Source organism: Salmo salar, chromosome ssa07 (assembly GCF_905237065.1).
Source record: "Salmo salar chromosome ssa07, Ssal_v3.1, whole genome shotgun sequence".
In the NCBI taxonomy this organism is placed as follows: domain Eukaryota; kingdom Metazoa; phylum Chordata; class Actinopteri; order Salmoniformes; family Salmonidae; genus Salmo; species Salmo salar.
Genome location: NC_059448.1, coordinates 64,373,250 through 64,445,338, shown reverse-complemented (window position 1 = coordinate 64,445,338; position 72,089 = coordinate 64,373,250). Strand labels below are relative to the sequence as shown.

At 44.2% G+C, this 72,089-nt stretch overlaps 4 protein-coding genes across 4 annotated transcripts in view; all 4 read left to right on the top strand.

The window, feature by feature from the left end:
- LOC106580685 (adiponectin receptor protein 2) overlaps positions 1 to 4,621 on the top strand; it is a 97,181-nt gene extending 92,560 nt beyond the window's left edge. The window contains 1 exon segment of the mRNA XM_045722463.1: positions 1,650 to 4,621. Coding sequence (XP_045578419.1) covers positions 1,650 to 1,778 — 129 coding nt within the window. The 3' untranslated portion in view covers positions 1,779 to 4,621.
- A 19,598-nt stretch (positions 4,622 to 24,219) lies between these two features.
- LOC123743811 (translation initiation factor IF-2-like) lies at positions 24,220 to 26,412 on the top strand. Its single transcript, XM_045722461.1, has 2 exons — positions 24,220 to 25,654; positions 25,827 to 26,412. The coding sequence occupies exons 1-2, from the start codon at positions 24,469 to 24,471 to the stop codon at positions 26,144 to 26,146; spliced, it is 1,506 nt and encodes a 501-aa protein (XP_045578417.1). The 5' UTR covers positions 24,220 to 24,468; the 3' UTR covers positions 26,147 to 26,412.
- Positions 26,413 to 41,248: 14,836 nt separating this feature from the next.
- Positions 41,249 to 43,846, top strand: LOC123743840 (mediator of DNA damage checkpoint protein 1-like). Its single transcript, XM_045722532.1, has 3 exons — positions 41,249 to 41,308; positions 41,565 to 43,087; positions 43,260 to 43,846. Exons 2-3 carry the CDS (start codon positions 41,650 to 41,652, stop codon positions 43,577 to 43,579), a joined length of 1,758 nt encoding a protein of 585 aa, XP_045578488.1. The 5' UTR covers positions 41,249 to 41,308; positions 41,565 to 41,649; the 3' UTR covers positions 43,580 to 43,846.
- A 14,978-nt stretch (positions 43,847 to 58,824) lies between these two features.
- LOC123743810 (translation initiation factor IF-2) lies at positions 58,825 to 60,839 on the top strand. The gene is made up of 2 exons (XM_045722460.1): positions 58,825 to 60,079; positions 60,252 to 60,839. Exons 1-2 carry the CDS (start codon positions 59,074 to 59,076, stop codon positions 60,569 to 60,571), a joined length of 1,326 nt encoding a protein of 441 aa, XP_045578416.1. The 5' UTR covers positions 58,825 to 59,073; the 3' UTR covers positions 60,572 to 60,839.
- The last annotated feature ends 11,250 nt before the right edge of the window (positions 60,840 to 72,089 follow it).

The following is a 72,089-nucleotide window of genomic DNA, read 5'->3' as shown; positions in this document are numbered from 1 at the left end:
GAACAGGGACATCAGGCTGGGCCTCGCTGCCCCTCTCCTCCCCCCTTTCTGGTCCTCAGCTGGTGGGAGGTTAATATCCTCTGTGTTACAGTACTTTAGGACAGTACTGTGTAGTGGGAGGTTAATATCCTCTGTGTTACAGTACTTTAGGACAGTACTGTGTAGTGGGAGGTTAATATCCTCTGTGTTACAGTACTTTAGGACAGTACTGTGTAGTGGGAGGTTAATATCCTCTCTGTTACAGTACTTTAGGACAGTACTGTGTAGTGGGAGGTTAATATCCTCTCTGTTACAGTACTTTAGGACAGTACTGTGTAGTGGGAGGTTAGTATCCTCTGTGTTACAGTACTTTAGGACAGTACTGTGTAGTGGGAGGTTAATATCCTCTGTGTTACAGTACTTTAGGACAGTACTGTGTAGTGGGAGGTTAATATCCTCTGTGTTACAGTACTTTAGGACAGTACTGTGTAGTGGGAGGTTAATATCCTCTGTGTTACAGTACTTTAGGACAGTACTGTGTGTGTGTGTGTCTCAGGTCAGTGTGTGGGGGAATATTCCCTCCCGTTCTCTACATCTGTCCTGGAGATGGTTGCTAGTTAGTTGACAGGTCAGTTGACCGGTCAGTTGACAGGTGAGTTGACAGTCCAGTTGACGGTCAGTTGATAGTCCAGTTGATAGTCCAGTTGATAGTCCAGTTGACAGGTCAGTTGGCAGGTCAGTTGACAGTCCAGTTGACGGTCAGTTGACGTCCAGTTGATAGTCCAGTTGATAGTCCAGTTGATAGTCCAGTTGACAGTCCAGTTGATAGTCCAGTTGATAGTCCAGTTGACAGTCCAGTTGACAGTCCAGTTGATAGTCCAGTTGATAGTCCAGTTGATAGGTCAGTTGACAGGTCAGTTGACAGGTCAGTTGACAGGTCAGTTGACGTCCAGTTGATAGTCCAGTTGATAGTCCAGTTGATAGTCCAGTTGACGGTCCAGTTGACGGTACAGTTGACGGTACAGTTGACAGTCCAGTTGACAGTCCAGTTGACAGTCCAGTTGACAGTCCAGTTGACAGTCAGCCCCAACGTGAGCCCTGTGTTACCCATGTGGAAGGGAGGAGAGGCCCGGGACAGAAGGGCATGACGATACATCGCTGAGTTAGATGGGCAATGTAGCGTGGCAGGTATTTGGTCCACACCAACTCCTCCATGACATAGTCTGGGCATGTTGTTTACACACACACACACACTGCACGTTTTGGTTTCCCCCCTGACACTACACAGCTGATTGGGGACCGAGTTTGGGGAAACCCTGGACTGAAACTTCCTGTGTCTTAGTGACACACCTGGATGTACGGCTGACTGTGGGGACCATCTTGATGTAGAAGGAGCTATGGGCTGTTTTTAGACACCATCTCTGATCCTCAGACATGATTTACTACAAACATAGAGAGTACATGAACGTTAACCTGGTCTCAGATCTGTTTGTTCTCTTGTCTGCTCCCATGTCCGTCTGTGGCAAACCAAACATGACAATGAGTGAAGTGGTTATCTTGGGGGACAGGCTAATGTAGACCTGTACGTGACCCAGCAACCATAGAGGCTAAATCAGAAGTAACTGAACTCTTCACTGATCATCCCTCTCTCCTCCTCTCTTTCCCTCCAGTTCCACTCTCATCAGCTGTTCCACGTCCTGGTGGTGGCGGGAGCGTTCGTCCATTTCCACGGCGTGTCCAACCTGCAGGCCTTCCGCTACGCTGCCGGGGCGGGCTGTGAAGAGGACAATGCCCTGTGAAGATCCTGGCCGTCACGGCAACGCACCACCAGGGGAGACGCACATATACATACATACACACACACACACACACACACACACACACACACACACACACACACACACTGACTCCCCAGTAGCGACCCGTCTCTCTGTCTACAGGAGACCCCTTAGAGGACACATGAAAAAACACACCTACGTCTCAGATGTTTTTCTTCTCCTCTCTCCATCTTGTTTTCAATAACTGCGTCTAGGGGTTCTGGACATTTGAGATTGGTCCCCCCCCATATTGAGTAATCTGTTGAAGTGGTTGTTATGATTATCATCGTTCTAAACGCTGTGCTCACGGTGCAAAGCAACAAAAAAATACAATGTGGGGGTTTCTTAATGCTATAGTGGTGGGGGTTTCTTAATGCTATAGTGGTGGGGGTTTCTTAATGCTATAGTGGTGGGGGTTTCTTAATGCTATAGTGGTGGGGGTTTCTTAATGCTATAGTGGTGGGGGTTTCTTAATGCTATAGTGGTGGAAAGAAAAGCTGTACAAAAAAAAGAAAGAAATGGAATTATGTGTGGAAAGTATTTTTTTGTTCCATGAAAAGGGTGGGTGCCGGGGGGGTCGGGCAGGCTAGCCGCTTTTCAACGTTTTTCATGTAAATAAGATTTCTAAATTCGGGTTATATAGATTTGTATTAAATATATATAATAATAAATAAAATAAAAACATTAAATACATACAAAAAAATGTTAAGATATTGAATAAAAAAAATCGACAAAGATGATGCGACAACAACCAAGAAAAGCCCATTGTGAATAAAGAAATGATTTGGCCAGAGGGGAAGTAAAGTGGGGATACAGCACAACCACACACTGTTGAAGGGGAGAGGAGATCCAACTTCATAACGAGGGAGGAGGGTCGGCAAGGGTTAAGCCCGAGGGTGGAGATGTGACCTGTGACTGGCTGAAGTTGAGCCCCAGTTGACAAATCAGGTGCTTTTCAACAGTAGTGCACTACATGAGGAATAGGGTGCCGTTATGTCTTGACGTGTAGCTACTTTATCTCATCCATTAGACTGTGACATGTAGTGTGTCACTGACTAGTGTGTCACCCCAACAGTCAACACCACCCTTCCTTCCTAACGTTAGAAACCAACGTCGGTGTGTGTACAAAATGGCACACCATTCCCTTTTTATATAGTGCACTACTTTTGACCAGAGCCCAGTGTAAGTCAAAAGTAGTACAAGGATATTTTAGGGAACATGGTGCCATTCCTGATGCGTTAGTTTCTCCAACCCCAAGTGAAACCGTCATCAGTGAAAAGTTGACGTTTCTATCTCCTTACCAAGTGAGCCTAGACTCTTTTCCTTCTGCTCTGGCATAAAGTCACTTGTACTACGTTTTGTGTGAAGTGTGTGATTCATTGACTTTAAGATTACGGCCCAAAAGGGCACCCTATTCCCTATTTAGTGCACTACTTTTGACCAGGTAGTGACCTATATAGGGAATAGTGTGCCATTTGGGACAGAAGATCAATATTTCAGAACAAAATATGCATCTCTAAATGTGTTTTATTTTTATTTAGAATGCTATTATTGTCTTATTCATTATCATCACAGGCTTTAAGTTGGGGTTTTTCTTGCTCCAATACTGTTGCGATTGTGTCTGTTTTTTTGGGAGGTTTTCTATTCTCTTTTAAAGGGTGTGTATGTGATTTGAAAAGATTGAAACATGTAATACCAGATTCACTCAGAGGGGTGTCAATCACTCTGGGGTTCTGTTTGGACCTTTGTGTATTAGGGCTTGATTCAGTCCACTGCTGAAGTTCAGCATTAATGCACCATCTGACATTTAAAAGCAATCGTCCCGCGTTTCGCGGAGAATGCTGCCGTGGTAAACGCTGCGTAAGTCGGCTCAATGGGAGGTGAGCTTCGGCGATACGGATTGAATTGAGTCCTTTAGTTATTCATGTGTATCAGATCTACTTTCTAGACGTGTAGCTACGCCACGGTGCATAGCTGTGCTGAGGCTGAGAGCCTTCTCTCTCCACTTCAGATTTATCCACCACACACCTGCTCAGTCTTACTGCTTCTGTACCTGTCGCTCCAGTTCAAACACTAACAGACATGTATTCATTGTGACGATATACTGGCGGTGCATCTGAGACCTTGATCTCAGTTCCACTAGAGAACAGTGGTCCCACCTAGCTTGGTTGCCAGGTCAGTATGTGCTTTAGCCAAATAATGCCATGACATTGAAAGTCTGACGTTTTGCTTAAGCCTGTACAGATCTGGCAACTAGGCTAGACCAGACAGTGGAGTCGGACCTTAAACCCTCCATATAACTCTGTTGTAGAGGAGTGTATTTGCTCATCGCAGTTAAAATGCTTATAAACATAATCAGGGAGGCAGTTTCCACTCTTGACTCTTAGGAGGAAGGAGTTTTTCCCTCTTCTGTCCTTCTCTTGGGTTTTGGTCCTTGATAGCCTGGTCCCAGATGTGTTTGTGCTGTCTTGCCAACTCATTGTCAGACTGTGACTGTTGGAGTTGGCTGGACGGCACGAAGAGATCTGGGACCAGGCTAGGTCCTTAATGCTCTGTGTTGAGACTATATAGATGTCTTAACTTCTCAGTCTTCAGCCCAGAGTTACAAGGCCTTTGTTTCATTCTGACATTTCAACAGAAAAAAAACATCAAAGGAAATGGATGTTTTAGTTTTATTAGTTTTTTTAAATTAATTTATTTCATTTTTGTTGTTTTTTTGGGAAGTGCATTTTGTTTGTTGAAGCACACGTCCAGTGTTGACCGTGTGATTTGCAATAGGTCTTTATATCTGCTGTATTGTTCTAATAAAAAGGGTTTGGATTGTGGGAAAGTTTGTGTTTATTGGCTTTGTGATATCTAATACTTTATGTTGATGACTTGAGGTGCATTTCAAAATGTCATTTGTGGGATTTTATTATCAGACATTCCTCTTTTTATCGTGCTCAGTTTGCTGTAGTGGCATGGATTTTATTTAATTTTTTCCTGCCCAGTTTGTGGTCCTGCATGATTTTTCATTCATCTATTTCAAATACTGTTCGTCTTTCCACAATACCTCTCGATCTCCTGGCAGCCGCCTCAACAGTACTGGAAAAGGCCAACGCTCCATCCCATTTTCCAACAGGTTTTGAGGTAAGATTGAGGAAGAGCCTGTACGTTACTGCAAGTCTAGTAGAAGGTTAGGAGGGTTCCGTAGGGAACCAGCTGAGCTCTCTGGGATGACTGACTGCAGGGTACTTAGTTCAAGCCCTGGGTGGTAAGCTTCCTGCCCACAGGGTACTGAGTTGAAGCCCTGGGTGTGGCAGGTTGTGTGTCTGAGTAGCAGCCTCTCTGGGTCAGTCTGAGACGGTTATGGAGATTATCTCCTGGACACTTAAAGACCACTTTATTCAGAGGTTTTCCTCCATAACCTCTGCTGGTTGCTCTTCTGGAGCTCCAGGATTGAACCCCCAGCTTACCATATCTCTGATCGTGTCGGTGTGGCACTCCTAGTGGCCTTGACTCTTTCTGCAGCAGAGTTCATGGTCCCAACACATCCTGATCCAGAGCTGTGACAGAACCTGCAACCCTGAACGTATGGGGTGAGATCTTTACACCAGAGCTACAGACCCCTTCTCACTCAGACTGGGGTTTGAACCTACAACCCTGAACATACAGGGTGAGATCTTTACACCAGAGCGACAGACCCCTTCTCACTCAGACTGGGGTTTGAACCTACAACCCTGAACATACAGGGTGAGATCTTTACACCAGAGCGACAGACCCCTTCTCACTCAGACTGGGGTTTGAACCTGCAACCCTGAACGTATGGGGTGAGATCTTTACACCAGAGCCACAGACCCCTTCTCACTCAGACTGGGGTTTGAACCTGCAACCCTGAACGTATGGGGTGAGATCTTTACACCAGAGCCACAGACCCCTTCTCACTCAGACTGGGGTTTGAACCTACAACCCTGAACATACAGGGTGAGATCTTTACACCAGAGCCACAGACTCCTTCACACCTCTGTTTTCTTTGTCATTTTCACATTGACAGTTGCAGAAATCCACACTGAAGTTGGAGCTTTGAACCTGCTCCCTCTAGAATGGAAGACTGAGATTTAACCCCATAACCAGACTCCATCAATATTCCACTTTTTGTATATTTGACATTAAGTTTCAGCGGTTGAACACAAAAGATACGATTTGAACCTAGTTTGGAAAGCAGGGATTTAACCCCAAAGCCACCACGTGGAAAAAGTACTGAATTGGCATACTTGAGTAAAGATACCTTAGTAGAAAATGACTCACTTAAAAGCGAAATTCACCCAGTAAAATACAAGTAGTTGGTTTTAAATATCAAAAGTAATTATTTCAAGTTACTTTTTTAAATGTACGAATAGCCAAGGTGCATTCCAACACTCAGACATCATTTTACAAATGAAGCATGTGTGTTTAGTGAGTCTGCCAGATCAGAGGCAGTAGGGATGTTCTCTTGATAAGTGTGTGAATTGGACCATTTTCCTGTCCTGCTCAGCATTCAAAATGTAACGAGTACTTTTAGGTGTCAGGGAAAATGTATGGAGTAAAAAATACATTATTTTCTTTAGAAATGTAGTGAAGTAAAAGTTGTCAAAATTATAAATAGTAAAGTAAAGATACACCCAAAAACTTTTTTTACTTAACCTCTCTGGGGTACGTGGAACGCTACCGTCCCACCCACGGTTCACACTATTCAACAGCCAATGAAATATCAGGGCGGCAAATTCAAAACAAAATCTCATAATTCAAATATCTCAAACGTACAACTATTTTACACCATTTTAAAGATGCACTTGTCCTTAATCCAACCACATTGTCCGATTTCAAAAAGGCTTTGCGGCGAAAGCATAAAATTAGATTGTTAGGACAGCGCCAACACAAGAAAAACCGCACAGCCATTTTCCAAGCAGGAGAGGGGTCACAATAACCAGAAATACAGCTAAAATTAAGCACTAACCTTTGACGATCTTCATCAGATGACACTCCTAGGACTCAATGTTACACAATACATGTATGTTTTGTTCGATAAAGTTCATATTTATATCCAAAAAACCCATTTTACATTGGCGCGTGATGTTCAGAAAATATTTTGCCTCAAACTGCCGGTGAATCAGCACAACAATTTACAAAAATACTCATCATAAACGTTGATAAAATATTAAACTGTTATTCAAAGAATTATAGATAAACATCTCCTTAACGCAACCGCTGTGACAGATTTCAAAAAAGCTTCACGGGGAAAGCACACTTTGCAATAATCTGAGTACGGCGCTCAGAAAAATACATCAGGCAATACAGATACCCGCCATTTTGGAGTCATCTAAAATCATAAATAGCATTATAAATATCTTCATTAAAAGGCACTTCCAGGAATCCCAGGTCCACAATAAATGTTGGTTTGTTCGATAAAGTCCATAATTTATGTCCAAATACCTCGTTGTTTGCGCGTTCAGTAAGCTACTCCAAATGTAGGAAGTGCGCCGAAAATTTCACGACGAAAAGTCAAAAAAAGTTATATTTACGTTCGTAGAAACATGTCAAATGGCCTTTTTAATGTAAAACTTCGATAATATTCCAACCGGACGATTCCAATGTCATGAAAAACGTTATGGAACACAGCTACCTCATCATGTGAATGCGCGCCACTAAACTCATGTCATTTTCTGAGTCACCATCTTCCCGGCCTTCTTGTTCGCTCTCTGTTCACTGCAAAAGTCTGAAACAAGGTTCTAAAGACTGTTGACATCTAGTGGAAGCCTTAGGAAGGCAAGCCAGTCACTGTGTGTTAGATAGGCAATGACTTGAAAAGACTACAAGCATCTGATTTCCCACTTCCTGGTTGGATTTTTCTCAGGTTTTCGCCTACCATATGAGTTCTGTTATATTCACAGACATCATTCAAACAGTTTTAGAAACTTCAGAGTGTTTTCTATCCAAATCTACTAATAATATGCAAATATTTGACTCTGGGCCCGAGTATTAGGCAGTTTACGCTTTTCATCCGAAATCGAAAATACTGCCCCCTATACCTTGACAGGTTAGGCACTTTACACCACTGCACATTATATACATTACCAAGTCATCTTGAGATACAATTTCAAAATACCATCATCAAAAGTACAAATACTTCTCATTGTATTTTATTTATTGCTGGTAACAGCACAGGGATCTCCGACAGTAAGAACATGGTTGTCTACACTGAGTGACAAAACATTAAGAACATGTCGTGCTCTTTTCATGACAGACTGACCAGGTTAATCCAGGTGAAATCTATGAGCTGGTCAAGTCGGCCGTTCCCTTCCAGCTGTGGGACGACGAGGACGAGGTGGACATTTATGCCCTGAGGCAAACGGCCTACATGTGCCCCATGTACGACCAGGAGGAGAGCAACGGCAGGGGCAACAAGAGGGTGGCAGTGGAGGCCCTGGACAACATTCCTTTCAGAAGGAAGATCACCTTGTGTTATTTCATGGGTGGGCGCAGGGTCATGCTGCCAAAAGACTACTAACCCCACCCCCCTCAATTTACACAACACCCCCTTAGTCCCAGACAGCGAAGAACAGGACACACACAGAGAGACAGAGTGGACACCAACAGGGCCATCAGAGGGACAGAGATCCTCTCAGTTGATGTTAGGAATGCCAGCTACTAAAAGGCTTCTATAGACCATCTCTGTAGCAAGAGAACCTCCAGTAATCAGACTGGGCTGTCCTCTGTCTCCCCTCATCTCTGATACATCAGACTGGGCTGTCCTCTGTCTCCCCTCATCTCTGATACATCAGACTGGGCTGTCTCTGTCTCCCTCATCTCTGATACACCAGACTGGGCTGTCCTCTGTCTCCCCTCATCTCTGATACATCAGACTGGGCTGTCCTCTGTCTCCCCTCATCTCTGATACATCAGACTGGGCTGTCCTCTGTCTCCCCTCATCTCTGATACACCAGACTGGGCTGTCCTCTGTCTCCCCTCACCTGTACTCCCCCAAGAGGAACACTGCTCCCTGCCTCCCCTCCCCTTCTCCTCTACTCCCCCAAGAGGACTACAGTCTCTCTCTTATCTCTAAATCAGTGTTGGGGTCAATTCAATGTCAATACTGTCAATTCAGGAAGTAAACTGATATTTTCTCATAGAGAGGCATTGAGGAAAATTGGAATTGGACTTTCAGTTTACTTCCTGATTTGTAAAGGAATTGACCCCAACCCTAATCTAAATAATCTACTAGATCTCTATGATGACTCTGTCTCAGACAGAAAGACAATAATCCTGTTACTGTCCAGGACCTTGTCTTTACATTTCCCTGAAGCATTACAGAAATAAAAACAAAGCATTGAAGGAAATACAATCTTTGGAGTTCTGTGTTCATACACTGATGCATATGTTAATTAGAAGATGATATAGGACAAAACATGTCATAACTGACAGGATCAATAACATGGATAAAATGCAAGCATCAAAACTGACAACAGCTTTAAAATAAAGGGGAAGTTTATTCATTGTATTATTATTTATCCATTCCAGATTATCCTACATGTCAATCAAACTGTGCTGTGTAAATCATATTGCCTCCTAGACTCTCAGACGGTGTTCCAAATGGTACCCTATTCCCTATGGGCCCTAGTGCACCTACAAATGGTTAAGGGTACCATTTGGGACACATCCAAGCCAGACACACAGAAGACACACAGGACTCAGGACATGTCAATCACATTACATACATACACATGGGCAACAGCATCTTTCATCAGCATTACTGCATCATGAGGACAGTTAGCACATGATGATATGACATCATTAGAGCATCACTGTCAAAGTGAAAGGGACAGACTGCTAAAAAAGACCACTTAGAATATCACTGGACAGTGACAACTTACAGTACTGTTATATGTCCAGCAAGCAATACTAGTAGTATCCCATCATATTATTCTGAATGATGCACTTTATACTCATTTAATTCATCACTAAAGGCATCTGAATTAAACAGAAGACATTATGTCCTCAAAAATATAATAATTTAATGCATGAATTTAGCTAAAAACTATAAACAATCATAAAAGTATTTGGAGTCATACAGTAAAACTCAGATGAAAACACATTGGAGATCCTGATATCATCACATTGTAATGTTGTTCCTTCTAACAGAATGGCTGTTTCACCTTGTAGTCCATCACATTGTAATGTTGTTCCTTCTAACAGAATGGCTGTTTCACCTTGTAGTCCAACACAGAAGTAGGTGGTCAGTAATGGTTCTTGTTTTGCAGTAAGCCAACTAAGTCGACTGGTTTAGTAAGTCTTAGATTGCATATATGATATGTGACTTGAAGGTTTTTCCTGAAACAGTCCATCCATTTCCAACAGTGAAAACCCAGCCCACATTTAATAGTAGATACTTGATGTGTTTGTGGAGCGTAGACCAAAGACTGATGAGTTATGAACAGAACAATGTGGAAGTTGAGTCCATTGTGTTCATCCATCCTTCAGCAGCCAGCCAGTCTCCACTTGATTCATCACCATCCTGTAATGTCATATTCCAACCAGCAGAGGTCACTGACTCCACGATCTGAATTGTATCACTGTTCAAAGTGGCCTCTGCCTTATCCAAGGTTCATCCTCCATTTCATGGCTTAAGGTAAACAGACATACACATGCATGAATCCAGAGTATTATTTTATCAAAACCATTTATAAAACACATCATCCACAGTCTGATAGTCTTCCATGGTCCTATTGCAAAGTCAAGTCCTTTGGAATAGTATTGGAGATACTGGAACTTTCCACGGTCAAAGAAAGAATGTTTCCTTTTGCATAGAAACACTATAATGTTCTCTTATAAGACACTGAAGAAGAAACCAAAATGCCCTTTCATGGTTTTAGAACAGTTGTCCAAAGAAGCACAACTTTGGTGGTTGTGTTTGAAAGTCATCAAGCATGGAGTCAGTTAACAGCTCTCTGTGATTGTAAAGTCATCAAGCATGGAGTCAGTTAACAGCTCTCTGTGATTGTAAAGTCACCAAGCATGGAGTCAGTTAACAGCTCTCTGTGATTGTAAAGTCATCAAGCATGGAGTCAGTCAACAGCTCTCTGTGATTGTAAAGTCATCAAGCATGGAGTCAGTCAACATCTTATTCCTCTCCGTCCATCAGCCAAAATGATCAATATCATAACTTTAGTCATATAGTCATATTGATTGATAAAGGTAATGCAAACCGGTGAGACAGGTGAGGAAGTGAGAAACCGGTCTAATGTACATTGCTCGTGTTTCATTGCCCAAGCAAGTCTCTTCTTCCATTGGTGACTACCTCATGAAGCTGGTTGAGAGAATGCCAAGAGTGTGCAAAGCTGTCATTAAGGCAAAGGACACTCAAGGACATTCAGGGACAAGTCCCGGAGCCACTCCTGCGTTGTCTTGCTTGTGTGCTTAGGTTCATTGTCCTGTTGGAAGGTGAACTTTCGCCCCAGTCTGAGGTCCTGAGCGATCTGGAGCAGGTTTTCATCAAGGATCTCTCTGTACTTTGCTCTGTTCATCTTTCCCTTGATTTTGACTAGTCTCCCAGTCCCTGCCGCTGAAAAACATCCCCACAGCATGATGCTGCCATCACCATGTTCAATCTTGGTGTCATCAGACCAGAGAACCTTGAGAGTCTTTAGTTGCCTTTTGGCAAACTCCAAGCAGCCTGTCATGTGCCTTTTACTGAGGAGTGGATTCCGTCTGCCCACTGTCGTGACGTTGTATTAGTTAATGTGACGACTGTTGCTCATCGAATGATTAACGGTTTATAATTGCGTGATTAAATGAATTAAGCAATGAATCAAGCAATTATTAACTCATTAACCTGGGGCACCATGGGAACATTATTTTGATTGAGTTTCTATTTCCCAAATTAACTCAAAGGATATCAGAATATCGATTTTACAACAGTCGCTAAATTAATCAACCTCTTGTCTCATGTCTGAACGTCGCATAATCCGGGAATCTGCACGAACCCGGGCTTCACCAATGAGTTTACCACACCAATCTTAGTTGATTATTTATTTACTAGCAAGCTAAAATGATGATAAAAATACACATACACAAAACACAGTCTAGCTATTGATTAGGACTTAGTATAACGGGCCAACACACTATGGCGCGTGTTACTCAAAATGGGGATTTAAAAGAGAGAGAAACCAAGAAAGTACACGAGAGAAATATACATTTGGGTTCATTTGTCAGCCATGCTTATTTAAACCTAGCCTTGCCCCGAACTGCCGCTCTTATGGGTCAGAATATAATGATGTAATTACGTGTTGGAGGTCTCAGGTGGGTCGTTTAGGCTTCTCAATGACGCACTTCTCCGGCGCAACTCTCTGGTTGTCCTCACGATGTCAGTGTCCTTCTTGGCTTAGTGGTCTGATCCCTCGCCCTTGATCTGAAAGGGGTCTTCTGAGGACAGACAGCTCTGTAGCTCAGAGCTCACAGCTTCGGACTCGAACGGTGTAGATACCACGATTCAATGGAGAGTGGAGGCTGGGTGGTTCGGCTTGAATTCACCCGCTTAGACACAGCTACTCGTCCGTAGCTCGTGTAGAAAAAGATTTCTTTGTCTTCAACCTTGTGTTTCGTTTTGGGGTTCGTTGACTTTGTTAGACCTTCGCTGCAGCTTGGGGTCAATTAGTCTGATATGTTAATTCTTCACTCTCCTGTCTTATACCCTTGGGTCAGAAGTGGGCGTAACCGCCTTTAGGGCAATTCTCTGGGCGGACCAAGTTAAGGGGCAAGGCCTAGATTTGACTAAAATCCTATTTTAGACACTACCTTCACATCTCATCTTTACCAAAACATTCTCTTTGATTTGGATATTTTCCACACAACGTACAATGTATAAACATCAGGCATATACTGGGAAAACTCTTAAAGGTACAATGTTTTCATAATAACGTCATCTCTTAACCTTTAATAACAATACAAAAGTTACATACATTTTCATATTCCACCTCTCGTCATGACCACCATTGTGGCTGACGGAAACCATTGTTCCAAAGTCCCTTTATTGCATGTTTAATGTTCTGAGGCCAGTTCTCCATTGTGAGGACAAAGGAATTTCTCTGTGGCCTAAGGTTAATTATGGGCGTGAGGGGTCATAAAACCCCCACATCTTCAGACCCCTAGATCTCTCGTCCTCTGTTGGGGGTTTGGGAGATAATCTGTAGGGTGGTGGTCTCCTGTACCCTGACCTAATCAGGACAGTCATGACACCACTCTACCATAAAGGCCTGATTAGTGGAGTGCTGCAGAGATGGTTCTCTTTCTGGAAGGTTCTCCCATCTCCACAGAGGAACTCTGGAGCGCCGTCAGAGTGACCATCGGGTCTTGGTCACATCACTGGCCAAGGCCTTTCTCCCCCGATTGCTCAGTTTGCCCTTGCAGACAGCTCTGGGAAGAGTCTTGGTGGTTCTAAAATTCTTCCATTTAAGAATGATGGAGGCCACTGTGTTCTTTGGAACCTTCAATGCTGCAAAATAAATGTGGTACTCTTACCCAGCTCTGTGCCTAGACACAATCCTGTCTCGGTGCTCTATGGACTATTCCTCAACCTCACGGCTTGATTTTTGCTCTGACATGGACTGTCAACTGTGAGAGCTTATATAGACAGGTGTGTGCCTTTCCAAATCATGTCCAATCAATTGAATTGACACAGGTGGACTCCAATCAAGTTGTAGAAACATGTCAAGGATGATCAATGGAAACAGGATGTAACTGAGCTCAATTTCGAGTCTTTCGAGTCATAGCTGTAGTAGGATGTCCCTTGGGGGTATCCATACCTATGTATGACATGCGTGGGTTAGGTTAATAAACATGCTGGAGCTAGAACCTCGTTGTCGCCGCTCCTTATTTTAGATCTTACTACATGGAGTCAGAAGTGGGTTTAATAATCACATAAACGTGAAGGACGTACCAAGTAAATCATACATTTAGGCTGTTTCAAAGCAGGGAGGGCACAGTGTTGGAGATAAAACAGCGCATATCATTATTTTGCAAGCTAACGAGCAAGGACTAAGTTACTGCTAAGCAACATGTTGCAAGAGGAAGCAACTGGCGGGATATCAGGGTTTGCGACTCCAAGATCAACGGGCTCTGGCGCAAACACGGACAGGCCAGTGGCTAGTGCTGACGGATTTCGCATTAGTCCCCCGGAGAATTTTGATTGTATGAACATTTAAAACTGGACGAAATGGATCAGGCACTTTGAAAGGTACAGGGTAGCATCAGGGTTAAATGTGAAATGAGGCATTTCAAGTTAATACACTGATCTACTCTATGGGTGATGAAGCCGAGGATATATTAAATGCTTCAACGTTGACTGAGGAAGAGAAACTTAACTACAGTGCTGTTAAAGACTGTTTTGAAAGGCATTTTGTAGGGAGACACAACATTATATTTGAGAGAGCTAGGTTTAATATGTGCAAACAGGAGCAGGGTAAAACCACCGACAGTTTTATCACAGCTGTTCACAAACTAGCAGAATATTGTCAGTTTGGCGCGCTCAGGGAAGAGCTGATCCGAGGTCGGATTGTAGTGGGAATAAGAAATATATCACTTTCTTTTTTTTTCAATTTAAAGTTTTATTACGTTTTCTTGTTTTTCAATCAACCAACAAAACACATTCCACATTCACAGATGTGACAGACTTAAAAAATTTTAAAAATATATATATATTTATTATATATACATACACACAAAGAATAATTATTCAAAAAAAGAAAAAAATAAAAAATATACACTGCTCAAAAAAATAAAGGGAACACTTAAACAACACAATGTAACTCCAAGTCAATCACACTTCTGTGAAATCAAACTGTCCACTTAGGAAGCAACACTGATTGACAATAAATTTCACATGCTGTTGTGCAAATGGAATAGACAACAGGTGGAAATTATAGGCAATAAGCAAGACACCCCCAATAAAGGAGTGGTTCTGCAGGTGGGGACCACAGACCACTTCTCAGTTCCTATGCTTCCTGGCTGATGTTTTGGTCACTTTTGAATACTGGTGGTGCTTTCACTCTAGTGGAAGCATGAGACGGAGTCTACAACCCACACAAGTGGCTCAGGTAGTGCAGCTCATCCAGGATGGCACATCAATGCGAGCTGTGGCAAGAAGGTTTGCTGTGTCTGTCAGCGTAGTGTCCAGAGCATGGAGGCGCTACCAGGAGACAGGCCAGTACATCAGGAGACGTGGAGGAGGCCGTAGGAGGGCAACAACCCAGCAGCAGGACCGCTACCTCTGCCTTTGTGCAAGGAGGAGCAGGAGGAGCACTGCCAGAGCCCTGCAAAATGACCTCCAGCAGGCCACAAATGTGCATGTGTCTGCTCAAAAGGTCAGAAACAGACTCCATGAGGGTGGTATGAGGGCTCGACGTCCACAGGTGGGGGTTGTGCTTACAGCCCAACACCGTGCAGGACGTTTGGCATTTGCCAGAGAACACCAAGATTGGCAAATTCGCCACTGGCGCCCTGTGCTCTTCACAGGTGAAAGCAGGTTCACACTGAGCACGTGACAGACGTGACAGAGTCTGGAGACGCCGTGGAGAACGTTCCGCTGCCTGCAACATCCTCCAGCATGACCGGTTTGGCGGTGGGTCAGTCATGGTGTGGGGTGGCATTTCTTTGGGGGGCCGCACAGCCCTCCATGTGCTCGCCAGAGGTAGCCTGACTGCCATTAGGTACCGAGATAAGATCGTCAGACCCCTTGTGAGACCATATGATGGTGCGGTTGGCCCTGGGTTCCTCCTAATGCAAGACAATGCTAGACCTCATGTGGCTGGAGTGTGTCAGCAGTTCCTGCAAGAGGAAGGCATTGATGCTATGGACTGGCCCGCCCGTTCCCCAGACCTGAATCCAATTGAGCACATCTGGGACATCATGTCTCGCTCCATCCACCAACGTCACGTTGCACCACAGACTGTCCAGGAGTTGGCGGATGCTTTAGTCCAGGTCTGGGAGGAGATCCCTCAGGAGACCATCCGCCACCTCATCAGGAGCATGCCCAGGCGTTGTAGGGAGGTCATACAGGCACGTGGAGGCCACACACACTACTGAGCCTCATTTTGACTTGTTTTAAGGACATTATGTCAAAGTTGGATCAGCCTGTAGTGTGGTTTTCCACTATAATTTTGAGTGTGACTCCAAATCCAGACCTCCATGGGTTGATAAATTGGATTTCCATTGATTATTTTTGTGTGATTTTGTTGTCAGCACATTCAACTATGTAAAGAAAAAAGTATTTAATAAGATTTCTTTCATTCAGATCTAGGATGTGTTGTTTAAGTGTTCCCTTTATTTTTTTGAGCAGTGTATATATATATATAAATATATAAAACTTGCAGCAGCACTATCAAAGGTTCTTATTAGCTATTTCCAGCCTTAGCTGAGACGACGAGCAAATAATTAGTTTTTAGATTTTACAGCACCTTACACAACATGTATCTGCTCATTTCCCTAATCACCCCATTCACTCTGTCCAATTTGAAATATAGTTGAGTAGTGGAGACCAGAGTCTATCTAACTTGGGCTGTGTCTTGCGGAGGTCACAAGTGAGCTTTTCAAGGGGGAGAAAGTCAACAATCTGGTCAATCCACATTTTAAAGGAGAGGTATTAGAGGCCCACAATAGAAGAATACATTTCTTAGCAAAGTATATAATAGTCATGAGCACATTTTCTCTGTCAGGATCAAGAACAAAGTCCTGCTGGGCATTAAGAAGATAGATACATGGGGTCATATCAAACTGTACATCTAGTATTTTCTGTGCAGCAGTATGTATAGATTGTCAAAATCTGGCACTCTCTACAGCTCCAAAATACATGCATATAGGTTCAACTTTCAGAGGTACATCTTTTACAGTTAGGAGAAATGTCTGTTTTCATTCTATGGAGTCTGAGTGTAATAAAATTTGTACAAAAATGTATTAGATTCTTTCATTTTTACATTAGTAGAGGAGCAGTATACCCTGTCGCAAACCTCCGCCCATAACTCATCACTGATAGTCAGACCTCCGCCCATAACTCATCACTGATAGTCAAACCTCCGCCCATAACTCATCACTGATAGTCAGACCTCCGCCCATAACTCATCAATGATAGTCAGACCTCCGCCCATAACTCATCACTGATAGTCAGACCTCTGCCCATAACTCATCACTGATAGTCAGACCTCCGCCCATAACTCATCACTGATAGTCAGACCTGCGCCCATAACTCATCACTGATAGTCAGACCTCCGCCCATAACTCATCACTGATAGTCAGACCTCCGCCCATAACTCATCACTGATAGTCAAACCTCCGCCCATAACTCATCACTGATAGTCAGACCTTTCATTTAGAGATCGTTCTTGATTCGATCCAGGAGTGGAAGATAATTTTCCTTGAAAAGGCTATTCAGATCTGGTGTTATGAAGATCCCAAGGTATTGAAACCCCTGTGTCTTCCATTGGAATGGTGTCTTCATAGAGCTGGTGAGTGTAATATTGAGAGGGCAGACAGTGGATTTGTTCAAATTTATCTTATAACCTTAAAACTTCCAATACTGAGCAATTATCTAAAATGGGAGGGAGGGATTTCTCAGGGTTGGATATGTAGAGCAAGACATAATCCGCGTAGAGCGAAATCTTGTGCTGCAGGCCGCCTGCAGAAACACCCATAATACCTGTATTGCTCCTTATCAACTCTGCCAGAGGCTCCGCCCCCAACAAGTAGAGCAGGGGGACAGTGAGCATCCTTGTCTTGTGCCCCGTCCCAAAGGGAATCTGTCAGAGTTCAGTCCGTTAGTAGTCTCCATGGCATTTGGATGAGAGTATAGTGATTTGATCCATTTAATAAAGTTTGGGCCCATATTGAACTTTTCTAAGACTGAGAACAGAAAGCTCCACTCCATCCTGTCGAACGCCTTCTCAGCAATATATCACTTTCTGAAAAGTTACAGTTGGATTCCCAGCTTACCTTGTCCAAAGCTGTAAACCAGGTTAGGCAGAGTGAGACGGTAAAAAGACTGCAGATGATGCTGCACGACAGCAGCTCCTTGCAGAGCTGCTGGAAATAGGAAATAAATGCATTTTCATACCGAGCTAAAAAAACGGAGGGGAACACAGAACAGAGACAGACGTGGAGAAAACAATCACAGACAGCACCAGTAGCTAGTTCAAGTGTTTGTTGTAAATGTGGGAAATCGCCTTTCCACAGATGGAAAGATTGCCCAGCAAAGGATGTAGAATGCAGGAAACGTCACAGGAGAGGACACTTTTCAGCTGTCTGTCGATTAAAGCAAATGCATGAGGTCTCAGAGGAGGTACAGTAGGACAGCATCTTTCTGGGAGAAGGGAAAACAATGCTGGCTGGCATTCAGACATTAACCTCACTAGGGTAGGGGGGCATTATTTTCACCTCTGGATGAAAAGCATGCCCAAAGTAAACTGCCTGTTCCTCAGGCCCAGAAGCTAGGATATGCATATAATTGGTAGATTTGGAAAACACTCTAAAGTTTCCAAAACTGTTAAAATAATGTCTGTGAGTATAACAGAACTGATATGGCAGGCGAAAACTGCCTATACAGATTCCATTGATTTAGGACTCAAATTGCACGTCCTATGGCTTCCACTAGATGTCAACAGTCTTTAGAAATTGTTTCAGGCTTGTATTCTGAAAAATGAGCGAGTAAGACCACTCTGAATGAGTGGACACTGCAGTGACCCAGAGGTTTTTCATGCGCAGGACCGAGAGCGCGCCTTCCTTGTTTTCATTTTATATTGACGAAGCTTTTGTCAGGTTGAAATATTATTGATTATTATGACTAAAAACACCCTGAGGATTGATTATAAACATCGTTTGACATGTTTCTACAAACTTTACTGATACTTTTCGGATTTTTCGTCTGCCTGCCTGCCTTTGAGCCTGCGGATTACTAAACAAAACGCGAACGAAACTAACTGAGGTTTTTGGATATAAAGAGGGACTTTATCGAACAAAATGAACATTTATTGAGTAAATGGGAGTCTTGTGAGTGCAACCATATGAAGATCATCAAAGGTAAGTGATTAATTTTAATTTCTGACTTGTGTAACTCCTCTACTTGGCTGGTAACTGTTTGTAATGATTTGTCTGCTGGGCGCTGTTCTCAGATAATCGCATGGTATGCTTTCGCCATGAAGCCTTTTTGAAATCTGAATTAACAAGAAGTTAATCTTTAAACCGATGGATAACACTTGTATGTTTTATGAATTTTTATAATGAGTATTTCTGTTTTTGAATTTGACGCTCTGCAATTTCACTGGATGTTGGCCAGGTGGGACGCTACCGTCCCACACCCCCTAGAGAGGTTAAACTCAATGGGGAGGTTGTGTCATTTAAACTAGACACTGGGGCAGCAGTGACAGCTATCCCACTAGGCTGTATAGCTATAGCAGAGATGGCCCTTTGCTCTCTACAAACAAAAAACTGTACGGGCCCAGTAATAAGATATTACCAGTGGTAGGGCAGTTGGTGATTAAACTGGAGAGTAAGGACAAAAGTGCCATGCAGCCGGTCTTCGTCATTGACTCTCTGGCCAGAGCGTTGCTGGGGTTGCCAGCAATTGAAGCATTGCAACTCATTGAGAGAGTGAGCGAAATGGAGGACCCAGGTGAGGTTTTCAAAAAGAAATTCCCCAAAGTGTTTTCTGGTCTAGGAAGGATAGGTGAATACAAAATCCACCTGAAAGAGGATGCTGTCCCCTATGCCCTTACCACCCCTCGCCGTGTGCCTATCCCTGTATTGGCCAGAGTAAAGGAAGAGTTACATTTTACATTTACATTTTAGTCATTTAGCAGACGCTCTTATCCAGAGCGACTTGGGGAGGATGGAAGAAATTGGGGCGGTGTCTAAAATCGAGAGTCCCACTGAATGGTGTGCAGGGATGGTAGTGGTCCCAAAAGCCAATGGGGACATAAGGATGTGTGGACATGACTAACTTGAATGAGCTACTCTGCAGAGAGACACATCTTACCATCAGTGGAGCAGTCACTGGCTCAGTTGGATGGCTGACAAGTCTTCACAAAGCTGGATGCCCGCTCAGGTTTCTGGCAGATACCGCAGTCATCAGAGAGTAGCGCGCTCACAACGTTTAGAACACCGTTTGGCCGTTACTGTTTTGCCATTTGGAATCGCTTCCGGTCCTGAGCATTTCCAAAGACGCATGTCCTAGCTGTTGGATGGGCTGAGTGGCGTCATAGTCCACGCGGACGATGTGCCCATGTGCAGAAGGGACAGAACAGAACATGATGTAAGGCTCACGGCAGTTCTGACCAGACTCCAGGAGACTGGCCAGACACTCAATGAAAAATGCACTGTTGCACAGTCAGAGGTCTTGTTCTTGGGACACAAAATCAGTGCAGCTGGAATAGAGCCGGACCCGGAGAAGATCAGTGCCATCACAGATGTGCCCATCCTCCAGAATGTGGCTGAAGTCAGGACCTTCTTAGGCATGGCCACATATGTGGGTAAGTTCCTCCCACAGTTCTCAGATACAACCAAACTTCTGAGAGACTTACTAGCCAAAGAGAATGACTGGTCATGGGGTCACGTGCAACAGGTGGCTTTTGACAAAATCAAAGGAGACCTGGCCTCACAGAGAGTGCTGGCCCAGTACCGTCCCCACGCTAAGACAAAGGTATCAGCAGATGCATCATCCTTTGGGCTAGGGGCGGTCCTCACACAGATGCAGGACAACATGGAGTGGCGTCCAATATCTCCCGAAGCTTATCAGACACAGAGCAAAGGTATGCACAAGTGGAGAAGGAGGCGTTGGCTATCACATGGGCAAGTGAAAGGCTCAGCCAATACCTTATTGGCCTGCAGTTTACAGCAGAGTCTGACCACAAACCACCGCTGGCTCTGTTAGGGACAACAGCACTGGACGACTTGCCTCCCAGAGTTCTGCTCTTCCGCCTCAGATTACTGAGGTTCACCTACAAGATGGTGTATGTGCCAGGGAAGGCACTGATCACAGCAGATGCCCTCTCCAGGGCCCCAATTAAACGTCCATTATCAGAGGAGGAGCAATGTCTAGAGGGTGAGGTACAGCCTACCTGCATCTCAGACCAAACCGCAGCAGATTGCAGAGGAGCAACAACGAGACCCCATCTGCCGACAGATAGTGCAGCAGTGCAAAAGGGATGGCCCGGGCAGAAGGAACTGCCTCAGCTGCTGAAGCCCTATTGGGTGCATCAAAGTGACTTCCACTGTAATGGAGACCTTCTCATGAAAGGACAACGAATAGTTATCCCAGAGACTCTACAACCAGAAGTGCTAGACAGAGTGCATGAGGGACACATGGGGATAACCAAATGCAGACTGAGGGCTCAACAGTCAGTGTGGTGGCTTGGTCTTAGTACTCAGATTGCCAAACTGGTGGCCCAGTGTGAGGTCTGTACAAAATGTCAACCTTGTCATCCGGAGCCAATGATGGTAACGGTGCTGCCAAAACGGCCGTGGTAAAAGGTAGGGGCAAATATGTTCTATTGGAAAAATGACACTTATCTGCTAGTGGTAGATTACTATTCAAGATACATTGAAATAGCAAAGACACCCATAACCTCATCAGCTGGTGTTATCAATGGATTAAAGTACAGTTTTTCCAGGCAAGGGGTCGCCGAGGTCCTGGTTACAGATAACGCTCCCTAGTTCTCTGCAAGCTCCTTTTCTGCTTCTGCCGCAGAATATGACTTCACACGTGACCAGTATCCCCTACCATGCACAGAGTAATGGTGAGGCAGAGAGAGCTGTGGAAACAGTCAAGGGACTGCTGAAAAAGAACAAGGATCCATACAGGGCTCTGTTAGCTTACAGAGTTACACCACTGCATCATGGGCCGCCGCCTGCCGAGCTCCTGATGGGCTGGAGGCTGCGTTCCCCATTGCCTGTCTTGTCGGCTCAGCTTAAACCCAGATGGCCTAACAGTAAGGCCTTCGCTGAGAGGGACAAACGGCTGAAACAAACGCAAACTGGAGACTTTAATCGGAGACACCGTGCTACGGAGAGGCCAAAGCTGACCGAAGATCAACATGTGTGGATTACAAACGCAAAGACCCCAGCAATAGTACTGAGGAAAGTGGATGCCCCACGCTCCTATGTGGTGGACACAGGCTCAGAAGAGGTACGAAGGAACAAAACACACCTCAGAGCTCTTCCAGATCTACCAGCCACACAGACTGAGGCCACAGAAAATGCACAAAAAGAGGGTGAAGGAGAGAGAATGCTCACAGAGCCACAAGCGCGCCCAAAAAGGATGTGAAGCCACCAGAGTGGCTGAAAGACTATGTTACGTGAAGAGAAAACATACTGTTGGGGACCATACCCAGCAAAAAGAGACAGTAAATAAGTTCATGTTCATACTGTGTAATTTAATACTTTCATACTGTTTCAGGATGTGAAGTAGCATGTTAGAGATTAATACTGGTTTCCAAATTGCATTTCAGTTAGGCTTCAGTGGTTATGCATGTTGAGTTCTTGTTCATGGGAGGGGATGATGTAGTAGGATGTCCCTTGGGGGTATCCATACCTATGTATGACATACGAGGGTAGGTTAGTAAATATGCTGGAGATAGAAACTCATTGATCTGTGCGTCCTAATTTGAGATAATATAATAAATTAGCAAAAAAAAATGTCATCCATTTTAGAATAGGGCTGTAACGAAACAAAATGTCGAAAAATTCAAGGCGTCTGAATACTTTCCGAATGCACCGTAACTGTTTAATGTTGCTGGACCCCAGGAAGAGAAGCTGTTGCCTTCGCAGAAATTAACGGGGATCCTAAATACAAATACCAGTCAATTGCCAGGTTTAGAGCTTCCATGTCTGTTCTATTCATTCTTATTTATATGGTCATGCCATAGGGTATTACAGGTAAACAAGATCAGCTAAATAAATACACAAATCATTGAATAAGTATTTGTTTAATAAACGAGATAAGGAATTCCGAAGTATTTTAAAAGAATACTAAGCAAAAAATATACAGGCCAAAGCACTTCAGCAGTTTTATTTACCACACAAACACTGCTGATATACAGTAGGCCATCCACTATTAGACTATACTTCTCTATATTAATATGTGTAAATCCAACACTTGAACACTTAGCCCAACCTCCAGTATGTTGCGATTATAAGTATGTTCATTTTAAAGTAGGCCAATCAAAAAGTGCGCGTAAAAGTGGCGTCAGGTCTCCATGTCGGATTCCCCCAGTCCGCGCCTTTGTGTCAGATGAACTGCGCTCCTGTCTGCACCCCACTGTCAGCTACAAGACAAACATGACATATAAAACGTGTGGTGGCCACAGAATAGATATATCTAGTCGAGGGTGATGAACACAGGAAAGAGGAAGACGCCTATGCAGAAGATGGCCTGTTGGATTATTTTTTATAAAACGGCAGAACAGTCTTTCTGGTCGCAGGTTCCTCATATATAAGTAGCCTGTCCTACAGTATAGGGACAAATATACCTCGCCCAAAGTCTTGGCTAGTTTATTGACCCACTAAAGTGGTTCGTTTTCGAACTTTACTATGTGGGAGCGAATATACTTTTACGCATCACTGATTTGATGCGTTTTCGTAATTGTTAGTTTCATCCGTAAATTATGTGAGTAAACTGATTTATTAGAAATTATTCATGAATTCAGTCATTCATTGATGGTTTGATTGTCTGATTGATTAATACACTTCGTTGACATATCAAACTACAGGGGCAGCCATGACAGGAAGGTTGATGCTTGGCATTGTTGCGTCACAATACAAAATGCCTCTGATGACGTAATGATCAAACACCAAGCTGCCACTGGTGTAATGACGGATTATTAGCTGATTGAACTACGAGGTGAACGGTAAGTACGCCTGTCTGCCTGTTTATCGGAGAAATGAGGGGACAGACAACACTTTTATTGAGCACCAGTTATAGCTAGGCTATTAGGCATGAATAATTGAACAAAGGTGTTACATTTTAATGGATGTATCTTGTCCCAAATAATTATTTCAACTTAGAAATGAATTTGATGAAATTAGATAAGAGACAGTAAAACATTTTTTTTAAATTTCCCCAAATACTAAACAAAGATGTTTCTGTGGCTCTCTTTTTATAGAATTTAATTGTGCTGAAAGCCACTTCCTATTCCAGGTATTCAAGACTAGAAGGAGCATTCTGATAAGAACACTGCAGACCAGTGAATGATGAATAGGAGGCCCAACCTGAATGGGTCTGGAGGACCAAGGTCCATCGGTGTTCCACTACTCTGTCCTTCTAACAGAGTGCTGCTGGAGAGAGAAGAGGTCAGCCAGGACCCAGTGATGGCCTCCTCTTTCAGGCCCTCAGCGTTCCCCTCCCTGCATGTTGTGCCTCGGCCTCCCCCCTCCTGACGACGTCTGGTCCAAGAGGCCCACAGCTGCCCACAGAAAGAGGAGAGACCTCCAGTCCCTAGTTCCTGTCCAGGATGGATGTCGTGAGTCTCCCGGTTGGATTAACAGCAGCAGCTCCCAGCTGCCTGCCAAAACCAACAGACGCAGGCGCAACAAGGAGCTCTCCTTCACTGAGGTTCTGAAGAACTACAAGCTTCTACCTGATTCCCGGCCCAGCAGCCCAGAGAGCCTGCACCAGCATGAGATGATGATTCCTAGAATCCCTGTCAGCATCACTAGACCTGAGGGGAGGCCTAGCAACCCTCGACGCCCCACAAGACGGCCTGTTAGACCAGTTGTCCTGGTCCAGCCTGACGTACAGCCTTCCAGACCTGAGGGGAGGCCAAGCAACTCTCGACGCCCCACTAGACGGCCTGTTAGACCAGTTGTCCTGGTCCAGCCTGACGTACAGCCTTCCAGACCTGAGGGGAGGCCAAGCAACTCTCGACGCCCCACTAGACGGCCTGTTAGACCCGTTGGCCTGGTCCAGCCTGACGTACAGCCATCCAGACCTGAGGGGAGGCCAAGCAACTCTCGGCGCCCCACTAGACGGCCTGTTAGCCCAGTTGTCCTGGTCCAGCCTGACGTACAGCCTTCCAGACCTGAGGGGAGGCCAAGCAACTCTCGACGCCCCACTAGACGGCCTGTTAGACCAGTTGTCCTGGTCCAGCCTGACGTACAGCCTTCCAGACCTGAGGGGAGGCCGAGCAACTCTCGACGCCCCACTAGACGGCCTGTTAGCCCCGTTGGCCTGGTCCAGCCTGACGTACAGCCTTCCAGACCTGAGGGGAGGCCAAGCAACCCTCAATGCCCCAATAGACGGCCTGTTAGCCCCGTTGGCCTGGTCCAGTCTTATGTACAGCCTTCCAGACCTGAGGGGAGGCCGAGCAACCCTCGGAGCACCACTAGGAGAAAAGTGAGGCCCAGTAATCCTGTTTGTCCCGTTATTCTTGAGTCCCGACCTCCCAGTCCTGTGAGCATCACTACCAGCATTGTGGACCTAGTCCAGTTTGAGTCCTGTCCTGCTGTGAGTCTGGTCCAGCCTGAGTCACGTCCTGCCTGCCCTCTGACCCTGGAGGAGCTGGCCCTTTCAGAGTCATGCAGCTTCAGCAACAATGTGTTTGTTCTCTCCATGCCGAAAGCTGCCCAGCCAGAGGAGGCTGCAAGAGGGAGCAGCAGCGCACCCAGGGACATCATCAGGCCTGAAGCCTTCGTCCAGACAGGACCCCTGCTGGCCAGGAGAGCCCAGAGGGATGCTCCTCCTCCAAAGAAGCTCCCCAAACCCCCTGTGGCCCCCCGGCCCAAACTGCTGCCCTCCCTGGGCCAGGGCAACGTGTCCCTTGTCAGTGCCAACGCCTGGGATGAAAGGACCAAGAAGAAGAGAAAGAAAGGTTACCACTTCTCTTTGTGCAATGACACATTTTGTCTATTGAATATATTGTCAATATTTTATGATGTATGTTTTTTGCTGATGTACGACCAGGAATATGATTTTCCTGTTCTTATCCATTCATAAATGAATTACTAATAAATGAATGTAACCTAATGTAATGTAATTTAAAGGAGTCAGAGTCCAGAGGTCTAGCCTGGGCCTGAGACATATCCCCCGTGACCTAGAGCTGGCCATGATGAGGCCCCGTCTGGTCAAGTCGGCCGATCCCTCCCAGCGTCCCTACCAGCCGTGGGACGACGAGGACGAGGTGGACATCTACGCCCTGAGGCGCACAGCCTTCATGTGCCCCATGTACGACCAGGAGGAGAGCAGCGGCAGGGGCAACAAGAGGGTGGCAGTGGAGGCCCTGGACAACATTCCTTTCAGAAGGAAGATCACCTTGTGTTATTTCATGGGTGGGCGCAGGGTGATGCTGCCAAAAGACTACTAACCCCACCCCCCTCAATTTACACAACACCCCCTTAGTCCCAGACAGCGAAGAACAGGACACACACAGAGAGACAGAGTGGACACCAACAGGGCCATCAGAGGGACAGAGATCCTCTCAGTTGATGTTAGGAATGTCAGCTACGAAAAGCTTCAATAGACCATCTCTGTAGCAAGAGAACCTCCAGTAATCAGACTGGGCTGTCCTCTGTCTCCCCTCATCTCTGATACACCAGACTGGGCTGTCCTCTGTCTCCCCTCATCTCTGATACATCAGACTGGGCTGTCCTCTGTCTCCCCTCATCTCTGATACACCAGACTGGGCTGTCCTCTGTCTCCCCTCATCTCTGATACACCCCAGACTGGGAAACTGTCCTCTGTCTCCCCTCATCTCTGATACACCAGACTGGGCTGTCCTCTGTCTCCCCTCATCTCTGATACATCAGACTGGGCTGTCCTCTGTCTCCCCTCATCTCTGATACACCAGACTGGGCTGTCCTCTGTCTCCCCTCATCTCTGATACACCAGACTGGGCTGTCCTCTGTCTCCCCTCATCTCTGATACATCAGACTGGGCTGTCCTCTGTCTCCCCTCATCTCTGATACATCAGACTGGGCTGTCCTCTGTCTCCCCTCATCTCTGATACATCAGACTGGGCTGTCCTCTGTCTCCCCTCATCTCTGATACATCAGACTGGGCTGTTCTCTGTCTCCCCTCATCTCTGATACATCAGACTGGGCTGTCCTCTGTCTCCCCTCATCTCTGATACATCAGACTGGGCTGTCCTCTGTCTCCCCTCATCTCTGATACATCAGACTGGGCTGTCCTCTGTCTCCCCTCATCTCTGATACATCAGACTGGGCTGTCCTCTGTCTCCCCTCATCTCTGATACACCAGACTGGGCTGTCCTCTGTCTCCCCTCATCTCTGATACACCAGACTGGGCTGTCCTCTGTCTCCCCTCACCTGTACTCCCCCAAGAGGAACACTGCTCCCTGCCTCCCCTCCCCTTCTCCTCTACTCCCCCAAGAGGACTACAGTCTCTCTCTTATCTCTAAATCAGTGTTGGGGTCAATTCAATGTCAATACTGTCAATTCAGGAAGTAAACTGACATTTTCTCATAGAGGCATTGAGGAAAATTGGAATTGGACTTTCAGTTTACTTCCTGATTTGTAAAGGAATTGACCCCAACCCTAATCTAAATAAACTACTAGATCTCTATGATGACAGTGTCTCAGACAGAAAGACAATAATCCTGTTACTGTCCAGGACCTTGTCTTTACATTTCCCTGAAGCATTACAGAAATAAAAACAAAGCATTGAAGGAAATACAATCTTTGGAGTTTTGAGTACATACACTGATGCATATGTTAATTAGAAGATGATATAGGACGAAACATGTCATAACTGACAGGATCAATAACATGGATAAAATGCAAGCATCAAAACTGACAACAGCTTTAAAATAAAGGGGAAGTTTATTCATTGTATTATTATTTATCCATTCCAGATTATCCTACATGTCAATCAAACTGTGCTGTGTCAATCATATTGCCTCCTAGACTCTCAGACGGTGTTCCAAATGGTACCCTATTCCCTATGGGCCCTAGTGCACCTACAAAGGGTTAAAGGGTACCATTTGGGACACATCCAAGCCAGACACACAGAAGACACACAGGACTCAGGACATGTCAATCACATTACATACATACACATGGGCAACAGCATCTTTCATCAGCATTACTGCATCATGAGGACAGTTAGCACATGATGATATGACATCATTACAGCATCACTGTCAAAGTGAAAGGGACAGACTGCTAAAAAAGACCACTTAGAATATCACTGGACAGTGACAACTTACAGTACTGTTATATGTCCAGCAAGCAATACTAGTAGTATCCCATCATATTATTCTGAATGATGCATTTTATACTCATTTAATTCATCACTAAAGGCATCTGAATTAAACAGAAGACATTATGTCCTCAAAAATATAATAATTTAATGCATGAATTTAGCTAAAAACTATAAACAATCATAAAAGTATTTGGAGTCATACAGAAAACTCAGATGAAAAACACTTTGGAGATCCTGATATCATCACATTGTAATGTTGTTCCTTCTAACAATGGCTGTTTACTTGTAGTCCAACACATTGTAATGTTGTTCCTTCTAACAGAATGGCTGTTTCACCTTGTAGTCCATCACATTGTAATGTTGTTCCTTCTAACAGAATGGCTGTTTCACCTTGTAGTCCATCACATTGTAATGTTGTTCCTTCTAACAGAATGGCTGTTTCACCTTGTAGTCCATCACATTGTAATGTTGTTCCTTCTAACAGAATGGCTGTTTCACCTTGTAGTCCATCACATTGTAATGTTGTTCCTTCTAACAGAATGGCTGTTTCACCTTGTAGTCCAACACAGAAGTAGGTGGTCAGTAATGGTTCTTGTTTTGCAGTAAGCCAACTAAGTCGACTGGTTTAGTAAGTCTTAGATTGCATATATGATATGTGACTTGAAGGTTTTTCCTGAAACAGTCCATCCATTTCCAACAGTGAAAACCCAGCCCACATTTAATAGTAGATACTTGATGTGTTTGTGGAGCGTAGACCAAAGACTGATGAGTTATGAACAGAACAATGTGGAAGTTGAGTCCATTGTGTTCATCCATCCTTCAGCAGCCAGCCAGTCTCCACTTGATTCATCACCATCCTGCAATGTCATATTCCAACCAGCAGAGGTCACTGACTCCACGATCTGAATTGTATCACTGTTCAAAGATGCCTCTGCCTTATCCAAGGTTCATCCTCCATTTCATGGCTTAAGGTAAACAGACATACACATGCATGAATCCAGAGTATTATTTTATCAAAACCATTTATAAAACACATCATCCACAGACTGATAGTCTTCCATGGTCCTATTGCAAAGTCAAGTCCTTTGGAATAGTATTGGAGATACTGGAACTTTCCACGGTCAAAGAAAGTATGTTTCCTTTTGCATAGAAACACTATAATGTTCTCTTATAAGACACTGAAGAAGAAGAAGAAACCCAAAAGCCCTTTCATGGTTTTAGAACAGTTGTCCAAAGAAGCACAACTTTGGTGGTTTGTGTTTGAAAGTCATCAAGCATCTGAAGTCAACAGCTCTCTGTGATTGTAAAGTCATCAAGCATGGAGTCAGTTAACAGCTCTCTGTGATTGTAAAGTCATCAAGCATGAAGTCAGTCAACAGCTCTCTGTGATTGTAAAGTCATAATATGGAGTAGTTAAAGCTCTCTGTGATTGTAAAGTCATCAAGCATGGAGTCAGTAACAGCTCTCTGTGATGTAAAGTCATCAAGCATGGAGTATAACAGCTCTCTGTGATTGTAAAGTCATCAAGCATGGAGTCAGTCAACAGCTCTCTGTGATGTAAGTCATCAAAGAGTAGTTAACAGCCTCTGTGATTGTAAAGTCATCAAGCATGGAGTCAGTTAACAGCTCTCTGTGATTGTAAAGTCATCAAGCATGGAGTCAGTCAACAGCTCTCTGTGATTGTAAAGTCATCAAGCATGGAGTCAGTCAACAGCTCTCTGTGATTGTAAAGTCATCAAGCATGGAGTCAGTTAACAGCTCTCTGTGATTGTAAAGTCATCAAGCATGGAGTCAGTCAACAGCAGATTCCTCTCAGTTCATCAGCCAAAATGATCAATATCATAACTTTAGTCATATAGTCATATTGATTTATAAAGGAAATGCAAACCGGTGAGACAGGTGAGGAAGTGAGAAACGGTCTAATGTACATTGCTCGTGTTTCTTTGCCCAAGCAAGTCTCTTCTTCCTATTGGTGTCCTTAGTAGTGGTTTCTTTGCAGCAATTCGACCAAGGCGGCCTGATTCATGCAGTGTCCTCTGAAGAGTTGATGTTGAGATGTGTCTGTTTCTTGAACTCTGTGAAGCATTTATTTGTGCTGAAATCTGAGGTGCAGTTTTCTGAGGCTGGTAACTAATGAACTTATCCTCTGCAGCAGAGGTAACTCTGGGTCTTTCTTTCCTGTGGCGGTCCTCATCAGAGCCAGTTTCATCATAACATTTGATGTTTTTTGCCACTGCACTTGAAGAAACTTTCAAAAGTTCTTGAAATGTTCCGTATTGACTGACCTTCATGTTTTAAAGTTATGACGGACTGTCATTTCTCTCTGCTTATTTGAGCTGTTCTTGACATAATATGGACTTGGTATTTTACCAAATAGGGATGTCTTCTGTATACAAACCCTACCTTGTCACAACTAACCCGATTGGCTCAAACGCCTTAAGGACAGAAATTCCATAAAATATCAAGGCACCCCTCTTAATTGAAATGCATTCCAGGTGACTACCTCATGAAGCTGGTTGAGAGAATGCCAAGAGTGTGCAAAGCTGTCATTAAGGCAAAGGACACTCAAGGACATTCAGGGACAAGTCCCGGAGCCACTCCTGCGTTGTCTTGCTTGTGTGCTTAGGTTCATTGTCCTGTTGGAAGGTGAACTTTCACCCCAGTCTGAGGTCCTGAGCAATCTGGAGCAGGTTTTCATCAAGGATCTGTCTGTACTTTGCTCTGTTCATCTTTCCCTTGATTTTGACTAGTCTCCCAGTCCCTGCCGCTGAAAAACATCCCCACAGCATGATGCTGCCATCACCATGTTCAATCTTGGTGTCATCAGACCAGAGAACCTTGAGAGTCTTTAGTTGCCTTTTGGCAAACTCCAAGCAGCCTGTCATGTGCCTTTTACTGAGGAGTGGATTCCGTCTGCCCACTGTCGTGACGTTGTATTAGTTAATGTGACGACTGTTGCTCATCGAATGATTAACGGTTTATAATTGCGTGATTAAATGAATTAAGCAATGAATCAAGCAATTATTAACTCATTAACCTGGGGCACCATGGGAACATTATTTTGATTGAGTTTCTATTTCCCAAATTAACTCAAAGGATATCAGAATATCGATTTTACAACAGTCGCTAAATTAATCAACCTCTTGTCTCATGTCTGAACGTCGCATAATCCGGGAATCTGCACGAACCCGGGCTTCACCAATGAGTTTACCACACCAATCTTAGTTGATTATTTATTTACTAGCAAGCTAAAATGATGATAAAAATACACATACACAAAACACAGTCTAGCTATTGATTAGGACTTAGTATAACGGGCCAACACACTATGGCGCGTGTTACTCAAAATGGGGATTTAAAAGAGAGAGATACCAAGAAAGTACACGAGAGAAATATACATTTGGGTTCATTTGTCAGCCATGCTTATTTAAACCTAGCCTTGCCCCGAACTGCCGCTCTTATGGGTCAGAATATAATGATGTAATTACGTGTTGGAGGTCTCAGGTGGGTCGTTTAGGCTTCTCAATGACGCACTTCTCCGGCGCAACTCTCTGGTTGTCCTCACGATGTCAGTCCTTCTTGGCTTAGTGGTCTGATCCCTCGCCCTTGATCTGAAAGGGGTCTTCTGAGGACAGACAGCTCTGTAGCTGAGAGCTCACAGCTTCGGACTCGAACGGTGTAGATACCACGATTCAATGGAGAGTGGAGGCTGGGTGGTTCGGCTTGAATTCACCCGCTTAGACACAGCTACTCGTCCGTAGCTCGTGTAGAAAAAGATTTCTTTGTCTTCAACCTTGTGTTTCGTTTTGGGGTTCGTTGACTTTGTTAGACCTTCGCTGCAGCTTGGGGTCAATTAGTCTGATATGTTAATTCTTCACTCTCCTGTCTTATACCCTTGGGTCAGAAGTGGGCGTAACCGCCTTTAGGGCAATTCTCTGGGCGGACCAAGTTAAGGGGCAAGGCCTAGATTTGACTAAAATCCTATTTTAGACACTACCTTCACATCTCATCTTTACCAAAACATTCTCTTTGATTTGGATATTTTCCACACAACGTACAATGTATAAACATCAGGCATATACTGGGAAAACTCTTAAAGGTACAATGTTTTCATAATAACGTCATTTCTTAACCTTTAATAACAATACAAAAGTTACATACATTTTCATATTCCACCTCTCGTCATGACCACCATTGTGGCTGACGGAAACCATTGTTCCAAAGTCCCTTTATTGCATGTTTAATGTTCTGAGGCCAGTTCTCCATTGTGAGGACAAAGGAATTTCTCTGTGGCCTAAGGTTAATTATGGGCGTGAGGGGTCATAAAACCCCACATCTTCAGACCCCTAGATCTCTCGTCCTCTGTTGGGGGTTTGGGAGATAATCTGTAGGGTGGTGGTCTCCTGTACCCTGACCTAATCAGGACAGTCATGACACCACTCTACCATAAAGGCCTGATTAGTGGAGTGCTGCAGAGATGGTTCTCTTTCTGGAAGGTTCTCCCATCTCCACAGAGGAACTCTGGAGCGCCGTCAGAGTGACCATCGGGTCTTGGTCACATCACTGGCCAAGGCCTTTCTCCCCCGATTGCTCAGTTTGCCCTTGCAGACAGCTCTGGGAAGAGTCTTGGTGGTTCTAAAATTCTTCCATTTAAGAATGATGGAGGCCAATGTGTTCTTTGGAACCTTCAATGCTGCAAAATAAATGTGGTACTCTTACCCAGCTCTGTGCCTAGACACAATCCTGTCTCGGTGCTCTATGGACTATTCCTCAACCTCACGGCTTGATTTTTGCTCTGACATGGACTGTCAACTGTGAGAGCTTATATAGACAGGTGTGTGCCTTTCCAAATCATGTCCAATCAATTGAATTGACACAGGTGGACTCCAATCAAGTTGTAGAAACATGTCAAGGATGATCAATGGAAACAGGATGTAACTGAGCTCAATTTCGAGTCTTTCGATTCATAGCTGTAGTAGGATGTCCCTTGGGGGTATCCATACCTATGTATGACATGCGTGGGTTAGGTTAATAAACATGCTGGAGCTAGAACCTCGTTGTCGCCGCTCCTTATTTTAGATCTTACTACATGGAGTCAGAAGTGGGTTTAATAATCACATAAACGTGAAGGACGTACCAAGTAAATCATACATTCAGGCTGTTTCAAAGCAGGGAGGGCACAGTGTTGGAGATAAAACAGCGCATATCATTATTTTGCAAGCTAACGAGCAAGGACTAAGTTACTGCTAAGCAACATGTTGCAAGAGGAAGCAACTGGCGGGATATCAGGGTTTGCGACTCCAAGATCAACGGGCTCTGGCGCAAACACGGAAAGGCCAGTGGCTAGTGCTGACGGATTTCGCATTAGTCCCCCGGAGAATTTTGATTGTATGAACATTTAAAACTGGACGAAATGGATCAGGCACTTTGAAAGGTACAGGGTAGCATCAGGGTTAAATGTGAAATGAGGCATTTCAAGTTAATACACTGATCTACTCTATGGGTGATGAAGCCGAGGATATATTAAATGCTTCAACGTTGACTGAGGAAGAGAAACTTAACTACAGTGCTGTTAAAGACTGTTTTGAAAGGCATTTTGTAGGGAGACACAACATTATATTTGAGAGAGCTAGGTTTAATATGTGCAAACAGGAGCAGGGTAAAACCACCGACAGTTTTATCACAGCTGTTCACAAACTAGCAGAATATTGTCAGTTTGGCGCGCTCAGGGAAGAGCTGATCCGAGGTCGGATTGTAGTGGGAATAAGAAATATATCACTTCCTTTTTTTTTTCAATTTAAAGTTTTATTAAGTTAAGTTTTCTTGTTTTTCAATCAACCAACAAAACACATTCCACATTCACAGATGTGACAGACTTAAAAAAAAAAATATATATATATATATTTATTATATATACATACACACAAAGAATAATTATTCAAAAATAAAAAATAAATATATATAAATAAAACTTGCAGCAGCACTATCAAAGGTTCTTATTAGCTATTTCCAGCCTTAGCTGAGACGACGAGCAAATAATTAGTTTTTAGATTTTACAGCACCTTACACAACATGTATCTGCTCATTTCCCTAATCACCCCATTCACTCGGTCCAATATGAACTATAGTTGAGTAGTGGAGACCAGAGTCTATCAAACTTGGGCTGTGTCTTGCGGAGGTCACAAGTGAGCTTTTCAAGGGGGAGAAAGTCAACAATCTGGTCAATCCACATTTTAAAGGAGAGGTATTAGAGGCCCACAATAGAAGAATACATTTCTTAGCAAAGTATGTAATAGTCTTAAGCAAATGTTCTCTGTCAGGATCAAGAACAAAGTCCTGCTGGGCATTAAGAAGATAGATACACGGGGTCATATCAAACTGTACATCTAGTATTTTCTGTGCAGCAGTATGTATAGATTGTCAAAATCTGGCACTCTCTACAGCTCCAAAATACATGCATATAGGTTCCACTTTCAGAGGTACATCTTTTACAGTTAGGAGAAATGTCTGTTTTCATTCTATGGAGTCTGAGTGTAATAACAGTTGTACAAAAATGTGTAATTAGATTCTTTCATTTTTACATTAGTAGAGGAGCAGTATACCCTGTCGCAAACCTCCGCCCATAACTCATCACTGATAGTCAAACCTCCGCCCATAACTCATCACTGATAGTCAGACCTCCGCCCATAACTCATCACTGATAGTCAGACCTCCGCCCATAACTCATCACTGATAGTCAAACCTCCGCCCATAACTCATCACTGATAGTCAGACCTCCGCCCATAACTCATCACTGATAGTCAGACCTCCGCCCATAACTCATCACTGATAGTCAGACCTCCGCCCATAACTCATTGCTGATAGTCAGACCTTTCATTTAGAGATCGTTCTTGATTCGATCCAGGAGTGGAAGATATTTTTCCTTGAAAAGGCTATTCAGATCTGGTGTTATGAAGATCCCAAGGTATTGAAACCCCTGTGTCTTCCATTGGAATGGACATAGTGTCTTCATAGAGCTGGTGAGTGTAATATTGAGAGGGCAGACAGTGGATTTGTTCAAATGCATCTTATAACCTTAAAACTTCCCATAATGAGCAATTGTCTAAAATGGGAGGGAGGGATTTCTCAGGGTTGGATATGTAGAGCAAGACATAATCCGCGTAGAGCGAAATCTTGTGCTGCAGGCCGCCTGCAGAAACACCCATAATACCTGTATTGCTCCTTATCAACTCTGCCAGAGGCTCCGCCCCCAACAAGTAGAGCAGGGGGGACAGTGAGCATCCTTGTCTTGTGCCCCGTCCCAAAGGGAATCTGTCAGAGTTCAGTCCGTTAGTAGTCTCCATGGCATTTGGATGAGAGTATAGTGATTTGATCCATTTAATAAAGTTTGGGCCCATATTGAACTTTTCTAAGACTGAGAACAGAAAGCTCCACTCCATCCTGTCACACGCCTTCTCAGCAATATATCACTTTCTGAAAAGTTACAGTTGGATTTCCAGCTTACCTTGTCCAAAGCAGGTTAGGCAGAGTGAGACAGTAAAAAGACTGCAGATGATGCTGAACGTGGAAATAGGAAATAAATGCATTTTCATACCGAGCTAAAAAAACGGAGGGGAACACAGAACAGAGACAGACGTGGAGAAAACAATCACAGACAGCACCAGTAGCTAGTTCAAGTGTTTGTTGTAAATGTGGGAAATCCCCTCTCCACAGATGGAAAGATTGCCCAGCAAAGGATGTAGAATGCAGGAAACGTCACAGGAGAGGACACTTTTCAGCTGTCTGTCGATTAAAGCAAATGCATGAGGTCTCAGAGGAGGTACAGTAGGACAGCATCTTTCTGGGAGAAGGGAAAACAATGCTGGCTGGCATTCAGACATTAACCTCACTAGGGTAGGGGGCATTATTTTCACCTCTGGATGAAAAGCATGCCCAAAGTAAACTGCCTGTTCCTCAGGCCCAGAAGCTAGGATATGCATATAATTGGTAGATTTGGAAAACACTCTAAAGTTTCCAAAACTGTTAAAATAATGTCTGTGAGTATAACAGAACTGATATGGCAGGCGAAAAACTGCCTATACAGATTCCATTGATTTAGGACTCAAATTGCACGTCCTATGGCTTCCACTAGATGTCAAAGTCTTTAGAAATTGTTTCAGGCTTGTATTCTGAAAAATGAGCGAGTAAGACCACTCTGAATGAGTGGACACTGCAGTGACCCAGAGGTTTTTCATGCGCAGGACCGAGAGCGCGCCTTCCTTTTTTTCATTTTATATTGACGAAGCTTTTGTCAGGTTGAAATATTATTGATTATTATGACTAAAAACACCCTGAGGATTGATTATAAACATCGTTTGACATGTTTCTACAAAATTTACTGATACTTTTCGGATTTTTCGTCTGCCTGCCTGCCTTTGAGCCTGTGGATTACTAAACAAAACGCGCGAACAAAACTGAGGTTTTTGGATATGAAGAGGGACTTTATCGAACAAAATGAACATTTATTGAGTAAATGGGAGTCTTGTGAGTGCAACCATATAAAGATCATCAAAGGTAAGTGATTAATTTTAATTTCTGACTTGTGTAACTCCTCTACTTGGCTGGTAACTGTTTGTAATGATTTGTCTGCTGGGCGCTGTTCTCAGATAATCGCATGGTATGCTTTCGCCATGAAGCCTTTTTGAAATCTGAATTAACAAGAAGTGAATCTTTAAACCGATGGATAACACTTGTATGTTTTATGAATTTTTATAATGAGTATTTCTGTTTTTGAATTTGACGCTCTGCAATTTCACTGGATGTTGGCCAGGTGGGACGCTACCGTCCCACACCCCCTAGAGAGGTTAAACTCAATGGGGAGGTTGTGTCATTTAAACTAGACACTGGGGCAGCAGTGACAGCTATCCCACTAGGCTGTATAGCTATAGCAGAGATGGCCCTTTGCTCTCTACAAACAAAAAACTGTACGGGCCCAGTAATAAGATATTACCAGTGGTAGGGCAGTTGGTGATTAAACTGGAGAGTAAGGACAAAAGTGCCATGCAGCCGGTCTTCGTCATTGACTCTCTGGCCAGAGCGTTGCTGGGGTTGCCAGCAATTGAAGCATTGCAACTCATTGAGAGAGTGAGCGAAATGGAGGACCCAGGTGAGGTTTTCAAAAGAAATTCCCCAAAGTGTTTTCTGGTCTAGGAAGGATAGGTGAATACAAAATCCACCTGAAAGAGGATGCTGTCCCCTATGCCCTTACCACCCCTCGCCGTGTGCCTATCCCTGTATTGGCCAGAGTAAAGGAAGAGTTGGGGAGGATGGAAGAAATTGGGGCGGTGTCTAAAATAGAGAGTCCCACTGAATGGTGTGCAGGGATGGTAGTGGTCCCAAAAGCCAATGGGGACATAAGGATGTGTGGACATGACTAACTTGAATGAGCTACCGCACACATCTACCATCAGTGGAGCAGTCACTGGCTCAGTTGGATGGCTGACAAGTCTTCACAAAGCTGGATGCCCGCTCAGGTTTCTGGCAGATACCGCTGTCATCAGAGAGTAGGGCGCTCACAACGTTTAGAACACCGTTTGGCCGTTACTGTTTTGCTATTTGGAATCGCTTCCGGTCCTGAGCATTTCCAAAGACGCATGTCCTAGCTGTTGGATGGGCTGAGTGGCGTCATAGTCCACGCGGACGATGTGCCCATGTGCAGAAGGGACAGAACAGAACATGATGTAAGGCTCACGGCAGTTCTGACCAGACTCCAGGAGACTGGCCAGACACTCAATGAAAAATGCACTGTTGCACAGTCAGAGGTCTTGTTCTTGGGACACAAAATCAGTGCAGCTGGAATAGAGCCGGACCCGGAGAAGATCAGTGCCATCACAGATGTGCCCATCCTCCAGAATGTGGCTGAAGTCAGGACCTTCTTAGGCATGGCCACATATGTGGGTAAGTTCCTCCCACAGTTCTCAGATACAACCAAACTCCTGAGAGACTTACTAGCCAAAGAGAATGACTGGTCATGGGGTCACGTGCAACAGGTGGCCTTTGACAAAATCAAAGGAGACCTGGCCTCACAGAGAGTGCTGGCCCAGTACCGTCCCCACGCTAAGACAAAGGTATCAGCAGATGCATCATCCTTTGGGCTAGGGGCGGTCCTCACACAGATGCAGGACAACATGGAGTGGCGTCCAATATCTCCCGAAGCTTATCAGACACAGTGCAAAGGTATGCTCAAGTGGAGAAGGAGGCGTTGGCTATCACATGGGCATGTGAAAGGCTCAGCCAATACCTTATTGGCCTGCAGTTTACAGCAGAGTCTGACCACAAACCACCGCTGGCTCTGTTAGGGACAACAGCACTGGACGACTTGCCTCCCAGAGTTCTGCGCTTCCGCCTCAGATTACTGAGGTTCACCTACAAGATGGTGTATGTGCCAGGGAAGGCACTGATCACAGCAGATGCCCTCTCCAGGGCCCCAATTAAACGTCCATTATCAGAGGAGGAGCAATGTCTAGAAGGTGAGGTACAGCCTACCTGCATCTCAGACCAAACCGCAGCAGATTGCAGAGGAGCAACAACGAGACCCCATCTGCCGACAGATAGTGCAGCAGTGCAAAAAGGGATGGCCCGGGCAGAAGGAACTGCCTCAGCTGCTGAAGCCCTATTGGGTGCATCAAAGTGACTTCCACTGTAATGGAGACCTTCTCATGAAAGGACAACGAATAGTTATCCCAGAGACTCTACAACCAGAAGTGCTAGACAGAGTGCATGAGGGACACATGGGGATAACCAAATGCAGACTGAGGGCTCAACAGTCAGTGTGGTGGCTTGGTCTTAGTACTCAGATTGCCAAACTGGTGGCCCAGTGTGAGGTCTGTACAAAATGTCAACCTTGTCATCCGGAGCCAATGATGGTAACGGTGCTGCCAAAACGGCCGTGGTAAAAGGTAGGGGCAAATATGTTCTATTGGAAAAATGACACTTATCTGCTAGTGGTAGATTACTATTCAAGATACATTGAAATAGCAAAGACACCCATAACCTCATCAGCTGGTGTTATCAATGGATTAAAGTACAGTTTTTCCAGGCAAGGGGTCGCCGAGGTCCTGGTTACAGATAACGCTCCCTAGTTCTCTGCAAGCTCCTTTTCTGCTTCTGCCGCAGAATATGACTTCACACGTGACCAGTATCCCCTACCATGCACAGAGTAATGGTGAGGCAGAGAGAGCTGTGGAAACAGTCAAGGGACTGCTGAAAAGAACAAGGATCCATACAGGGCTCTGTTAGCTTACAGAGTTACACCACTGCATCATGGGCCGCCGCCTGCCGAGCTCCTGATGGGCAGGAGGCTGCGTTCCCCATTGCCTGTCTTGTCGGCTCAGCTTAAACCCAGATGGCCTAACAGTAAGGCCTTCGCTGAGAGGGACAAACGGCTGAAACAAACGCAAACTGGAGACTTTAATCGGAGACACCGTGCTACGGAGAGGCCAAAGCTGACCGAAGATCAACATGTGTGGATTACAACGCAAAGACCCCAGCAATAGTGCTGAGGAAAGTGGATGCCCCACGCTCCTATGTGGTGGACACAGGCTCAGAAGAGGTACGAAGGAACAAAACACACCTCAGAGCTCTTCCAGATCTACCAGCCACACAGACTGAGGCCACAGAAAATGCACAAAAAGAGGGTGAAGGAGAGAGAATGCTCACAGAGCCACAAGCGCGCCCAAAAAAGGATGTGAAGCCACCAGAGTGGCTGAAAGACTATGTTACGTGAAGAGAAAACATACTGTTGGGGACCATACCCAGCAAAAAGAGACAGTAAATAAGTTCATGTTCATACTGTGTAATTTAATACTTTCATACTGTTTCAGGATGTGAAGTAGCATGTTAGAGATAACGTTTCCAAATTGCATTTCAGTTAGGCTTCAGTGGTTATGCATGTTGAGTTCTTGTTCATGGGAGGGGATGATGTAGTAGGATGTCCCTTGGGGGTATCCATACCTATGTATGACATACGAGGGTAGGTTAGTAAATATGCTGGAGATAGAAACTCATTGATCTGTGCGTCCTAATTTGAGATAATATAATAAATTAGCAAAAACATTTTTCATCCATTTTAGAATAGGGCTGTAACGAAACAAAATGTCGAAAAATTCAAGGCGTCTGAATACTTTCCGAATGCACCGTAACTGTTTAATGTTGCTGGACCCCAGGAAGAGAAGCTGTTGCCTTCGCAGAAATTAACGGGGACCCTAAATACAAATACCAGTCAATTGCCAGGTTTAGAGCTTCCATGTCTGTTCTATTCATTCTTATTTATATGGTCATGCCATAGGGTATTACAGGTAAACAAGATCAGCTAAATAAATACACAAATCATTGAATAAGTATTTGTTTAATAAACGAGATAAGGAATTCCGAAGTATTTTAAAAGAATACTAAGCAAAAAATATACAGGCCAAAGCACTTCAGCAGTTTTATTTACCACACAAACACTGCTGATATACAGTAGGCCATCCACTATTAGACTATACTTCTCTATATTAATATGTGTAAATCCAACACTTGAACACTTAGCCCAACCTCCAGTATGTTGCGATTATAAGTATGTTCATTTTAAAGTAGGCCAATCAAAAAGTGCGCGTAAAAGTGGCGTCAGGTCTCCATGTCGGATTCCCCCAGTCCGCGCCTTTGTGTCAGATGAACTGCGCTCCTGTCTGCACCCCACTGTCAGCTACAAGACAAACATGACATATAAAACGTGTGGTGGCCACAGAATAGATATATCTAGTCGAGGGTGATGAACACAGGAAAGAGGAAGACGCCTATGCAGAAGATGGCCTGTTGGATTATTTTTTATAAAACGGCAGAACAGTCTTTCTGGTCGCAGGTTCCTCATATATAAGTAGCCTGTCCTACAGTATAGGGACAAATATACCTCGCCCAAAGTCTTGGCTAGTTTATTGACCCACTAAAGTGGTTCGTTTTCGAACTTTACTATGTGGGAGCGAATATACTTTTATGCATCACTGATTTGATGCGTTTTCGTAATTGTTAGTTTCATCCGTAAATTATGTGAGTAAACTGATTTATTAGAAATTATTCATGAATTCAGTCATTCATTGATGGTTTGATTGTCTGATTGATTAATACACTTCGTTGACATATCAAACTACAGGGGCAGCCATGACAGGAAGGTTGATGCTTGGCATTGTTGCGTCACAATACAAAATGCCTCTGATGACGTAATGATCAAACACCAAACTGCCACTGGTGTAATGACGGATTATTAGCTGATTGAACTACGAGGTGAACGGTAAGTACGCCTGTCTGCCTGTTTATCGGAGAAATGAGGGGACAGACAACACTTTTATTGAGCACCAGTTATAGCTAGGCTATTAGGCATGAATAATTGAACAAAGGTGTTACATTTTAATGGATGTATCTTGTCCCAAATAATTATTTCAACTCAGAAATGAATTTGATGAAATTAGATAAGAGACAGTAAAACATTTTTTTTTAAATTTCCCCAAATACTAAACAAAGATGTTTCTGTGGCTCTCTTTTTATAGAATTGAATTGTGCTGAAAGCCACTTCCTATTCCAGGTATTCAAGACTAGAAGGAGCATTCTGATAAGAACACTGCAGACCAGTGAATGATGAATAGGAGGCCCAACCTGAATGGGTCTGGAGGACCAAGGTCCATCGGTGTTCCACTACTCTGTCCTTCTAACAGAGTGCTGCTGGAGAGAGAAGAGGTCAGCCAGGACCCAGTGATGGCCTCCTCTTTCAGGCCCTCAGCGTTCCCCTCCCTGCATGTTGTGCCTCGGCCTCCCCCTCCTGACGACGTCTGGTCCAAGAGGCCCACAGCTGCCCACAGAAAGAGGAGAGACCTCCAGTCCCTAGTTCCTGTCCAGGATGGATGTCGTGAGTCTCCCGGTTGGATTAACAGCAGCAGCTCCCAGCTGCCTGCCAAAACCAACAGACGCAGGCGCAACAAGGAGCTCTCCTTCACTGAGGTTCTGAAGAACTACAAGCTTCTACCTGATTCCCGGCCCAGCAGCCCAGAGAGCCTGCACCAGCATGAGATGATGATTCCTAGAATCCCTGTCAGCATCACTAGACCTGAGGGGAGGCCTAGCAACCCTCGACGCCCCACAAGACGGCCTGTTAGACCAGTTGTCCTGGTCCAGCCTGACGTACAGCCTTCCAGACCTGAGGGGAGGCCAAGCAACTCTCGACGCCCCACTAGACGGCCTGTTAGACCAGTTGTCCTGGTCCAGCCTGACGTACAGCCTTCCAGACCTGAGGGGAGGCCAAGCAACTCTCGACGCCCCACTAGACGGCCTGTTAGACCAGTTGTCCTGGTCCAGCCTGACGTACAGCCTTCCAGACCTGAGGGGAGGCCAAGCAACTCTCGACGCCCCACTAGACGGCCTGTTAGACCAGTTGTCCTGGTCCAGCCTGACGTACAGCCTTCCAGACCTGAGGGGAGGCCAAGCAACCCTCGGCCCCCCACTAGACGGCCTGTTAGCCCCGTTGGCCTGGTCCAGCCTGACGTACAGCCTTCCAGACCTGAGGGGAGGCCGAGCAACACTCGGAGCACCACTAGGAGAAAAGTGAGGCCCAGTAATCCTGTTTGTCCCGTTATTCTTGAGTCCCGACCTCCCAGTCCTGTGAGCATCACTACCAGCATTGTGGACCTAGTCCAGTTTGAGTCCTGTCCTGCTGTGAGTCTGGTCCAGCCTGAGTCACGTCCTGCCTGCCCTCTGACCCTGGAGGAGCTGGCCCTTTCAGAGTCATGCAGCTTCAGCAACAATGTGTTTGTTCTCTCCATGCCGAAAGCTGCCCAGCCAGAGGAGGCTGCAAGAGGGAGCAGCAGCGCACCCAGGGACATCATCAGGCCTGAAGCCTTCGTCCAGACAGGACCCCTGCTGGCCAGGAGAGCCCAGAGGGATGCTCCTCCTCCAAAGAAGCTCCCCAAACCCCCTGTGGCCCCCCGGCCCAAACTGCTGCCCTCCCTGGGCCAGGGCAACGTGTCCCTTGTCAGTGCCAACGCCTGGGATGAAAGGACCAAGAAGAAGAGAAAGAAAGGTTACCACTTCTCTTTGTGCAATGACACATTTTGTCTATTGAATATATTGTCAATATTTTATGATGTATGTTTTTTGCTGATGTACGACCAGGAATATGATTTTCCTGTTCTTATCCATTCATAAATGAATTACTAATAAATGAATGTAACCTAATGTAATGTAATTTAAAGGAGTCAGAGTCCAGAGGTCTAGCCTGGGCCTGAGACATATCCCCCGTGACCTAGAGCTGGCCATGATGAGGCCCCGTCTGGTCAAGTCGGCCGATCCCTCCCAGCGTCCCTACCAGCCGTGGGACGACGAGGACGAGGTGGACATCTACGCCCTGAGGCGCACAGCCTTCATGTGCCCCATGTACGACCAGGAGGAGAGCAGCGGCAGGGGCAACAAGAGGGTGGCAGTGGAGGCCCTGGACAACATTCCTTTCAGAAGGAAGATCACCTTGTGTTATTTCATGGGGGGGCGCAGGGTCATGCTGCCAAAAGACTACTAACCCCACCCCCCTCAATTTACACAACAACCCCCTTAGTCCCAGACAGCGAAGAACAGGACACACACAGAGAGACAGAGTGGACACCAACAGGGCCATCAGAGGGACAGAGATCCTCTCAGTTGATGTTAGGAATGTCAGCTACGAAAAGCTTCAATAGACCATCTCTGTAGCAAGAGAACCTCCAGTAATCAGACTGGGCTGTCCTCTGTCTCCCCTCATCTCTGATACATCAGACTGGGCTGTCCTCTGTCTCCCCTCATCTCTGATACATCAGACTGGGCTGTTCTCTGTCTCCCCTCATCTCTGATACACCAGACTGGGCTGTCCTCTGTCTCCCCTCACCTGTACTCCCCCAAGAGGAACACTGCTCCCTGCCTCCGCTCCCCTTCTCCTCTACTCCCCCAAGAGGACTACAGTCTCTCTCTTATCTCTAAATCAGTGTTGGGGTCAATTCAATGTCAATACTGTCAATTCAGGAAGTAAACTGACATTTTCTCATAGAGAGGCATTGAGGAAAATTGGAATTGGACTTTCAGTTTACTTCCTGATTTGTAAAGGAATTGACCCCAACCCTAATCTTGTCATGCACTGACCTGAGAGAGACGGTTTATTTCTCTATTTTGTTAGGTCAGGGTGTGGGGTGGGCATTCTATGTCATTATATTTCTATGTATTGGCCAGGTATGTTTTCCAATCAGAGGCAGCTGTCTATCGTTGTCTCTGATTGGGAACCATACTTAGGCAGCTTTTTCCCACCTGTGTTTGTGGGTAGTTGTTTTCTGTTTTTGTTATCTGTTACCTGACAGAACTGTTGGCTTTTCGTTGTTGTTATTTTTGTTCTAGTGTTCTCAGTATTAAATAATTATGAACACTTACCACTCTGCGCTTTGGTCCCCTTCTTCTAACGACAGCCGTTACAAATCTAAATAAACTACTAGATCTCTATGATGACAGTGTCTCAGACAGAAAGACAATAATCCTGTTACTGTCCAGGACCTTGTCTTTACATTTCCCTGAAGCATTACAGAAATAAAAACAAAGCATTGAAGGAAATACAATCTTTGGAGTTTTGAGTACATACACTGATGCATATGTTAATTAGAAGATGATATAAGACAAAACATGTCATAACTGACAGGATCAATAACATGGATAAAATGCAAGCATCAAAACTGACAACAGCTTTAAAATAAAGGGGAAGTTTATTCATTGTATTATTATTTATCCATTCCAGATTATCCTACATGTCAATCAAACTGTGCTGTGTAAATCATATTGCCTCCTAGACTCTCAGACGGTGTTCCAAATGGTACCCTATTCCCTATGGGCCCTAGTGCACCTACAAATGGTTAAGGGTACCATTTGGGACACATCCAAGCCAGACACACAGAAGACACACAGGACTCAGGACATGTCAATCACATTACATACATACACATGGGCAACAGCATCTTTTATCAGCATTACTGCATCATGAGGACAGTTAGCACATGATGATATGACATCATTACAGCATCACTGTCAAAGTGAAAGGGACAGACTGCTAAAAAAGACCACTTAGAATATCACTGGACAGTGACAACTTACAGTACTGTTATATGTCCAGCAAGCAATACTAGTAGTATCCCATCATATTATTCTGAATGATGCACTTTATACTCATTTAATTCATCACTAAAGGCATCTGAATTAAACAGAAGACATTATGTCCTCAAAAATATAATAATTTAATGCATGAATTTAGCTAAAAACTATAAACAATCATAAAAGTATTTGGAGTCATACAGAAAACTCAGATGAAAAACACATTGGAGATCCTGATATCATCACATTGTAATGTTGTTCCTTCTAACAGAATGGCTGTTTCACCTTGTAGTCCAACACATTGTAATGTTGTTCCTTCTAACAGAATGGCTGTTTCACCTTGTAGTCCATCACATTGTAATGTTGTTCCTTCTAACAGAATGGCTGTTTCACCTTGTAGTCCATCACATTGTAATGTTGTTCCTTCTAACAGAATGGCTGTTTCACCTTGTAGTCCATCACATTGTAATGTTGTTCCTTCTAACAGAATGGCTGTTTCACCTTGTAGTCCATCACATTGTAATGTTGTTCCTTCTAACAGAATGGCTGTTTCACCTTGTAGTCCAACACAGAAGTAGGTGGTCAGTAATGGTTCTTGTTTTGCAGTAAGCCAACTAAGTCGACTGGTTTAGTAAGTCTTAGATTGCATATATGATATGTGACTTGAAGGTTTTTCCTGAAACAGTCCATCCATTTCCAACAGTGAAAACCCAGCCCACATTTAATAGTAGATGCTTGATGTGTTTGTGGAGCGTAGACCAAAGACTGATGAGTTATGAACAGAACAATGTGGAAGTTGAGTCCATTGTGTTCATCCATCCTTCAGCAGCCAGCCAGTCTCCACTTGATTCATCACCATCCTGCAATGTCATATTCCAACCAGCAGAGGTCACTGACTCCACGATCTGAATTGTATCACTGTTCAAAGATGCCTCTGCCTTATCCAAGGTTCATCCTCCATTTCATGGCTTAAGGTAAACAGACATACACATGCATGAATCCAGAGTATTATTTTATCAAAACCATTTATAAAACACATCATCCACAGACTGATAGTCTTCCATGGTCCTATTGCAAAGTCAAGTCCTTTGGAATAGTATTGGAGATACTGGAACTTTCCACGGTCAAAGAAAGTATGTTTCCTTTTGCATAGAAACACTATAATGTTCTCTTATAAGACACTGAAGAAGAAGAAGAAACCCAAAAGCCCTTTCATGGTTTTAGAACAGTTGTCCAAAGAAGCACAACTTTGGTGGTTTGTGTTTGAAAGTCTAAATCTGAAGTCAAAGTCTCTGTGATTGTAAAGTCATCAAGCATGGAGTCAGTCAACAGCTCTCTGTGATTGTAAAGTCATCAAGCATGAAGTCAGTCAACAGCTCTCTGTGATTGTAAAGTCATCAATCATGGAGTCAGTTAACAGCTCTCTGTGATTGTAAAGTCATCAAGCATGGAGTCAGTTAACAGCTCTCTGTGATTGTAAAGTCATCAAGCATGGAGTCAGTTAACAGCTCTCTGTGATTGTAAAGTCATCAAGCATGGAGTCAGTCAACAGCTCTCTGTGATTGTAAAGTCATCAAGCATGGAGTCAGTTAACAGCTCTCTGTGATTGTAAAGTCATCAAGCATTCTTAAGCATGGAGTCAGTCAACAGCAGATTCCTCTCAGTTCATCAGCCAAAATGATCAATATCATAACTTTAGTCATATAGTCATATTGATTTATAAAGGAAATGCAAACCGGTGAGACAGGTGAGGAAGTGAGAAACGGTCTAATGTACATTGCTCGTGTTTCTTTGCCCAAGCAAGTCTCTTCTTCCTATTGGTGTCCTTAGTAGTGGTTTCTTTGCAGCAATTCGACCAAGGCGGCCTGATTCATGCAGTGTCCTCTGAAGAGTTGATGTTGAGATGTGTCTGTTTCTTGAACTCTGTGAAGCATTTATTTGTGCTGAAATCTGAGGTGCAGTTTTCTGAGGCTGGTAACTAATGAACTTATCCTCTGCAGCAGAGGTAACTCTGGGTCTTTCTTTCCTGTGGCGGTCCTCATCAGAGCCAGTTTCATCATAACATTTGATGTTTTTTGCCACTGCACTTGAAGAAACTTTCAAAAGTTCTTGAAATGTTCCGTATTGACTGACCTTCATGTTTTAAAGTTATGACGGACTGTCATTTCTCTCTGCTTATTTGAGCTGTTCTTGACATAATATGGACTTGGTATTTTACCAAATAGGGATGTCTTCTGTATACAAACCCTACCTTGTCACAGCTAACCCGATTGGCTCAAACGCCTTAAGGACAGAAATTCCATAAAATATCAAGGCACCCCTCTTAATTGAAATGCATTCCAGGTGACTACCTCATGAAGCTGGTTGAGAGAATGCCAAGAGTGTGCAAAGCTGTCATTAAGGCAAAGGACACTCAAGGACATTCAGGGACAAGTCCCGGAGCCACTCCTGCGTTGTCTTGCTTGTGTGCTTAGGTTCATTGTCCTGTTGGAAGGTGAACTTACACCCCAGTCTGAGGTCCTGAGCAATCTGGAGCAGGTTTTCATCAAGGATCTGTCTGTACTTTGCTCTGTTCATCTTTCCCTTGATTTTGACTAGTCTCCCAGTCCCTGCCGCTGAAAAACATCCCCACAGCATGATGCTGCCATCACCATGTTCAATCTTGGTGTCATCAGACCAGAGAACCTTGAGAGTCTTTAGTTGCCTTTTGGCAAACTCCAAGCAGCCTGTCATGTGCCTTTTACTGAGGAGTGGATTCCGTCTGCCCACTGTCGTGACGTTGTATTAGTTAATGTGACGACTGTTGCTCATCGAATGATTAACGGTTTATAATTGCGTGATTAAATGAATTAAGCAATGAATCAAGCAATTATTAACTCATTAACCTGGGGCACCATGGGAACATTATTTTGATTGAGTTTCTATTTCCCAAATTAACTCAAAGGATATCAGAATATCGATTTTACAACAGTCGCTAAATTAATCAACCTCTTGTCTCATGTCTGAACGTCGCATAATCCGGGAATCTGCACGAACCCGGGCTTCACCAATGAGTTTACCACACCAATCTTAGTTGATTATTTATTTACTAGCAAGCTAAAATGATGATAAAAATACACATACACAAAACACAGTCTAGCTATTGATTAGGACTTAGTATAACGGGCCAACACACTATGGCGCGTGTTACTCAAAATGGGGATTTAAAAGAGAGAGAAACCAAGAAAGTACACGAGAGAAATATACATTTGGGTTCATTTGTCAGCCATGCTTATTTAAACCTAGCCTTGCCCCGAACTGCCGCTCTTATGGGTCAGAATATAATGATGTAATTACGTGTTGGAGGTCTCAGGTGGGTCGTTTAGGCTTCTCAATGACGCACTTCTCCGGCGCAACTCTCTGGTTGTCCTCACGATGTCAGTGTCCTTCTTGGCTTAGTGGTCTGATCCCTCGCCCTTGATCTGAAAGGGGTCTTCTGAGGACAGACAGCTCTGTAGCTGAGAGCTCACAGCTTCGGACTCGAACGGTGTAGATACCACGATTCAATGGAGAGTGGAGGCTGGGTGGTTCGGCTTGAATTCACCCGCTTAGACACAGCTACTCGTCCGTAGCTCGTGTAGAAAAAGATTTCTTTGTCTTCAACCTTGTGTTTCGTTTTGGGGTTCGTTGACTTTGTTAGACCTTCGCTGCAGCTTGGGGTCAATTAGTCTGATATGTTAATTCTTCACTCTCCTGTCTTATACCCTTGGGTCAGAAGTGGGCGTAACCGCCTTTAGGGCAATTCTCTGGGCGGACCAAGTTAAGGGGCAAGGCCTAGATTTGACTAAAATCCTATTTTAGACACTACCTTCACATCTCATCTTTACCAAAACATTCTCTTTGATTTGGATATTTTCCACACAACGTACAATGTATAAACATCAGGCATATACTGGGAAAACTCTTAAAGGTACAATGTTTTCATAATAACGTCATCTCTTAACCTTTAATAACAATACAAAAGTTACATACATTTTCATATTCCACCTCTCGTCATGACCACCATTGTGGCTGACGGAAACCATTGTTCCAAAGTCCCTTTATTGCATGTTTAATGTTCTGAGGCCAGTTCTCCATTGTGAGGACAAAGGAATTTCTCTGTGGCCTAAGGTTAATTATGGGCGTGAGGGGTCATAAAACCCCCACATCTTCAGACCCCTAGATCTCTCGTCCTCTGTTGGGGGTTTGGGAGATAATCTGTAGGGTGGTGGTCTCCTGTACCCTGACCTAATCAGGACAGTCATGACACCACTCTACCATAAAGGCCTGATTAGTGGAGTGCTGCAGAGATGGTTCTCTTTCTGGAAGGTTCTCCCATCTCCACAGAGGAACTCTGGAGCGCCGTCAGAGTGACCATCGGGTCTTGGTCACATCACTGGCCAAGGCCTTTCTCCCCCGATTGCTCAGTTTGCCCTTGCAGACAGCTCTGGGAAGAGTCTTGGTGGTTCTAAAATTCTTCCATTTAAGAATGATGGAGGCCACTGTGTTCTTTGGAACCTTCAATGCTGCAAAATAAATGTGGTACTCTTACCCAGCTCTGTGCCTAGACACAATCCTGTCTCGGTGCTCTATGGACTATTCCTCAACCTCACGGCTTGATTTTTGCTCTGACATGGACTGTCAACTGTGAGAGCTTATATAGACAGGTGTGTGCCTTTCCAAATCATGTCCAATCAATTGAATTCACACAGGTGGACTCCAATCAAGTTGTAGAAACATGTCAAGGATGATCAATGGAAACAGGATGTAACTGAGCTCAATTTCGAGTCTTTCGATTCATAGCTGTAGTAGGATGTCCCTTGGGGGTATCCATACCTATGTATGACATGCGTGGGTTAGGTTAATAAACATGCTGGAGCTAGAACCTCGTTGTCGCCGCTCCTTATTTTAGATCTTACTACATGGAGTCAGAAGTGGGTTTAATAATCACATAAACGTGAAGGACGTACCAAGTAAATCATACATTCAGGCTGTTTCAAAGCAGGGAGGGCACAGTGTTGGAGATAAAACAGCGCATATCATTATTTTGCAAGCTAACGAGCAAGGACTAAGTTACTGCTAAGCAACATGTTGCAAGAGGAAGCAACTGGCGGGATATCAGGGTTTGCGACTCCAAGATCAACGGGCTCTGGCGCAAACACGGAAAGGCCAGTGGCTAGTGCTGACGGATTTCGCATTAGTCCCCCGGAGAATTTTGATTGTATGAACATTTAAAACTGGACGAAATGGATCAGGCACTTTGAAAGGTACAGGGTAGCATCAGGGTTAAATGTGAAATGAGGCATTTCAAGTTAATACACTGATCTACTCTATGGGTGATGAAGCCGAGGATATATTAAATGCTTCAACGTTGACTGAGGAAGAGAAACTTAACTACAGTGCTGTTAAAGACTGTTTTGAAAGGCATTTTGTAGGGAGACACAACATTATATTTGAGAGAGCTAGGTTTAATATGTGCAAACAGGAGCAGGGTAAAACCACCGACAGTTTTATCACAGCTGTTCACAAACTAGCAGAATATTGTCAGTTTGGCGCGCTCAGGGAAGAGCTGATCCGAGGTCGGATTGTAGTGGGAATAAGAAATATATCACTTCCTTTTTTTTTCAATTTAAAGTTTTATTAAGTTAAGTTTTCTTGTTTTTCAATCAACCAACAAAACACATTCCACATTCACAGATGTGACAGACTTAAAAAAAATAAAATATATATATATATTTATTATATATACATACACACAAAGAATAATTATTCAAAAATAAAAAATAAATATATATAAATAAAACTTGCAGCAGCACTATCAAAGGTTCTTATTAGCTATTTCCAGCCTTAGCTGAGACGACGAGCAAATAATTCGTTTTTAGATTTTACAGCACCTTACACAACATGTATCTGCTCATTTCCCTAATCACCCCATTCACTCTGTCCAATATGAACTATAGTTGAGTAGTGGAGACCAGAGTCTATCAAACTTGGGCTGTGTCTTGCGGAGGTCACAAGTGAGCTTTTCAAGGGGGAGAAAGTCAACAATCTGGTCAATCCACATTTTAAAGGAGAGGTATTAGAGGCCCACAATAGAAGAATACATTTCTTAGCAAAGTATGTAATAGTCTTAAGCAAATGTTCTCTGTCAGGATCAAGAACAAAGTCCTGCTGGGCATTAAGAAGATAGATACACGGGGTCATATCAAACTGTACATCTAGTATTTTCTGTGCAGCAGTATGTATAGATTGTCAAAATCTGGCACTCTCTACAGCTCCAAAATACATGCATATAGGTTCCACTTTCAGAGGTACATCTTTTACAGTTAGGAGAAATGTCTGTTTTCATTCTATGGAGTCTGAGTGTAATAACAGTTGTACAAAAATGTGTAATTAGATTCTTTCATTTTTACATTAGTAGAGGAGCAGTATACCCTGTCGCAAACCTCCGCCCATAACTCATCACTGATAGTCAAACCTCCGCCCATAACTCATCACTGATAGTCAGACCTCCGCCCATAACTCATCACTGATAGTCAGACCTCCGCCCATAACTCATCACTGATAGTCAAACCTCCGCCCATAACTCATCACTGATAGTCAGACCTCCGCCCATAACTCATCACTGATAGTCAGACCTCCGCCCATAACTCATCACTGATAGTCAGACCTCCGCCCATAACTCATTGCTGATAGTCAGACCTTTCATTTAGAGATCGTTCTTGATTCGATCCAGGAGTGGAAGATATTTTTCCTTGAAAAGGCTATTCAGATCTGGTGTTATGAAGATCCCAAGGTATTGAAACCCCTGTGTCTTCCATTGGAATGGACATAGTGTCTTCATAGAGCTGGTGAGTGTAATATTGAGAGGGCAGACAGTGGATTTGTTCAAATTCATCTTATAACCTTAAAACTTCCCATAATGAGCAATTGTCTAAAATGGGAGGGAGGGATTTCTCAGGGTTGGATATGTAGAGCAAGACATAATCCGCGTAGAGCGAAATCTTGTGCTGCAGGCCGCCTGCAGAAACACCCATAATACCTGTATTGCTCCTTATCAACTCTGCCAGAGGCTCCGCCCCCAACAAGTAGAGCAGGGGGGACAGTGAGCATCCTTGTCTTGTGCCCCGTCCCAAAGGGAATCTGTCAGAGTTCAGTCCGTTAGTAGTCTCCATGGCATTTGGATGAGAGTATAGTGATTTGATCCATTTAATAAAGTTTGGGCCCATATTGAACTTTTCTAAGACTGAGAACAGAAAGCTCCACTCCATCCTGTCGAACGCCTTCTCAGCAATATATCACTTTCTGAAAAGTTACAGTTGGATTCCCAGCTTACCTTGTCCAAAGCAGGTTAGGCAGAGTGAGACAGTAAAAAGACTGCAGATGATGCTGAACGTGGAAATAGGAAATAAATGCATTTTCATACCGAGCTAAAAAAACGGAGGGGAACACAGAACAGAGACAGACGTGGAGAAAACAATCACAGACAGCACCAGTAGCTAGTTCAAGTGTTTGTTGTAAATGTGGGAAATCGCCTTTCCACAGATGGAAAGATTGCCCAGCAAAGGATGTAGAATGCAGGAAACGTCACAGGAGAGGACACTTTTCAGCTGTCTGTCGATTAAAGCAAATGCATGAGGTCTCAGAGGAGGTACAGTAGGACAGCATCTTTCTGGGAGAAGGGAAAACAATGCTGGCTGGCATTCAGACATTAACCTCACTAGGGTAGGGGGCATTATTTTCACCTCTGGATGAAAAGCATGCCCAAAGTAAACTGCCTGTTCCTCAGGCCCAGAAGCTAGGATATGCATATAATTGGTAGATTTGGAAAACACTCTAAAGTTTCCAAAACTGTTAAAATAATGTCTGTGAGTATAACAGAACTGATATGGCAGGCGAAAACTGCCTATACAGATTCCATTGATTTAGGACTCAAATTGCACGTCCTATGGCTTCCACTAGATGTCAACAGTCTTTAGAAATTGTTTTAGGCTTGTATTCTGAAAAATGAGCGAGCAAGACCACTCTGAATGAGTGGACACTGCAGTGACCCAGAGGTTTTTCATGCGCAGGACCGAGAGCGCGCCTTCCTTTTTTTCATTTTATATTGACGAAGCTTTTGTCAGGTTGAAATATTATTGATTATTATGACTAAAAACACCCTGAGGATTGATTATAAACATCGTTTGACATGTTTCTACAAACTTTACTGATACTTTTCGGATTTTCGTCTGCCGTGCCTTTCGCGGATTACGGAACAAAAGAGGTTTTTGGATATAAAGAGGGACTTTATCGAACAAAATGAACATTTATTGAGTAAATGGGAGTCTTGTGAGTGCAACCATATGAAGATCATCAAAGGTAAGTGATTAATTTTAATTTCTGACTTGTGTAACTCCTCTACTTGGCTGGTAACTGTTTGTAATGATTTGTCTGCTGGGCGCTGTTCTCAGATAATCGCATGGTATGCTTTCGCCATGAAGCCTTTTTGAAATCTGAATTAACAAGAAGTTAATCTTTAAACCGATGGATAACACTTGTATGTTTTATGAATTTTTATAATGAGTATTTCTGTTTTTGAATTTGACGCTCTGCAATTTCACTGGATGTTGGCCAGGTGGGACGCTACCGTCCCACACCCCCTAGAGAGGTTAAACTCAATGGGGAGGTTGTGTCATTTAAACTAGACACTGGTGCAGCAGTGACAGCTATCCCACTAGGCTGTATAGCTATAGCAGAGATGGCCCTTTGCTCTCTACAAACAAAAAACTGTACGGGCCCAGTAATAAGATATTACCAGTGGTAGGGCAGTTGGTGATTAAACTGGGGAGTAAGGACAAAAGTGCCATGCAGCCGGTCTTCGTCATTGACTCTCTGGCCAGAGCGTTGCTGGGGTTGCCAGCAATTGAAGCATTGCAACTCATTGAGAGAGTGAGCGAACTGGAGGACCCAGGTGAGGTTTTCAAAAGAAATTCCCCAAAGTGTTTTCTGGTCTAGGAAGGATAGGTGAATACAAAATCCACCTGAAAGAGGATGCTGTCCCCTATGCCCTTACCACCCCTCGCCGTGTGCCTATCCCTGTATTGGCCAGAGTAAAGGAAGAGTTGGGGAGGATGGAAGAAATTGGGGCGGTGTCTAAAATAGAGAGTCCCACTGAATGGTGTGCAGGGATGGTAGTGGTCCCAAAAGCCAATGGGGACATAAGGATGTGTGGACATGACTAACTTGAATGAGCTACTCTGCAGAGAGACACATCTTACCATCAGTGGAGCAGTCACTGGCTCAGTTGGATGGCTGACAAGTCTTCACAAAGCTGGATGCCCGCTCAGGTTTCTGGCAGATACCGCTGTCATCAGAGAGTAGGGCGCTCACAACGTTTAGAACACCGTTTGGCCGTTACTGTTTTGCTATTTGGAATCGCTTCCGGTCCTGAGCATTTCCAAAGACGCATGTCCTAGCTGTTGGATGGGCTGAGTGGCGTCATAGTCCACGCGGACAATGTGCCCATGTGCAGAAGGGACAGAACAGAACATGATGTAAGGCTCACGGCAGTTCTGACCAGACTCCAGGAGACTGGCCAGACACTCAATGAAAAATGCACTGTTGCACAGTCAGAGGTCTTGTTCTTGGGACACAAAATCAGTGCAGCTGGAATAGAGCCGGACCCGGAGAAGATCAGTGCCATCACAGATGTGCCCATCCTCCAGAATGTGGCTGAAGTCAGGACCTTCTTAGGCATGGCCACATATGTGGGTAAGTTCCTCCCACAGTTCTCAGATACAACCAAACTCCTGAGAGACTTACTAGCCAAAGAGAATGACTGGTCATGGGGTCACGTGCAACAGGTGGCTTTTGACAAAATCAAAGGAGACCTGGCCTCACAGAGAGTGCTGGCCCAGTACCGTCCCCACGCTAAGACAAAGGTATCAGCAGATGCATCATCCTTTGGGCTAGGGGCGGTCCTCACACAGATGCAGGACAACATGGAGTGGCGTCCAATATCTCCCCGAAGCTTATCAGACACAGAGCAAAGGTATGCACAAGTGGAGAAGGAGGCGTTGGCTATCACATGGGCATGTGAAAGGCTCAGCCAATACCTTATTGGCCTGCAGTTTACAGCAGAGTCTGACCACAAACCACCGCTGGCTCTGTTAGGGACAACAGCACTGGACGACTTGCCTCCCAGAGTTCTGCTCTTCTGCCTCAGATTACTGAGGTTCACCTACAAGATGGTGTATGTGCCAGGGAAGGCACTGATCACAGCAGATGCCCTCTCCAGGGCCCCAATTAAACGTCCATTATCAGAGGAGGAGCAATGTCTAGAGGGTGAGGTACAGCCTACCTGCATCTCAGACCAAACCGCAGCAGATTGCAGAGGAGCAACAACAAGACCCCATCTGCCGACAGATAGTGCAGCAGTGCAAAAGGGATGGCCCGGGCAGAAGGAACTGCCTCAGCTGCTGAAGCCCTATTGGGTGCATCAAAGTGACTTCCACTGTAATGGAGACCTTCTCATGAAAGGACAACGAATAGTTATCCCAGAGACTCTACAACCAGAAGTGCTAGACAGAGTGCATGAGGGACACATGGGGATAACCAAATGCAGACTGAGGGCTCAACAGTCAGTGTGGTGGCTTGGTCTTAGTACTCAGATTGCCAAACTGGTGGCCCAGTGTGAGGTCTGTACAAAATGTCAACCTTGTCATCCGGAGCCAATGATGGTAACGGTGCTGCCAAAACGGCCATGGTAAAAGGTAGGGGCAAATATGTTCTATTGGAAAAATGACACTTATCTGCTAGTGGTAGATTACTATTCAAGATACATTGAAATAGCAAAGACACCCATAACCTCATCAGCTGGTGTTATCAATGGATTAAAGTACAGTTTTTCCAGGTAAGGGGTCGCCGAGGTCCTGGTTACAGATAACGCTCCCTAGTTCTCTGCAAGCTCCTTTTCTGCTTTTGCCGCAGAATATGACTTCACACGTGACCAGTATCCCCTACCATGCACAGAGTAATGGTGAGGCAGAGAGAGCTGTGGAAACAGTCAAGGGACTGCTGAAAAAGAACAAGGATCCATACAGGGCTCTGTTAGCTTACAGAGTTACACCACTGCATCATGGGCCGCCGCCTGCCGAGCTCCTGATGGGCAGGAGGCTGCGTTCCCCATTGCCTGTCTTGTCGGCTCAGCTTAAACCCAGATGGCCTAACAGTAAGGCCTTCGCTGAGAGGGACAAACGGCTGAAACAAACGCAAACTGGAGACTTTAATCGGAGACACCGTGCTACGGAGAGGCCAAAGCTGACCGAAGATCAACATGTGTGGATTACAAACGCAAAGACCCCAGCAATAGTGCTGAGGAAAGTGGATGCCCCACGCTCCTATGTGGTGGACACAGGCTCAGAAGAGGTACGAAGGAACAAAACACACCTCAGAGCTCTTCCAGATCTACCAGCCACACAGACTGAGGCCACAGAAAATGCACAAAAAGAGGGTGAAGGAGAGAGAATGCTCACAGAGCCACAAGCGCGCCCAAAAAAGGATGTGAAGCCACCAGAGTGGCTGAAAGACTATGTTACGTGAAGAGAAAACATACTGTTGGGGACCATACCCAGCAAAAAGAGACAGTAAATAAGTTCATGTTCATACTGTGTAATTTAATACTTTCATACTGTTTCAGGATGTGAAGTAGCATGTTAGAGATTTCCAAATTGCATTTCAGTTAGGCTTCAGTGGTTATGCATGTTGAGTTCTTGTTCATGGGAGGGGATGATGTAGTAGGATGTCCCTTGGGGGTATCCATACCTATGTATGACATACGAGGGTAGGTTAGTAAATATGCTGGAGATAGAAACTCATTGATCTGTGCGTCCTAATTTGAGATAATATAATAAATTAGCAAAAACATTTTTCATCCATTTTAGAATAGGGCTGTAACGAAACAAAATGTCGAAAAATTCAAGGCGTCTGAATACTTTCCGAATGCACCGTAACTGTTTAATGTTGCTGGACCCCAGGAAGAGAAGCTGTTGCCTTCGCAGAAATTAACGGGGATCGTAAATACAAATACCAGTCAATTGCCAGGTTTAGAGCTTCCATGTCTGTTCTATTCATTCTTATTTATATGGTCATGCCATAGGGTATTACAGGTAAACAAGATCAGCTAAATAAATACACAAATCATTGAATAAGTATTTGTTTAATAAACGAGATAAGGAATTCCGAAGTATTTTAAAAGAATACTAAGCAAAAAATATACAGGCCAAAGCACTTCAGCAGTTTTATTTACCACACAAACACTGCTGATATACAGTAGGCCATCCACTATTAGACTATATTTCTCTATATTAATATGTGTAAATCCAACACTTGAACACTTAGCCCAACCTCCAGTATTTTGCGATTATAAGTATGTTCATTTTAAAGTAGGCCAATCAAAAAGTGCGCGTAAAAGTGGCGTCAGGTCTCCATGTCGGATTCCCCCAGTCCGCGCCTTTGTGTCAGATGAACTGCGCTCCTGTCTGCACCCCACTGTCAGCTACAAGACAAACATGACATATAAAACGTGTGGTGGCCACAGAATAGATATATCTAGTCGAGGGTGATGAACACAGGAAAGAGGAAGACGCCTATGCAGAAGATGGCCTGTTGGATTATTTTTTATAAAACGGCAGAACAGTCTTTCTGGTCGCAGGTTCCTCATATATAAGTAGCCTGTCCTACAGTATAGGGACAAATATACCTCGCCCAAAGTCTTGGCTAGTTTATTGACCCACTAAAGTGGTTCGTTTTCGAACTTTACTATGTGGGAGCGAATATACTTTTACGCATCACTGATTTGATGCGTTTTCGTAATTGTTAGTTTCATCCGTAAATTATGTCAGTAAACTGATTTATTAGAAATGATTCATGAATTCAGTCATTCATTGATGGTTTGATTGTCTGATTGATTAATACACTTCGTTGACATATCAAACTACAGGGGCAGCCATGACAGGAAGGTTGATGCTTGGCATTGTTGCGTCACAATACAAAATGCCTCTGATGACGTAATGATCAAACACCAAGCTGCCACTGGTGTAATGACGGATTATTAGCTGATTGAACTACGAGGTGAACGGTAAGTACGCCTGTCTGCCTGTTTATCGGAGAAATGAGGGGACAGACAACACTTTTATTGAGCACCAGTTATAGCTAGGCTATTAGGCATGAATAATTGAACAAAGGTGTTACATTTTAATGGATATATCTTGTCCCAAATAATTATTTCAACTTAGAAATGAATTTGATGAAATTAGATAAGAGACAGTAAAACATTTTTTTTAAATTTCCCCAAATACTAAACAAAGATGTTTCTGTGGCTCTCTTTTTATAGAATTGAATTGTGCTGAAAGCCACTTCCTATTCCAGGTATTCAAGACTAGAAGGAGCATTCTGATAAGAACACTGCAGACCAGTGAATGATGAATAGGAGGCCCAACCTGAATGGGTCTGGAGGACCAAGGTCCATCGGTGTTCCACTACTCTGTCCTTCTAACAGAGTGCTGCTGGAGAGAGAAGAGGTCAGCCAGGACCCAGTGATGGCCTCCTCTTTCAGGCCCTCAGCGTTCCCCTCCCTGCATGTTGTGCCTCGGCCTCCCCCCTCCTGACGACGTCTGGTCCAAGAGGCCCACAGCTGCCCACAGAAAGAGGAGAGACCTCCAGTCCCTAGTTCCTGTCCAGGATGGATGTCGTGAGTCTCCCGGTTGGATTAACAGCAGCAGCTCCCAGCTGCCTGCCAAAACCAACAGACGCAGGCGCAACAAGGAGCTCTCCTTCACTGAGGTTCTGAAGAACTACAAGCTTCTACCTGATTCCCGGCCCAGCAGCCCAGAGAGCCTGCACCAGCATGAGATGATGATTCCTAGAATCCCTGTCAGCATCACTAGACCTGAGGGGAGGCCTAGCAACCCTCGACGCCCCACAAGACGGCCTGTTAGACCAGTTGTCCTGGTCCAGCCTGACGTACAGCCTTCCAGACCTGAGGGGAGGCCAAGCAACTCTCGACGCCCCACTAGACGGCCTGTTAGACCAGTTGTCCTGGTCCAGCCTGACGTACAGCCTTCCAGACCTGAGGGGAGGCCAAGCAACTCTCGACGCCCCACTAGACGGCCTGTTAGACCAGTTGTCCTGGTCCAGCCTGACGTACAGCCTTCCAGACCTGAGGGGAGGCCAAGCAACTCTCGACGCCCCACTAGACGGCCTGTTAGACCAGTTGTCCTGGTCCAGCCTGACGTACAGCCTTCCAGACCTGAGGGGAGGCCAAGCAACCCTCGGCCCCCCAATAGACGGCCTGTTAGCCCCGTTGGCCTGGTCCAGTCTTATGTACAGCCTTCCAGACCTGAGGGGAGGCCGAGCAACCCTCGGAGCACCACTAGGAGAAAAGTGAGGCCCAGTAATCCTGTTTGTCCCGTTATTCTTGAGTCCCGACCTCCCAGTCCTGTGAGCATCACTACCAGCATTGTGGACCTAGTCCAGTTTGAGTCCTGTCCTGCTGTGAGTCTGGTCCAGCCTGAGTCACGTCCTGCCTGCCCTCTGACCCTGGAGGAGCTGGCCCTTTCAGAGTCATGCAGCTTCAGCAACAATGTGTTTGTTCTCTCCATGCCGAAAGCTGCCCAGCCAGAGGAGGCTGCAAGAGGGAGCAGCAGCGCACCCAGGGACATCATCAGGCCTGAAGCCTTCGTCCAGACAGGACCCCTGCTGGCCAGGAGAGCCCAGAGGGATGCTCCTCCTCCAAAGAAGCTCCCCAAACCCCCTGTGGCACCCCGGCCCAAACTGCTGCCCTCCCTGGGCCAGGGCAACGTGTCCCTTGTCAGTGCCAACGCCTGGGATGAAAGGACCAAGAAGAAGAGAAAGAAAGGTTACCACTTCTCTTTGTGCAATGACACATTTTGTCTATTGAATATATTGTCAATATTTTATGATGTATGTTTTTTGCTGATGTACGACCAGGAATATGATTTTCCTGTTCTTATCCATTCATAAATGAATTACTAATAAATGAATGTAACCTAATGTAATGTAATTTAAAGGAGTCAGAGTCCAGAGGTCTAGCCTGGGCCTGAGACATATCCCCCGTGACCTAGAGCTGGCCATGATGAGGCCCCGTCTGGTCAAGTCGGCCGATCCCTCCCAGCGTCCCTACCAGCCGTGGGACGACGAGGACGAGGTGGACATCTACGCCCTGAGGCGCACAGCCTTCATGTGCCCCATGTACGACCAGGAGGAGAGCAGCGGCAGGGGCAACAAGAGGGTGGCAGTGGAGGCCCTGGACAACATTCCTTTCAGAAGGAAGATCACCTTGTGTTATTTCATGGGGGGGCGCAGGGTCATGCTGCCAAAAGACTACTAACCCCACCCCCCTCAATTTACACAACACCCCCCCTTAGTCCCAGACAGAGAAGAACAGGACACACACAGAGAGACAGAGTGGACACCAACAGGGCCATCAGAGGGACAGAGATCCTCTCAGTTGATGTTAGGAATGTCAGCTACGAAAAGCTTCAATAGACCATCTCTGTAGCAAGAGAACCTCCAGTAATCAGACTGGGCTGTCCTCTGTCTCCCCTCATCTCTGATACATCAGACTGGGCTGTCCTCTGTCTCCCCTCATCTCTGATACATCAGACTGGGCTGTTCTCTGTCTCCCCTCATCTCTGATACACCAGACTGGGCTGTCCTCTGTCTCCCCTCACCTGTACTCCCCCAAGAGGAACACTGCTCCCTGCCTCCGCTCCCCTTCTCCTCTACTCCCCCAAGAGGACTACAGTCTCTCTCTTATCTCTAAATCAGTGTTGGGGTCAATTCAATGTCAATACTGTCAATTCAGGAAGTAAACTGACATTTTCTCATAGAGAGGCATTGAGGAAAATTGGAATTGGACTTTCAGTTTACTTCCTGAATTGTAAAGGAATTGACCCCAACCCTAATCTTGTCATGCACTGACCTGAGAGAGACGGTTTATTTCTCTATTTTGTTAGGTCAGGGTGTGGGGTGGGCATTCTATGTCATTATATTTCTATGTATTGGCCAGGTATGTTTTCCAATCAGAGGCAGCTGTCTATCGTTGTCTCTGATTGGGAACCATACTTAGGCAGCTTTTTCCCACCTGTGTTTGTGGGTAGTTGTTTTCTGTTTTGTTATCTGTTACCTGACAGAACTGTTGGCTTTTCGTTGTTGTTATTTTTGTTCTAGTGTTCTCAGTATTAAATAATTATGAACACTTACCACTCTGCGCTTTGGTCCCCTTCTTCTAACGACAGCCGTTACAAATCTAAATAAACTACTAGATCTCTATGATGACAGTGTCTCAGACAGAAAGACAATAATCCTGTTACTGTCCAGGACCTTGTCTTTACATTTCCCTGAAGCATTACAGAAATAAAAACAAAGCATTGAAGGAAATACAATCTTTGGAGTTTTGAGTACATACACTGATGCATATGTTAATTAGAAGATGATATAGGACAAAACATGTCATAACTGACAGGATCAATAACATGGATAAAATGCAAGCATCAAAACTGACAACAGCTTTAAAATAAAGGGGAAGTTTATTCATTGTATTATTATTTATCCATTCCAGATTATCCTACATGTCAATCAAACTGTGCTGTGTCAATCATATTGCCTCCTAGACTCTCAGACGGTGTTCCAAATGGTACCCTATTCCCTATGGGCCCTAGTGCACCTACAAATGGTTAAGGGTACCATTTGGGACACATCCAAGCCAGACACACAGAAGACACACAGGACTCAGGACATGTCAATCACATTACATACATACACATGGGCAACAGCATCTTTCATCAGCATTACTGCATCATGAGGACAGTTAGCACATGATGATATGACATCATTACAGCATCACTGTCAAAGTGAAAGGGACAGACTGCTAAAAAAGACCACTTAGAATATCACTGGACAGTGACAACTTACAGTACTGTTATATGTCCAGCAAGCAATACTAGTAGTATCCCATCATATTATTCTGAATGATGCATTTTATACTCATTTAATTCATCACTAAAGGCATCTGAATTAAACAGAAGACATTATGTCCTCAAAAATATAATAATTTAATGCATGAATTTAGCTAAAAACTATAAACAATCATAAAAGTATTTGGAGTCATACAGAAAACTCAGATGAAAAACACTTTGGAGATCCTGATATCATCACATTGTAATGTTGTTCCTTCTAACAGAATGGCTGTTTCACCTTGTAGTCCAACACATTGTAATGTTGTTCCTTCTAACAGAATGGCTGTTTCACCTTGTAGTCCAACACATTGTAATGTTGTTCCTTCTAACAGAATGGCTGTTTCACCTTGTAGTCCAACACATTGTAATGTTGTTCCTTCTAACAGAATGGCTGTTTCACCTTGTAGTCCATCACATTGTAATGTTGTTCCTTCTAACAGAATGGCTGTTTCACCTTGTAGTCCAACACATTGTAATGTTGTTCCTTCTAACAGAATGGCTGTTTCACCTTGTAGTCCAACACAGAAGTAGGTGGTCAGTAATGGTTCTTGTTTTGCAGTAAGCCAACTAAGTCGACTGGTTTAGTAAGTCTTAGATTGCATATATGATATGTGACTTGAAGGTTTTTCCTGAAACAGTCCATCCATTTCCAACAGTGAAAACCCAGCCCACATTTAATAGTAGATACTTGATGTGTTTGTGGAGCGTAGACCAAAGACTGATGAGTTATGAACAGAACAATGTGGAAGTTGAGTCCATTGTGTTCATCCATCCTTCAGCAGCCAGCCAGTCTCCACTTGATTCATCACCATCCTGCAATGTCATATTCCAACCAGCAGAGGTCACTGACTCCACGATCTGAATTGTATCACTGTTCAAAGATGCCTCTGCCTTATCCAAGGTTCATCCTCCATTTCATGGCTTAAGGTAAACAGACATACACATGCATGAATCCAGAGTATTATTTTATCAAAACCATTTATAAAACACATCATCCACAGACTGATAGTCTTCCATGGTCCTATTGCAAAGTCAAGTCCTTTGGAATAGTATTGGAGATACTGGAACTTTCCACGGTCAAAGAAAGTATGTTTCCTTTTGCATAGAAACACTATAATGTTCTCTTATAAGACACTGAAGAAGAAGAAGAAACCCAAAAGCCCTTTCATGGTTTTAGAACAGTTGTCCAAAGAAGCACAACTTTGGTGGTTTGTGTTTGAAAGTCATCAAGCATCTGAAGTCAACAGCTCTCTGTGATTGTAAAGTCATCAAGCATGGAGTCAGTCAACAGCTCTCTGTGATTGTAAAGTCATCAAGCATGAAGTCAGTCAACAGCTCTCTGTGATTGTAAAGTCATCAATCATGGAGTCAGTTAACAGCTCTCTGTGATTGTAAAGTCATCAAGCATGGAGTCAGTTAACAGCTCTCTGTGATTGTAAAGTCATCAAGCATGGAGTCAGTTAACAGCTCTCTGTGATTGTAAAGTCATCAAGCATGGAGTCAGTCAACAGCTCTCTGTGATTGTAAAGTCATCAAGCATGGAGTCAGTTAACAGCTCTCTGTGATTGTAAAGTCATCAAGCATGGAGTCAGTTAACAGCTCTCTGTGATTGTAAAGTCATCAAGCATGGAGTCAGTCAACAGCTCTCTGTGATTGTAAAGTCATCAAGCATGGAGTCAGTTAACAGCTCTCTGTGATTGTAAAGTCATCAAGCATGGAGTCAGTTAACAGCTCTCTGTGATTGTAAAGTCATCAAGCATGGAGTCAGTCAACAGCAGATTCCTCTCAGTTCATCAGCCAAAATGATCAATATCATAACTTTAGTCATATAGTCATATTGATTTATAAAGGAAATGCAAACCGGTGAGACAGGTGAGGAAGTGAGAAACGGTCTAATGTACATTGCTCGTGTTTCTTTGCCCAAGCAAGTCTCTTCTTCCTATTGGTGTCTTTAGTAGTGGTTTCTTTGCAGCAATTCGACCAAGGCGGCCTGATTCATGCAGTGTCCTCTGAAGAGTTGATGTTGAGATGTGTCTGTTTCTTGAACTCTGTGAAGCATTTATTTGTGCTGAAATCTGAGGTGCAGTTTTCTGAGGCTGGTAACTAATGAACTTATCCTCTGCAGCAGAGGTAACTCTGGGTCTTTCTTTCCTGTGGCGGTCCTCATCAGAGCCAGTTTCATCATAACATTTGATGTTTTTTGCCACTGCACTTGAAGAAACTTTCAAAAGTTCTTGAAATGTTCCGTATTGACTGACCTTCATGTTTTAAAGTTATGACGGACTGTCATTTCTCTCTGCTTATTTGAGCTGTTCTTGACATAATATGGACTTGGTATTTTACCAAATAGGGATGTCTTCTGTATACAAACCCTACCTTGTCACAACTAACCCGATTGGCTCAAACGCCTTAAGGACAGAAATTCCATAAAATATCAAGGCACCCCTCTTAATTGAAATGCATTCCAGGTGACTACCTCATGAAGCTGGTTGAGAGAATGCCAAGAGTGTGCAAAGCTGTCATTAAGGCAAAGGACACTCAAGGACATTCAGGGACAAGTCCCGGAGCCACTCCTGCGTTGTCTTGTTTGTGTGCTTAGGTTCATTGTCCTGTTGGAAGGTGAACTTTCACCCCAGTCTGAGGTCCTGAGCAATCTGGAGCAGGTTTTCATCAAGGATCTGTCTGTACTTTGCTCTGTTCATCTTTCCCTTGATTTTGACTAGTCTCCCAGTCCCTGCCGCTGAAAAACATCCCCACAGCATGATGCTGCCATCACCATGTTCAATCTTGGTGTCATCAGACCAGAGAACCTTGAGAGTCTTTAGTTGCCTTTTGGCAAACTCCAAGCAGCCTGTCATGTGCCTTTTACTGAGGAGTGGATTCCGTCTGCCCACTGTCGTGACGTTGTATTAGTTAATGTGACGACTGTTGCTCATCGAATGATTAACGGTTTATAATTGCGTGATTAAATGAATTAAGCAATGAATCAAGCAATTATTAACTCATTAACCTGGGGCACCATGGGAACATTATTTTGATTGAGTTTCTATTTCCCAAATTAACTCAAAGGATATCAGAATATCGATTTTACAACAGTCGCTAAATTAATCAACCTCTTGTCTCATGTCTGAACGTCGCATAATCCGGGAATCTGCACGAACCCGGGCTTCACCAATGAGTTTACCACACCAATCTTAGTTGATTATTTATTTACTAGCAAGCTAAAATGATGATAAAAATACACATACACAAAACACAGTCTAGCTATTGATTAGGACTTAGTATAACGGGCCAACACACTATGGCGCGTGTTACCCAAAATGGGGATTTAAAAGAGAGAGATACCAAGAAAGTACACGAGAGAAATATACATTTGGGTTCATTTGTCAGCCATGCTTATTTAAACCTAGCCTTGCCCCGAACTGCCGCTCTTATGGGTCAGAATATAATGATGTAATTACGTGTTGGAGGTCTCAGGTGGGTCGTTTAGGCTTCTCAATGACGCACTTCTCCGGCGCAACTCTCTGGTTGTCCTCACGATGTCAGTCCTTCTTGGCTTAGTGGTCTGATCCCTCGCCCTTGATCTGAAAGGGGTCTTCTGAGGACAGACAGCTCTGTAGCTGAGAGCTCACAGCTTCGGACTCGAACGGTGTAGATACCACGATTCAATGGAGAGTGGAGGCTGGGTGGTTCGGCTTGAATTCACCCGCTTAGACACAGCTACTCGTCCGTAGCTCGTGTAGAAAAAGATTTCTTTGTCTTCAACCTTGTGTTTCGTTTTGGGGTTCGTTGACTTTGTTAGACCTTCGCTGCAGCTTGGGGTCAATTAGTCTGATATGTTAATTCTTCACTCTCCTGTCTTATACCCTTGGGTCAGAAGTGGGCGTAACCGCCTTTAGGGCAATTCTCTGGGCGGACCAAGTTAAGGGGCAAGGCCTAGATTTGACTAAAATCCTATTTTAGACACTACCTTCACATCTCATCTTTACCAAAACATTCTCTTTGATTTGGATATTTTCCACACAACGTACAATGTATAAACATCAGGCATATACTGGGAAAACTCTTAAAGGTACAATGTTTTCATAATAACGACAATTCTTAACCTTTAATAACAATACAAAAGTTACATACATTTTCATATTCCACCTCTCGTCATGACCACCATTGTGGCTGACGGAAACCATTGTTCCAAAGTCCCTTTATTGCATGTTTAATGTTCTGAGGCCAGTTCTCCATTGTGAGGACAAAGGAATTTCTCTGTGGCCTAAGGTTAATTATGGGCGTGAGGGGTCATAAAACCCCACATCTTCAGACCCCTAGATCTCTCGTCCTCTGTTGGGGGTTTGGGAGATAATCTGTAGGGTGGTGGTCTCCTGTACCCTGACCTAATCAGGACAGTCATGACACCACTCTACCATAAAGGCCTGATTAGTGGAGTGCTGCAGAGATGGTTCTCTTTCTGGAAGGTTCTCCCATCTCCACAGAGGAACTCTGGAGCGCCGTCAGAGTGACCATCGGGTCTTGGTCACATCACTGGCCAAGGCCTTTCTCCCCCGATTGCTCAGTTTGCCCTTGCAGACAGCTCTGGGAAGAGTCTTGGTGGTTCTAAAATTCTTCCATTTAAGAATGATGGAGGCCAATGTGTTCTTTGGAACCTTCAATGCTGCAAAATAAATGTGGTACTCTTACCCAGCTCTGTGCCTAGACACAATCCTGTCTCGGTGCTCTATGGACTATTCCTCAACCTCACGGCTTGATTTTTGCTCTGACATGGACTGTCAACTGTGAGAGCTTATATAGACAGGTGTGTGCCTTTCCAAATCATGTCCAATCAATTGAATTGACACAGGTGGACTCCAATCAAGTTGTAGAAACATGTCAAGGATGATCAATGGAAACAGGATGTAACTGAGCTCAATTTCGAGTCTTTCGATTCATAGCTGTAGTAGGATGTCCCTTGGGGGTATCCATACCTATGTATGACATGCGTGGGTTAGGTTAATAAACATGCTGGAGCTAGAACCTCGTTGTCGCCGCTCCTTATTTTAGATCTTACTACATGGAGTCAGAAGTGGGTTTAATAATCACATAAACGTGAAGGACGTACCAAGTAAATCATACATTCAGGCTGTTTCAAAGCAGGGAGGGCACAGTGTTGGAGATAAAACAGCGCATATCATTATTTTGCAAGCTAACGAGCAAGGACTAAGTTACTGCTAAGCAACATGTTGCAAGAGGAAGCAACTGGCGGGATATCAGGGTTTGCGACTCCAAGATCAACGGGCTCTGGCGCAAACACGGACAGGCCAGTGGCTAGTGCTGACGGATTTCGCATTAGTCCCCCGGAGAATTTTGATTGTATGAACATTTAAAACTGGACGAAATGGATCAGGCACTTTGAAAGGTACAGGGTAGCATCAGGGTTAAATGTGAAATGAGGCATTTCAAGTTAATACACTGATCTACTCTATGGGTGATGAAGCCGAGGATATATTAAATGCTTCAACGTTGACTGAGGAAGAGAAACTTAACTACAGTGCTGTTAAAGACTGTTTTGAAAGGCATTTTGTAGGGAGACACAACATTATATTTGAGAGAGCTAGGTTTAATATGTGCAAACAGGAGCAGGGTAAAACCACCGACAGTTTTATCACAGCTGTTCACAAACTAGCAGAATATTGTCAGTTTGGCGCGCTCAGGGAAGAGCTGATCCGAGGTCGGATTGTAGTGGGAATAAGAAATATATCACTTCCTTTTTTTTTTTTCAATTTAAAGTTTTATTAAGTTAAGTTTTCTTGTTTTTCAATCAACCAACAAAACACATTCCACATTCACAGATGTGACAGACTTAAAAAAATAAAATATATATATATATTTATTATATATACATACACACAAAGAATAATTATTCAAAAATAAAAAATAAATATATATAAATAAAACTTGCAGCAGCACTATCAAAGGTTCTTATTAGCTATTTCCAGCCTTAGCTGAGACGACGAGCAAATAATTAGTTTTTAGATTTTACAGCACCTTACACAACATGTATCTGCTCATTTCCCTAATCACCCCATTCACTCTGTCCAATATGAACTATAGTTGAGTAGTGGAGACCAGAGTCTATCAAACTTGGGCTGTGTCTTGCGGAGGTCACAAGTGAGCTTTTCAAGGGGGAGAAAGTCAACAATCTGGTCAATCCACATTTTAAAGGAGAGGTATTAGAGGCCCACAATAGAAGAATACATTTCTTAGCAAAGTATGTAATAGTCTTAAGCAAATGTTCTCTGTCAGGATCAAGAACAAAGTCCTGCTGGGCATTAAGAAGATAGATACACGGGGTCATATCAAACTGTACATCTAGTATTTTCTGTGCAGCAGTATGTATAGATTGTCAAAATCTGGCACTCTCTACAGCTCCAAAATACATGCATATAGGTTCCACTTTCAGAGGTACATCTTTTACAGTTAGGAGAAATGTCTGTTTTCATTCTATGGAGTCTGAGTGTAATAACAGTTGTACAAAAATGTGTAATTAGATTCTTTCATTTTTACATTAGTAGAGGAGCAGTATACCCTGTCGCAAACCTCCGCCCATAACTCATCACTGATAGTCAAACCTCCGCCCATAACTCATCACTGATAGTCAGACCTCCGCCCATAACTCATCACTGATAGTCAGACCTCCGCCCATAACTCATCACTGATAGTCAAACCTCCGCCCATAACTCATCACTGATAGTCAGACCTCCGCCCATAACTCATCACTGATAGTCAGACCTCCGCCCATAACTCATCACTGATAGTCAGACCTCCGCCCATAACTCATTGCTGATAGTCAGACCTCCGCCCATAACTCATTGCTGATAGTCAGACCTTTCATTTAGAGATCGTTCTTGATTCGATCCAGGAGTGGAAGATAATTTTCCTTGAAAAGGCTATTCAGATCTGGTGTTATGAAGATCCCAAGGTATTGAAACCCCTGTGTCTTCCATTGGAATGGACATAGTGTCTTCATAGAGCTGGTGAGTGTAATATTGAGAGGGCAGACAGTGGATTTCTTCAAATGTATCTTATAACCTTAAAACTTCCCATACTGAGCAATTGTCTAAAATGGGAGGGAGGGATTTCTCAGGGTTGGATATGTAGAGCAAGACATCATCCGCGTAGAGCGAAATCTTGTGCTGCAGGCCGCCTGCAGAAACATCCATAATACCTGTATTGCTCCTTATCAACTCTGCCAGAGGCTCCGCCCCCAACAAGTAGAGCAGGGGGGACAGTGAGCATCCTTGTCTTGTGCCCCGTCCCAAAGGGAATCTGTCAGAGTTCAGTCCGTTAGTAGTCTCCATGGCATTTGGATGAGAGTATAGTGATTTGATCCATTTAATAAAGTTTGGGCCCATATTGAACTTTTCTAAGACTGAGAACAGAAAGCTCCACTCCATCCTGTCGAACGCCTTCTCAGCAATATATCACTTTCTGAAAAGTTACAGTTGGATTCCCAGCTTACCTTGTCCAAAGCAGGTTAGGCAGAGTGAGACAGTAAAAAGACTGCAGATGATGCTGAACGTGGAAATAGGAAATAAATGCATTTTCATACCGAGCTAAAAAAACGGAGGGGAACACAGAACAGAGACAGACGTGGAGAAAACAATCACAGCACCAGTAGCTAGTTCAAGTGTTTGTTGTAAATGTGGGAAATCCCCTTTCCACAGATGGAAAGATTGCCCAGCAAAGGATGTAGAATGCAGGAAACGTCACAGGAGATGACACTTTTCAGCTGTCTGTCGATTAAAGCAAATGCATGAGGTCTCAGAGGAGGTACAGTAGGACAGCATCTTTCTGGGAGAAGGGAAAACAATGCTGGCTGGCATTCAGACATTAACCTCACTAGGGTAGGGGGCATTATTTTCACCTCTGGATGAAAAGCATGCCCAAAGTAAACTGCCTGTTACTCAGGCCCAGAAGCTAGGTTATGCATATAATTGGTAGATTTGGAAAACACTCTAAAGTTTCCAAAACTGTTAAAATAATGTCTGTGAGTATAACAGAACTGATATGGCAGGCGAAAACTGCCTATACAGATTCCATTGACTTAGGACTCAAATTGCACGTCCTATGGCTTCCACTAGATGTCAACAGTCTTTAGAAATTGTTTCAGGCTTGTATTCTGAAAAATGAGCGAGCAAGACCACTCTGAATGAGTGGACACTGCAGTGACCCAGAGGTTTTTCATGCGCAGGACCAAGAGCGCGCCTTCCTTGTTTTCATTTTATATTGACGAAGCTTTTGTCAGGTTGAAATATTATTGATTATTATGACTAAAAACACCCTGAGGATTGATTATAAACATCGTTTGACATGTTTCTACAAACTTTACTGATACTTTACTGATAGGTTTTTGGATATAAAGAGGGACTTTATCGAACAAAATGAACATTTATTGAGTAAATGGGAGTCTTGTGAGTGCAACCATATGAAGATCATCAAAGGTAAGTGATTAATTTTAATTTCTGACTTGTGTAACTCCTCTACTTGGCTGGTAACTGTTTGTAATGATTTGTCTGCTGGGCGCTGTTCTCAGATAATCGCATGGTATGCTTTCGCCATGAAGCCTTTTTGAAATCTGAATTAACAAGAAGTTAATCTTTAAACCGATGGATAACACTTGTATGTTTTATGAATTTTTATAATGAGTATTTCTGTTTTTGAATTTGACGCTCTGCAATTTCACTGGATGTTGGCCAGGTGGGACGCTACCGTCCCACACCCCCTAGAGAGGTTAAACTCAATGGGGAGGTTGTGTCATTTAAACTAGACACTGGTGCAGCAGTGACAGCTATCCCACTAGGCTGTATAGCTATAGCAGAGATGGCCCTTTGCTCTCTACAAACAAAAAACTGTACGGGCCCAGTAATAAGATATTACCAGTGGTAGGGCAGTTGGTGATTAAACTGGGGAGTAAGGACAAAAGTGCCATGCAGCCGGTCTTCGTCATTGACTCTCTGGCCAGAGCGTTGCTGGGGTTGCCAGCAATTGAAGCATTGCAACTCATTGAGAGAGTGAGCGAACTGGAGGACCCAGGTGAGGTTTTCAAAAGAAATTCCCCAAAGTGTTTTCTGGTCTAGGAAGGATAGGTGAATACAAAATCCACCTGAAAGAGGATGCTGTCCCCTATGCCCTTACCACCCCTCGCCGTGTGCCTATCCCTGTATTGGCCAGAGTAAAGGAAGAGTTGGGGAGGATGGAAGAAATTGGGGCGGTGTCTAAAATAGAGAGTCCCACTGAATGGTGTGCAGGGATGGTAGTGGTCCCAAAAGCCAATGGGGACATAAGGATGTGTGGACATGACTAACTTGAATGAGCTACTCTGCAGAGAGACACATCTTACCATCAGTGGAGCAGTCACTGGCTCAGTTGGATGGCTGACAAGTCTTCACAAAGCTGGATGCCCGCTCAGGTTTCTGGCAGATACCGCTGTCATCAGAGAGTAGGGCGCTCACAACGTTTAGAACACCGTTTGGCCGTTACTGTTTTGCCATTTGGAATCGCTTCCGGTCCTGAGCATTTCCAAAGACGCATGTCCTAGCTGTTGGATGGGCTGAGTGGCGTCATAGTCCACGCGGACGATGTGCCCATGTGCAGAAGGGACAGAACAGAACATGATGTAAGGCTCACGGCAGTTCTGACCAGACTCCGGGAGACTGGCCTGACACTCAATGAAAAATGTACTGTTGCACAGTCAGAGGTCTTGTTCTTGGGACACAAAATCAGTGCAGCTGGAATAGAGCCGGACCCGGAGAAGATCAGTGCCATCACAGATGTGCCCATCCTCCAGAATGTGGCTGAAGTCAGGACCTTCTTAGGCATGGCCACATATGTGGGTAA

What these genes read in the sequence shown, in the direction of transcription:
- LOC123743811 (XM_045722461.1), top strand. Translation starts at nt 24,469, where the DNA reads ATGATGATTCCTAGAATCCCTGTCAGCATCACTAGACCTGAGGGGAGG. An exon ending in CAAGAAGAAGAGAAAGAAAG is followed by an intron (nt 25,655 to 25,826) that starts GTTACCACTTCT and finishes TGTAATTTAAAG; the next exon opens with GAGTCAGAGTCCAGAGGTCT.
- LOC123743840 (XM_045722532.1), top strand. Translation starts at nt 41,650, where the DNA reads ATGATGAATAGGAGGCCCAACCTGAATGGGTCTGGAGGACCAAGGTCC. An exon ending in CAAGAAGAAGAGAAAGAAAG is followed by an intron (nt 43,088 to 43,259) that starts GTTACCACTTCT and finishes TGTAATTTAAAG; the next exon opens with GAGTCAGAGTCCAGAGGTCT.
- LOC123743810 (XM_045722460.1), top strand. Translation starts at nt 59,074, where the DNA reads ATGATGATTCCTAGAATCCCTGTCAGCATCACTAGACCTGAGGGGAGG. An exon ending in CAAGAAGAAGAGAAAGAAAG is followed by an intron (nt 60,080 to 60,251) that starts GTTACCACTTCT and finishes TGTAATTTAAAG; the next exon opens with GAGTCAGAGTCCAGAGGTCT.